The following is a 72,089-nucleotide window of genomic DNA, read 5'->3' on the forward strand; positions in this document are numbered from 1 at the left end:
CAGTTAGCTCGTCGGAACTTTCAGCGCCTGTTATGGTATCATGAGACTCCACAATGACTACTAGGAGAAAAAAAACAGACTTTGCATTTGTTAAAATAGGCGAATTTGGGCTATCGTCGCGCCTCCATTATGCCGACGGAGGGGGTCGTTAGACGGGACGACACGGACTCAATGAGATTAACGCAACGACCCTGTCAATGTTGGTGAGTGCTAAGCAACACATTAAAGATAACACTGAAAATGCCCGGATGTCTCCTTTAACCAGAGGTTCGCAGACCCCTAGCGGTCAATGCCATAATTTTGTGTTGTCCAAACAATACATATTGTTATATATTGTACTTTTTATTCCACAGCAGTTATTTGAAAACTTGTATTACAAGTTACTTTGTAGGTTTAGATTAATATTGCAAAACATACAGTTTTTAATGAACCTATATATTTTATACATACTTCATATGTTTGAAAATAGCAGATCTATAAGCTCACAGTGCATCACATCACATCACAACACGTTGTGAGCTTGTAAATGGGACACTGCATAATGAGTACTATTACTTAATTTGGCACGTTAAGTATTACTACTTTGATGCCAATACTTTGGTACTTTTATTCAAGTACAATTTTGAAGGCAGGCCTTTTACTTGAGTATATTTACTGTATACATTGTGGTGTTGCTTCTTTTAAAAGTACTTCTTTGCCTGGATGCAAATCTGTGCTACTCAGTGATTGCAGATGGGAGTTCTGACTGCTGATTGAGGTGATATGATTTGCTGCACATATTGCTTATTTATGTTTATATTGCAACCCCTGAGGTAAACTGGAGGCGTGGCTTAGAGGGGAAAGGTAATCTAATCTGCATAATTTCATATTACTGGTAATGTATCTACGGATTGGATTCAGACTGGTGGCTTGTAAAACCAAATAAATAGATTTCACGCATCTCTATATTAATTCTATATATCTGTGTGTGTGTGTGTGTGTGTGTGTGTGTGTGTGTGTGTGTGTGTGTGTGTGTGTGTGTGTGTGTGTGTGTGTGTGTGTGTGTGTGTGTGTGTGTGTGTGTGTGTGTGTCATCTGACCTCTTAACACTTCTCTTCACTATTCCTGAATGTGCCCCCCCCCCCCTCTTTTGCCTTTGGTGAAAAGATTTGCACATGGTACCATTTCACACTTGGCAAATCCCCCCTTTCTCAGTGACAATGCTTGGACAATCCACATTACAAGTTTTACGTTTATGATAAAAATCCAAATGGAAACATTATCCGACTCATACAAAGTAGCAAGTCAGCCGATAACCAATGAAAGCTCTAAAAACATTGATAATCAAAAAACCCTTCCAACTTCGGATCCACTGAAACGGCAATGTCAGAGTCTATACAACTTTGGAATGTCACATATGTACTGCATGTCCAAAACCATTCCTTTTTTTGGGGGGGATAAAACATTGGGAAAATGGGCGATCTACAAGCCCACAACAAGTTATGGGCTTGTATATCTGCTGTTTTCACTACTTTTGTGTGACATTCTTGGATGATGAAGTTAATTTTCGTTAATTCACGAAAAAACATAAAATGTTGAAATATATATACAAGGTCTCTACCCGACGGCAACGATATGATACCCGACTATTAGACACATGGTAAATATTTTATATCAGCCAGATGGTTTAGGGGTTGGGGTAATACTTAGTTGGACGCCAGTGCCACTACCCGACAAATAGCCAATCTGCAAGCTCACAACATGTCATCGCAGTGTGTCACATTGTGAGTCTTTATATTTATGGATTTTTTTTTTCTTTTAAGATTTCTGGAATCCTTTTGAAAGTTACTTGACTTCCCTTTTCATTATATAAAGTTCTGAATAGACTGCAGTTCTCATAGACTGCAGACTCATTGAGGTCAAACTTAACAGTACACGACAGCCTCCAGTGCAAACAACCTGACGGGTTATAAAACAATATCTTTATTATAAGGACCTTGATCGAAAACATGGTTCATGATAACGCACTGAAAAACCACAATCAATGTTTAAAGTGGTACACAAGTATGATCTAAGAGGAAAATATCAACTCTTCAGCTCTTCTCGTCAATATTATTTTAATCTCATTGAAAAGAAAAATAGAATATAAAGGTAAAATATGGTATGAATTTATATTTTTATTCTGCACTTGTCAACCTGCATACAGCGTGAAAGAGTCCAGGGAAGGGTTAACTTTTAACAAGGTGAATGCTGACTTTAATCTAACTGATATACTTTATGAGAATCAAAGGTGAAACAGTCTTATGACAGTGACAGTAGAGATCATATTCTCTACAAAAACCTCACATCAGCAGGATTTTCTTCATTAACAGAGAAGACTTAAGCCTGGTGAGTAGCCTATGTTGTAGATATGGGTTTTCAGTTACAAAAATGCCTGAAATTCCACAGTTGTTTGTCTGAATTAAGCATATCAGTGAGATAGAGTCTAAGTGTGTCTGCATTTATGCTTCTCAATACAATAACCACCTGAAGACATGTTTGGCAGAGAACATGCCATTTGTGAGTGATTCTGATTGCCGCCTCGAAAGTATGCTACAGTACACTTTATCTGCTATTTATTTTCATATTTTTGTCTCCGCCAGTATGGTGGAGAATATGTTTTCGTCTCCGTCCTTCCGTGTGTGTGTCCGTCTCAGCCAAGTTAACATTGGTCAAGCTTCACGTGACACGTGACAATATGTTGTCACCAATGCTTTGATTGGCTAGTGAGACGCATGATGAAATAAAAACCTATAAATAGCAAAATCACTTCAAAAAATAATTTATATTTTTTGAAGTGACCATCACTGTGATGACCACTGTTGTTTCTAAATATGAATGGGGTGTGATTTTTTGCCTCCGCCAGGAGAGTTTTACCCTCCGTGTGTGTGTCCGTCTCAGCCAAGCTAACATTGGTCAAGTGACACGTGACAATATGTAATATGAATAGGTAAGACAGGATTAATCAGGAACAGTACTGGCGGAGACCTGTGCTCTGAGGAGCACATTTTCTAGTCTTTGAAATGTTTTTCTGTCATATGCAATGATGATGATATGTGATAAGACGCACTACTGACGGTGTACTGTACTGTGATATATTGGGGGGAGATGGGGCAGTTTGTGTACAGCATTGGTTCTAAAAGTGGGGTCCGGGGAACCCCAGGGGTCCTTGAAGGGGTTACATGGGGTCCCCAGCTAAATGTGTTAATACAGCATCACAATCATTTTAACCATGTTATCCATTTATTTGTTGGCCCATTCAAAAACAGCAGATCTACAAGCTCACAGCATGTCACTGTACATCTGCTATTTTTGAACATTTTTGAAAAAGTGTTTGAAAAACTGTGGTGGTCCTGGGGGAACGACAGTTTGACAACCACTGACGTACAATATGTCAGTGCACAGCTTGTATGTATGTACAGCATTATGTAACTAAAGTATAGACCAGAGTTCTCATCCTTTTAAGACCGTGACCCTGCAAAATAATCATATTTGAACTGGGGAATCCTCAAGATTATCATTGAACTGGGGACCCCTCAAAATAATCATATTTGAACTGGGGACCCCTCAAAATAATCATATTTGAACTGGGGACTCCTCAAAATAATCATATTTGAACTGGGGACTCCTCAAAATAATCATATTTGAACTGGGGACTCCTCAAAATAATCATATTTGAACTGGGGACCCCTCAAAATAATCATATTTGAACTGGGGACCCCTCATAATAATCATATTTGAACTGGGGACCCCTCATAATAATCATATTTGAACTGGGGACCCCTCGAAATAACAATATTTGAACTGGGGACCCCTCAAAATAATCATATTTGAACTGGGGACCCCTCAAAATAATCATATTTGAACTGGGGACCTCTCACCCTGACAAGCAATTAGAATTTAGGAGTTGAGGCATTACATTTTCTGTTCAACAGATACATATTGTGAAAATAGCCGATCTACAAGCTCACCACGCAATTTTTGCCTCTTTCTTATATTATTTGAAAACTTGGACAATGTTTGACCAGTTTTATAGTATGGTTTATTTATTACTTTTGATGCAGTAATGGTGTTTTTCTTTTCTTTTTGAGGTATTAAAAAGGTCTTAAAAGTCCTTAAATTGACACTTCACTGCCATCTGGGGACCCCCTCCAAATCGGGTCCCGCCCCACAGGTTGAGAACCACTGGTATAGAGCATAGTAGTGGCAGCCATTTAGCGGTTCCACAGATAGAAAGCCCATTATTTTTTTCCCATAGAGATTTCCGAAAATATGTATTATTATTATGTTAAGCATGAAACCAAGACATCCAGTCTCCTGGTGAATGACCATAAAACATTTGATTCTGTGTCAACAAATATTTGAAAACTGCAACAAAAAAAAGGGTATTTATTGTTTTGTATTGTATTGTAAATGTTTTATGGTCATGATTCACTAGGATGGCGTGGTTGCAGGATTACAATAATTAATATAAATATTTTTGGAAATCTCCATGGGAAAAGTGAATGGGCATTCTATCTGTGGAACCACAAAATGGCCACCACAAAATGCCCTAGAGAGCAGCGACTCCCAACATTTTGGTTGGGGCCCATTGGTGGGCCATAAGGGTACTACAGGTTGGGCCCCTAACTAATTGGCAAAAAAATAAAGTTTTAATGATAATAGCGGTTTAAAATTAGTTAGTTATTAGTTATTAGTTAATATTGTCATTGTATATTTTCTTTAAAACCTTGAAAATGTGTCTTCATTGTGATACCAATAAATACGAACTTGACATATCTATGTTGGTTCCATTGATCAAAACTAGAACAAAATCAATTGAGGGAGTACTGTGCCCGGTGTGAGGTCATTCAGATCCACGACGTTCCTAAAGATATCTTTAAATCAACAAATATATGGAGATCCATGATGGCATCAATATGACGTCACATTATTGATAACGGGTATAACGGGTACAATGGGTATGGCAAAACCAGAGGAGAATACGTTCCCGACAGACATCGTTCCCAACGGGCATCAGCCTGGTATATAAAATATGGTACTTAAGTTTGTTGGTAAATAGAGCATTGTATTTGAAAAACATTTCATGTTTTCACTTTGATTTTCAGTGTGTAAAAATGGCATCCGCCAGCAGTCTCCATTCTGAAGAGCAGTTCCTGTGTTCTATCTGTCTGGATGTGTTCACTGATCCAATCACCACTCCATGTGGACACAACTACTGCAACACCTGTATCACACAGCACTGGGACAACACTGATGTGTGTAAGTGTCCACTATGTAACAAAACCTTCTGTAGGAGACCAGAACTATCTGTTAATAAAGTCTTCTCAGAGATGGCAGATCAGTTCAGGAAGTCAAGGGAGAACACAAACCAAGAACCTGCTAAACCAGATGAAGTCTCCTGTGACGTCTGTACTGAGAACAAACTGAAGGCTCTGAAGTCCTGCCTGGTGTGTCAGGCCTCCTACTGTGAGACTCACCTGGAGCCTCACCAGATATCCACAGCATTAAAACGACACAAACTAATCAACCCTGTGAAGAACCTGGAAGACATTATGTGTAAGAAACATGACAGACCTCTGGAGCTGTTCTGTAAGACTGACCACATGTGTGTTTGTCAGTTCTGCACTGAGTCAGACCACAAGTCACATTTCATTGTATCTCTGAAAGAGGAATACGAAGTAAAGAAGGCCGAAATGGGAAAGACAGAGGCTGGAGTTCAGAAGATGATCGGGGAGAGAAAACTGAAGATTCAGGAGGTCAAACACACAGTAACGCTCAGCAAGAAAGATGCAGACAGAGAGATAGCACACAGTGTGCAGGTCTTCACTGCTCTGGCGAGCTGCATTGAGAGAAGCCAGGCTGAGGTCATTGATGTGATTGAAAGGAAGAAGAAAACAACAGAGGAACAGGCTGAAGGCTTCATTAAAGAGCTGCAACAGGAAATCACTCAGTTAGAGAAGAGAAGATCTGAACTGAAGCAGCTCTCACTCACTGAAGACCACCTCCAGCTCCTCCAGAACTTCAGATCCATCAAGACCCCTCCACCCACCAACGACTGGACACATGTCAATGTCCATCAGTCTTCATATGTGGGGACTGTGAGGACAGCTGTGGCTCAGCTGGAGAAGACACTCAGTGAAGAGATGGAGAAGCTGTGTGATGTTGAGCTGAGGAGGATCCAGCAATGTTCAGTGGATGTAACTCTGGACCCTGATACAGCATATCCCTATCTCATCCTGTCTGAGGATGGAAAACAAGTGCATAATGGAGACGTAAAGACGAATCTCCCAGACAACACAGAGAGATTCTCTCCATGTCCCTGTGTCTTAGGAAAACAAAGCTTCTCCTCAGGAAGGTTTTACTATGAGGTTCAGGTAAAAGGGAAGACTGACTGGGATCTAGGAGTGGCCAGAGGGTCCATCAACAGGAAAGGACAAATCCAACTGAACCCCAACAATGGTTACTGGAGTATAGGGTTGAGGAATGGAAATGAGTACAAGGCTGCTGCTGGCCCTGCTGTCCTCCTCCCTGTAAGAGAGAAGGTCCAGAAAGTGGGAGTGTTTGTGGATTATGAGGAGGGTCTGGTCTCCTTTTATGTTGTGGAGACCAGAGTTCATCTCTACTCTTTCACTGGCTGCACCTTCACTGAAAAACTCTATCCATACTTCAGTCCTAATGTTAATAATGAAGGTAAAAACTCTGCTCCTGTGATCATCTCTCCTGTCAATCACTCAGATTAGACTAATCCTGAGCTTCACATGAAAAAAAGTTACTTTTCATTCAAGACAACACATGTGTATATCAATGGTTTGGTTTTAGTCAAATGTCACTTCAAATCAAGTTGTTTAACTGCTCTTCCTAATGATGTACAGTATTATAGATTTATATTGAAACAATAACTTAATGTTACTTCTGAAGTACAGCCAAATACTAATCATTTTAAATGGAGTATTTAGCTTAAAACATATGACCTATTTCTGACCTATTTATGACCACCTTATTTCTATTCTTAGCTCCATCTCGAAAGTCATGGAAAAAATAGTCTATGAACAGGTCGATAAGTACCTTGCCGAGAACAATCTAATTTACAAATTCCAATCTGGTTTCAGAACAAACCACTCCACTGACACTTGCCTTCTCTATTTGAACGACTCTATCAAACAAGATGTCGACAAGGGCAAATATTGCAGTATGGTCAAGCTGGACCTCCAGAAGGCTTTTGACACCGTTAATCACCCAATTATGATCAATAAGCTCAAAGCAATAGGTTTTGATGATACGTCGGTAAACTGGATGAGATCCTACCTGGAAGGGAGGGAGCAAGTGGTGGAAGTAAACGGCACCCAGTCCCCTCACCTCCCAGTGACTTGTGGTGTTCCTCAAGGAAGTATACTAGGACCTTTACTGTTCCTGATATATGTGAATGATATGTCTTCAGCTTGCGACTGCAAACTGTTCCTGTTCGCAGATGACTCGGCTCTGCTGGTCTCGGACAGGGACAGGCTGCAGGTTGAGAAAACTCTCAGCACTGAACTCAACAAGATCTGCATCTGGCTCTCCGACAACAAACTTTCATTACACCTAGGTAAAACTGAATCCATCCTCTTTGGGTCCAGTCCTAACCTTAGCAAGGCAGAGAGTTTCACGATCAAAGTGGGTGATGATGTTATCACAAGAAAGGAGGAAATTACCTACCTGGGTTCCATCTTGGAGGCAAACCTCTCCGGTAACAAAAACGCCGAAAGAACGATCAAAAAGGTCAACCAAACAACATGCTATTTTTGGAGGATTGATCGTCTAGTCAGTAAGAATACTCTGAAGATTCTTGCAGGGGCCCTCATAAAAGGTCATTATGATTATGCATGTACTTCATGGTATCACAACACCTCCAAGGCCTTAAAAACAAGGCTCCAAACATCCCAAAAGAAACTTGTAAGGCTACTTCTTGGTCTCAATCACAAAACCCATCTAACCCCTGCTCATTTTGCTAGGATTGGATGGCTTAGGGTTGAGGACAGAGTACAGCAACTTGCTATGGGCCTGGTCTTCAAGATACACCACAACATTGGGATCCCCCTGTATTTGTCAAAATACTTCCAAAATGTTAATGAAGTCCATGATCATAACACCAGAGGAAGCTCCACAAATCATGTTCAACCCAGATTCGGCTCAATAAAGGGAATTAACTCGTTCTCATGCTATTCATCAAAAAATGTAGAATGCCCTAAGGAGTAAAGGAGTGTAAAACCCTACTCACTTTCAAAACTGCCCTAAAGATACACCTTCAGGAGGCTGCAATTCAAAAATGGCCCCTGTCCAAGTCCTAACCTACCCCCCCTCTCTTACTTCTTTTGTACATATTTTTCACTTTTCATACCAGTAACCTGTAAACTGATTGTATGACATTCTGTATAGTAGCGTGTATATCTGTCTGTCTCTTATATGTCATCATGATTTGTGTGCATGGGGATCTCATCTTAAACAAGCTTAGTGCTTAATGAGCTTTCCAGTTTAGTAGACCTTGTATTGTGAATTTGTACTTCCATGTACTGTTATGTACTGTCATGTACCGTTCTCATGTCTTACTAAATAAAGTACATCAATCAATCAAACCAATCAATCAGTCAGTCAGTCAGTCTGTGAGACTGTACCTTGCTACAAGAACTTGATTGTATATTTTATTTCATGGGCATTTCATTTTAAGTACAATTCAGTATTTTCGTTCATTATTGTACTGTACAGAAATAATGTCTGTCAGGAATGACAATATTTTATTTTCAGTGTGAACACAAGAATACAATGATTTTGATGTTATTATTTTTATGTAGCTGATTATAAATTGTAGAAAGAAAATGTGATCCTTCAAAAGAAATCAGCAGTTGTAATTAATGTGCAAATTTGCAGTTCTGAATTTGACTCACTATGAAGTGCAACAACTAATAAAACTTTAAAGGTTCATTGGTGATATTTTCTTATAATGCAGTATGTTCATAGTAAATACTCAATAATTCACAAATTATGATGTACATTCTATTCTTAATATCAATTAAGAATAACAATTTAAATTTAGAACGTAAACTAATGGGTCCCATGAGTCCCTTCCTAGAAATGTAGTGGAGTCAAAAGTACAATATTTCTATTTGACATAAAGTCAATGAAAGTCATTACAAAACACCGGGGGGGATCAGCTTAATGTGCAACATAGTTTTTTCAATCAACATTAACAAAAAAACATAAACTGTATACGGGGTATCTGCACAGTTCTAAAGTGACACACAGTGATCAACAAACCATTCTATAAAAACTGGCCAAATTGTGAAATATTACCTGAAAAAGACGCAAACATTGTGAAAATAGCTGATCAACATGCTCACAACGCCTCGCATTGCAAAATAAATTATGTTGAAATCTTGTCTACATTTCTACCTTGGTAAAATAACTTGATTGTATGTTTTATATTTGGCATTCATGTCTAGGTTCAAAGAAACATTTTGTTCATTAATGTGCAGTAATAATGTCAGGAATAACAACAATATTGAATTGTCAGTGTATTGTACTCTTTACTACATTTAGGTTGTATGGACGAATATGTGCAGCGGTAGACCTAATAAATAAGTTAACAAGAATCCTAATAAATCAGTTAATAATTTTTTTTTTTTAGGAGTCTGTATCTGCTCTCAGAATCACAGTTACTGTATTACAGGTTTAACGGTAAAACACTTTCCTTTTAGCACCAGGGATCCACTGACAGAGACACAGCTGGCCTAGTATCACAAGCCTGTTAACTCAATACGAAAAAAAAACAACTACAAATTAATAAGGCCCTACTGGAAACTTCCATTTTAGCACCAGGGCTCCAATGACAGAGACACAGCGGGGCTAATAATTGCTGGTGAGTATTTATAAACACACTGGAAACTCTTCAGCTTGTCTATTCTTCTCATAGGCAAATTATTTTAGACAAGTGCAGAATAAAAATGTAAATTCATACCATATTTACACATTTATATTTATCAACCTCCATACAGAGTCCAGGGAAGGGTTAACTTTTGACACGGTGCAATGGAACGTTGACTTGAATCTAAACGATATGCTGTCTGAGAATAAAAGGTGAAACAGTCTCACACAGAGTGACAGCAGAGATCATATTCTCTACAAAAACCTACTATCAACAGGATTCTCCTCATTAACAGAGAAGACTTAAGCACATACACAGGTGAGTACAGTAATGATGAGTGTTTTGTTTGTGGGTTATCATTTTAGCCTTAATGTCTGAGTGTACCACGTGTTGTTTACATTTCTGACTAATAAAGTATTCAATCAATCCATCAAATTCAGTTCCCAACACATAATAAAAAAGGTGACATTTTGATGACATCTGGAAGGGACTGGAGGCAGTCCATGGGCCTGGAAACTTTAGGCTATGCTGACATCTGCTGGTGTTTATCTGCAATTACAGTTGTGTGTCTGTTTTAGTTGTTCTTATGTATTGTAGAACGTGTCTGTCATGGAGTATCACTAACTTGAATATGAATATAACTGACCAAACAGTATTGACGGTATCAAAGCTGATTCACTGTAGTCAAACGTAATATTTTGCGTGATACCACCGTGCATAGACTCATAACACATGTGAGTGGATGGAAATAGAGCTTGTAGCTAGCTTTCTTTCTTTCTTTCTTTCTTTCTAGGGTGCGTCCACAGAATGTATGTTAAGGCTTTTATAACCCCAAATAAGATGCAAGTATAACCATTACTCTAATTCCAAAAATGTACCCCCATCCTTCCCCTCTAATTAAATCTGAGCAGCTGTAAATCACAATTTGAATATTAAAACGTCCCATAATCTCTTTGTTAGTATGTAAACATGATATAGACAATAAGCAGTACACAAAAGCATGCACACTCACACCCTTAGGATATTTGCCGACCAAAGTGTTTCTTCCCAGCTGAAAACGCCAGGCGCTCGCTTAAAGACGCTTCCAAAATATACCAGCTCTCAGGAAGCATATAAAAACAGCACACCTCAACACGCGTGCGAAAGACAGACATTCAGCGCCTCGTCACGCTGCTGGGGTTTCCAAAAACAGGGCACTCCTGTAGTCAACAAAACATACACTGCGCTCAGGCAAAACCATTTCGACCCCTTATAAGTTTCCATCCTCAGCACAATTTATACAATATAATATGTGTATACAATTGTATACATATATTCCGACTATTCCAACTCTGTACATATAGTATTTTTGTCTGTATTTTGTGATCATTTTGAACTGTTGATGCTACTTTATATGTCTATGAATTGAATACCAAGGACCTCAATGGAAACAAGACCGCAAGTACTTTTTTGGACGGACCTTTTAGACAAAGTGTTTTAACTGTACTTGTGCTGTTATTTACATTTCTACCTAATAAAATATTCAATCAATCAATCAATGGAGGGAGGGGTCCTGCCTGCCAGATCCTGTCCTTTCATCTGTGCACCTAGTGCAAAACTCGTGTGAGGTTAAAAAGTAGCGTGCGTGTACATTTTGGTAAAAATAAAACCCATACATGATCCATTTTCAATGGATGAACGGCAAGCAGGTACATACATGTAGCCTATAATGACAACATGTATATTTTGGATTGAAAACTATTTCACTCACCAGTCACTGACCCTTTCCACTGTGACGCCGTCGATGAAGATAGGTGCGTGCTCACTCTCCTCCGCCTCCTGTAGACCACGACCAGCTCCTTGGTCTGGTTGACACAGAGCAGCTGTTGGGTTGTTCTCCTGACACCAGAGTGTCTGTGTCAGTGATCTGTTGGGTTGTTCTCCTGACACCAGAGAGTGTCAGTGATCTGTTGGGTTGTTCTCCTGACACCAGAGTGTTAGTGATCTGAACTCGTCCCTCTTAACATAAGGTTAACATAAGACATCACAGACAAACTAACAAGATGCAACACAAACAATGACCCGACAAGAACTGACTGGGGAACAAGACTATATACACATGAGGCCTGATTACAAATTGGATACATCTGGGGAAGACATGACCATAGAACCGAGAAAACTAGAATGTGAACACAAAGACATAGACATACAAGACCTAGACAAGACAGGCAAAGTCTGTGACTGCGACAGTCGGCATACTTGATGATGGAGCTGTGCTGTACATCATACATACGAGGCAGGCAGCATGGACCAGATCTAATCTCTCACCAGCAGGGTTGCCATGTCTCCTTATTATAAGCAACTCTGGGCTTGTTTTTCTGTAAAGTTGCTTGCACTTATGGGTTGCAGTTTATTTTCTGAAGTGTAGTTGCTTATTTGGGCTTGCCTCCTATAATGTTGTTAAAATGTTTAAAAAATATTCCACATTTGTCACTTTTTTTCAAGAAAATAGCAGACCATGCAAGCACTCCAAGATGACATGGCTGAATGACTGGAGACCATCCTGTTGCCCTCACCCCAATAGTCAGCAAAAGCTTTGAGAGGCTGGTGTGCAGTGTTGCCAGATTTTACAAAATAATTAAGCAACCAGGTCTATGAAAACAAGCCCAAAAGCGACTAACACGTGAGCACTTTAAACCTATTTACGTCGGTTATTTGAAAATAGCAGATCCAAAAGGTTAGGTTTAGGCATAGTTTCTGTGAGGTTTAAGGTTAGTGAGGTTAAAGGTTAGGTTTAGACATATTTTCTGTGAGGTTAAAGGTTAGGTTTAGACATAGTTTATGTGAGGTTAAAGGTTAGGTTTAGACATAGTTTATGTGAGGTTAAAGGTTAGGTTTAGACATAGTTTATGTGAGGTTAAAGGTTAGGTTTAGACATAGTTTCTGTGAGGTTAAAGGTTAGGTTTAGACATAGTTTCTGTGAGGTTAAAGGTTAGGTTTAGGCATAGTTTATGTGAGGTTAAAGGTTAGGTTTAGACATAGTTTATGTGAGGTTAAAGGTTAGGTTTAGACATAGTTTCTGTGAGGTTAAAGGTTAGGTTTAGACATAGTTTCTGTGAGGTTAAAGGTTAGGGTTTAGACATAGTTTCTGTGAGGTTAAAGGTTAGGTTTAGACATAGTTTCTGTGAGGTTAAAGGTCAGGGTTTAGCGCCACCTGGGCGACACACCAAAGAAAGAGGGACTATTTTCACTACTTTTGTGTGACACTCTTTTATGATGAAGCAGAGCATTAATTCATGAAAAAACATATCTAATTGAAATATGGAGATATACGAGGACAGCAAAAATATGATACCTGACTACAGACACATCGTATTCTAAATCAGTCAGGTTAGGATTAGGGGTTGGGCCGTTGGGGTAATGCAGAAATCTATTCTTAGTTGCACGCCGGTGCCCTGCCCTGACAAATAAATAGCTGATCTGCAAGCTCACAACACGTCAGAGCGTGACACAATGTGAGCTGTTACATTTGTGGAATTCTTTTGAAAACTATTTGACTTTGAATTGATAATTACAGGGCTAAAGGGATGTTTACTCATATTTAAAAATGGGGACATGACCCAAGAATGGGACCTGACCCAGTGTTTGAGAAACACTGTCTAAGATAAATCCTGTGCAGACTCATCTTGAGGTCAAAGTTCACAGTACACAACAGCGTACAGTGCAAACAACATGACTATGCTATGAAACAATATCTTTATTAGGCTACAAGGATCTTGATCGAAAACATGGTTGATGATTAACGCACTGAAAAACCACAATCAATGTTTAAAGTCGTACGCAAATATGATCTCAGAGGAAAAAATATAACTCTTCAGCTCTTCTCGGGCAATATTATATTAACCACAATGAAACAATTTAAGAAAAGTAGAATATAAAAGGTAAATATGGTATGAATTAAAAATTGTATTCTGCATTTGTCAACCTCCATCCTCCATACAGCGCGAAAGAGTGCAGGGAAGGGTTAACTTTTGACACGATGCAACGGAATGTTGATTTGAATCTAAACGATGTTCTGTATGATAATCAAAGGTGAAACAGTCTCACACAGAGTGACAGCAAAGATCTACAACAACCTACTATCAACAGCATTCTCCTCATTAACAGAGAAGACTTAAGCACTTAGACAGGTGAGTACAGTATTGATATGTTTATTTTTGTGTGTTATCCTTTTAGCCTTATTAATGTCTGACTGTATCACATACTGTTTACATTTCTGATTAATAAAGTATTCAATCAATCCATACATTTCAGTACACAACACGTAACAAAAATGCCTGAAATTACACAGTTGTTCTATTTGTCTAAATTAAGTATTTCAGTGCTATAGAGTCTAAGTCAGTGGTGGAGAATAACTAAGTACATTCAGTGTAAAGTAAGTAAGTATATTTACTCAAGTACCGTACTTAAGTACAGTTTTGAGTTTTTTTTTTATTTACCTTACTGGAGTATTTCCAATTTTCAGTACTTTTACTTCTACTCCATTTCATGTCAGAGGCAGTGTTGGTTTTTAAAAGAATGGAGTATGTTTTATCATGTGTACAGGGGTCATCAAACTTGTCCGTTGCAAGACCTGCCCTTGTCTGTGGCACATTTATTATTTTATAAAATATATATTATTCACTATTATACATATTCACAAAGTCATCTTTTAAGAAGTTTCAATAATTTTGGTGACTCATAAAGTGTCAGGATGACATGCTCTAGGAGACCTTGCATCAAACTAGTTGTGACTGCATTCCTTAAAATCCTGTGGTGCTCTTAAATAATCTCTCATCATATACGTTTCTGTTTTGACTGCATAACACCTACGCATGGTCTAGGACTTTCTCATCAAGATAGAATACTTGTTTACCTTCCTGGAAACCACACCTAGCTTTCGTGACAAACAAAAACTAGTTTAGCTTGATCTCCTATCCTCAAGTAACACTGTCCTCTGAAAAGCCATAAAATAACCTATGACATATACTATGTGCCAACTCACCTCTGCAGCTAAGTAATATGCGATGGAAACACTGACTGTAATACTATAGAGTAGCCTAGATGGAAACACTGACTGTAATGGTGTAGAGTAGATGGAAACACTGACTGTAATGGTGTAGAGTAGATGGAAACACTGACTGTAATGGTGTAGAGTAGATGGAAACACTGACTGTAATGGTGTAGAGTAGATGGAAACACTGACTGTAATGGTATAGAGTAGATGGAAACACTGACTGTAATGGTGTATAGTAGATGGAAACACTGACTGTAATGGTATAGAGTAGATAGAAACACTGACTGTAATGGTGTAGAGTAGACACAATTATTGAAATCTAAACACTGAATAGACTTGGACATTTTTGCCACATTTAATGCCAGTCTCAGGACTGCCAACTGCCAGTATTCACCTTATTTTTGGCCCTTCTCCAGGGTGGTGGCATTGATTTTTTTCTCTGTGTGCTGCTTCATTCAATATCTGTTCACTTCCGCCCTAGTAGGCTACTGCAGGCGTAATGCACAGGGGTGCACATAACTGGTGCGCAGGTGCGCATGCATCGTCAAAATGCTGCGTGGCACATCAGACGAAGGGAAGCGCTTTCGCACACCAACAGCTGGGACCGCTGGGACAGGAATTTACTTTCTGAAGCCACACTCACACAATCACGCTAAAGCACGAGTCGGCCCCATGTGCGCCTCATACACAGCCATTAGGCGGAGGGGACGCATGCTGCACGTGATTGTGTGAGTGTGGCCTCGAATCCTGACACACAGACACAGTCAGTCGCGCTGCGTGCACCGTCACCGATGATGAACACACCGTGATGGTGCAAAATATGCCGTGAACATCCCAATCTGGCGGATAAAATCAGCGTATCACAGGGCATCAACCTTGGGGGGGGCACCAAACGGCATGAAGGAAAAAAAAAAACCCGGCGGAATTTAGAAGCAGGGCGCTAAAACATAAACACGCCGGTGAAACGTCTTTTTTGTTGCGCAGCGCAGCGCAGCGCAGCGCCCCCCCCCCCCCCCCCCCCCCCCCCCCCCCCACGGTAACACAACGGTCACGGGGGACACCGGGTGAGCCCCCCCCCCCCCCCAATTGACATCAAGTAACATCTCCAGGTGCTCTTCTGAGTACTAGGCCAAAACAGTTATGTGCACCCCTGGTAATGCAGGTGATCAGCAGTGTTGCCAGATCGTGCAAGAGAAACAAGCGGACATGGGTCTATGAAAACAAGGCCAAAAGCTAAGACAATTACCACTTTTGCTATTTGACAATAGCAGATCTACAAGCTCACAATTTGTCGCGATGTGTTGTGAGCTTGTAGAAATGCTATTTTCAAAAAATAGAAAAGTTTTGAATATTTTTTAAACATTTTAGCAACACAAATCTTGTATGGGGGGTCCCTGGCACATCATTTTCAGACGAGGTTCTGCGGACAAATACATATTAATCTGGGGGTCCTTGACATGAAAAAACAGCATTAGGAAGCAATCCCAACTAAGCAACTACAAACAAACAATCAATTTAGACAAAAAGAAAACAAATCTATGCTGATCTACAAGCTCACATCATCTCACGATATGATGCATTGTGAGCTTGTAGATCAGCTTTTAAAATGTGCAGCACACATAGACACTATGGCACATTAGGAGTGGTTTTGGTAATATTATTGACCACTTTTTTAATATGTCTGTAGTAAAAAAAGAAAATGTCCATCACAAGCTGTCATGGTGATGACATCTGTACAGTATGCGTGCTTTGTGGAGTCCATATACTCAATCTATGTGTGTGTTTCACAATAGCATGATCTGGGGCTGGGGGCCGTCCTAAATAGCCTGCACTGGGGCCTGTCACAACTACAGTACACCACTGCTATATCAAGCTATGAATGTGTGAAATCTCTGCCTATCAGCATATCTTTGCTTCCTGCATCATTCCATGCATCATTCCCGACAGGCATCAGCCTTGTATATGGTATACTTTAGGTTTGTCTGTATAAATGAAGAGCGTTACAATAAAAGAAAAAACATGTCATGTTTTCACTTCTATTTTCACAGTGTGTAGAAATGGCTTCCGCCAGCACTCTCCATTCTGAAGAGCAGTTCCAATGTTCTATCTGTCTGGATGTGTTCACTGATCCAATCACCACTCCATGTGGACACAACTACTGTAAAACCTGTATCACACAGCACTGGGACAACAATGATGTGTGTAAGTGTCCACTATGTAACAAAACCTTCTATAGGAGACCAGAATTCTCTGTTAATAAAGTCCTCTCAGAGATGGCTGATCAGTTCAGGAAGTCAAAAGAGCTCAAACAAACATCAAACACAAACCAAGAACCTGCCAAACCAGATGAGGTTTCCTGTGACGTCTGTATTGAGACCAAACTGAAGGCTCTGAAGTCCTGCCTGGTGTGTCTGGCCTCCTTCTGTGAGACTCACCTGGAGCCTCATCAGAGTTCCACAGCATTAAAACGACACAAACTAATAAACCCTGTAAAGAACCTGGAAGAAGTTATGTGTAAGAAACATGACAGACTTCTGGAGCTGTTCTGTAAGACTGACCACATGTGTGTTTGTCAATTCTGCACTGAGCTAGACCACAAGTTACATCAAATTGTATCTTTGAAAGAAGAATACGAAGTAAAGAAGGCTGAACTGGGAAAGACAGAGGCTGGAGTTCAGCAGATGATCGGGGAGAGAAAACTGAAGATACAGGAGGTCAAACATTCAGTAGAGTTCAGCAAGAAAGATGCAGACAGAGAGATAGCACACAGTGTGCAGGTCTTTACTGCTCTGGTGAGCTGTATTGAGAGAAGCCAGGCTGAGGTCATTGATGTGATTGAAGAGAAGCAGAAAACCACAGAGAAACAGGCTGAAGGCTTCATTAAAGAGCTGCAACAGGAAATCACTCAGTTAGAGAAGAGAAGCTCTGAGCTGAAGCAGCTCTCACTCACTGAAGACCACCTCCAGCTCCTCCAGAACGTCCCATCCATCGAGATCCCTCCACCCACCAAGGACTGGACAAAGGTCAATGTCCATCAGTCTTCATATGTGGGGACTGTGAGGACAGCTGTGGCTCAGCTGGAGAAGACACTCAGTCAAGAGATGGAGAAGCTTTGTGATGTTGAGCTGAGGAGGATCCAGCAATATGCAGTGGATGTAACTCTGGACCCTGATACAGCAAGTCCCTGGCTCATCCTGTCTGAAGATGGAAAAGAAGTGACATGTGGAGACGCATATAACAACTTTGAGAGATTCTGTCCAAATGCATGTGTCTTAGGAAAACAAAGCTTCTCCTCAGGGTGGTTTTACTATGAGGTTCAGGTTAAAGGGAAGACTGAATGGGATCTAGGAGTGGCCATTGAGTCCATCAACAGGACGGGACCAATCACCCTGAACCCCAACAATGGTTACTGGTCTATACGGTTCAGGAATGGAAATGAGTACAAGGCTAATGCTAACCCTCATGTCCTCCTCCCTGTGAGAGACGAGCTCCAGAAAGTGGGAGTGTTTGTGGATTATGAGGAAGGTCTGGTCTCCTTTTATGATGTGGAGACCAGAGTTCATCTCTACTCTTTCACTGGCTGCACCTTCACTGAGAAACTATATCCATTCTTTTGTCCCTGTGGTAATAATAGTGGTAAAAACTCTGCTCCTCTGATCATCTCTCCTGTCAATCACCCACATTAAATTAATCGTGAGCTTTACATGAAAAAAGTTAGTTTACATTCAAGACAACAAATGTGTTCATCAAAGGTTTGATTTTAGTCAACTGTCACTTCAAATCAAGTCATTTAACTGTTGTTCCTATGATGTAATATAGATCTATTATATTGAAATACAATAACTTACTTTTACAACTGAAGGATAGCCAAATACTAATGATTGTAAATGGAGCATTTTGGTTACTTTACTTGATACTTTATTTGTTTATTTGGACAGGACAATGCATATTAATGGACGTCACATGGACGTAAATACACCGGATTTAGCAAAGATGCTAGTTTTCATCCGCAAAATCAGAAAACAGACAGACAAACAGTGGAATACATTTACATAACATTACATAGGGAACACAGCATAAAAAAACAACACAGCATAAAACATATGACCTGTCTGTGAGACTGTAGAAATGTCTACATTTCTGCTTTGGTACAATAACTTTTAATTCATGGAATTTAAGTTTAAGATCAATTTAACATTTGCGTTCATCAATGTACTGTACAAAAATAATGTTTCTGGAATAACAATATTTTATTTTCAGTGTCTTCTACTTTAATGTAATTGCTAATATTAACAGTTCATTGAATACAAGAATACAATTAGTTTGATTTTAATGATTGACTCTTTAATGTAGCTGATTATTAATTAAGAAAATGTAATCCTTCAAAAATAAATCAGCAGTTGTAATTAATGTTCAAACACCTGTGTGTGCACTCCTTCAATTTGACTCACTTTGAAGTGCAAACATAATACTAAATATAGTAGTATACAGCGATAATACGGGGCCAGTGAATGGAGAGAGAGAGAGAGAGAGAGAGAGAGAGAGAGAGAGAGAGAGAGAGAGAGAGAGAGAGAGAGAGAGAGAGAGAGAGAGAGAGGGGGGGGGAGAGAATAGAGGGAGAGAGAGAGAGAGACGGAAGAGAGAGAGAGAGCGAGAGAGAGAGAGAGAGAGAGAGAGAGAGAGAGACATGGAAACGGAATAGATTGAAGAGAGAGAGAGATGGAAGCAGAATGGATTGATTGGACATCTGAACCTATTGCCATTAACAGGAATCGAACCCTCAACCTTTGGATTGACAGGCTGCAACACTACCTATAGTGCTATAGCTTTGTCCAGGCTGAGGTTGTGTGTAAGATAAAAGTGAACCAGTGAAAGCAGCCGATCTACAAGCTCAGAAACACGTTGCTATCTGAAAAGTTTTGAGATTGTAGACCGGCTATTTTCAGAATGTCATACATTGCCAAAAAATACCCTCTCAAATAAGCATTTCATGTTATCTTTAACAATTGCACATGTATTCATTGATACAGTCTTGTTGTTTGCAATGGGCTTTAATTTAAATCTGCACCGGTTCAAGCCTCCCTTTGAACCGGCAACCTTGAGGTTGTGAGGCATTCATTTAAGTGGGAAGCCATTGGACCAACAGACCTGATCTAGTGAAAACGGAGGTCATACAGATAATACCATTTCACGCAAATAGCTGAAAAATCCTGGGTTTACGTGTTTTTCAAACTGTGGAGCTTACTGGTCAAAGCGATAGATGTGTTCCTCATGAGTCAAGGCACAAGTGTAAGCAAGTTTCACGACTTTCGGCCAAACGAGGCATGACTTTTGCCTGTTTAAAGTTTGCATTTTCAAAAAATTGCTATAGCGCCCCCCTTTGGCCAATTGGAGTGAGATTGGTTTCAGTGATATTTGGAATGACTCTCTACATTACTGCAAAGTTTCAAAGAAATGTGAGTATTGCATGTATGTGTTAGGGGCAGATGAATAATTTTCATAAAACTGCAATAGTTAAAATCTATTTCCTCCTGGGATTTTTGAGTACTTTGCACAAAATTCTTCACACATGAACTTTGGACCTCTGCCGACATAATGATGCGAGCGGATTTTTTCTAAGTGAAAAAATGCAGAAGTTAGGAGCCAATGACTGTTTTTCATATAATTCAAAATGGTGGGAGATCTAAAGGTCAGAGGTCAAAAGTCAAACCACGAAAGTTGTCGGGCATAAAGAGACGCATGTGTGTATCGAAGTTTCATGGCCGTAGGTCAAACAGGGCATGAGTTGTACCTGTTCAAAGTTGGCATTTTCAATTGAGTGCTATAGCGCCACCTTTGGACTAAAGATTGTGAGAATTATTTGTTGATCGTTTTTCATGACCACCTACCATATGGCAGAGTTTCGTAAAAAGCGACAGCACGGTTCAGCCAGAACTGCGACAAGTGGCAGAAGAAGTGACAGAATACTGCCGATAACAAAACGGGTCATGCAGAGCTGAGCTCCTACCCCGTAATAAAACAATAAAAAACAGAATGGCACTTATTGGTGACATGTTCTTATAAAGGAGTATGTCAAAGTAAATACTCAAGTATTCAAAAGTACAAATTACATTATTATTCTTAATATCAATGCATTGCTGTATTAAAACGTAAAATAAATAAGTTAATACATAAATGGAGAGATTGAAATAGCAGATGTACAAGCTCATAAAGCATCACATTGTGCAACGTTGTGAGCTTGTAGATCAGCTATTTTCACTATATTTGAAATAGGGCTTAAGTGGTTAATTATATAATATATTTGTGTATATTTAGGTCCCAAAAGTCCCTCCCTAGAAATGTAGTTGAGTAAAAAGTACAATATTACAGTTTGAAATGTAGTGAATGAAAGTCATGTGGTTACAACAACAACCAAATAATATAAATATATTGTTTTACTTAAGTAGCCTACAGTGCTCACATAAATGTACTTAGTTACTGTCCACCACTGGTAATGGGTGGCAACACTATGGTAACCATTAAAGCAGGGGTCCTCAACGTTTTTCAGACCAAGGACCCCTTAGCTGAGAGAGAGATGAAGCAGGGACCCCCCCCTCCACATATTGTATACAAGTGTGTTACAGATTTAACTTTTTTATAGTTAATTGGATTCATTCGAATGCGTATTTTCAGATATTTAGCCTTTTAAACCCTCAATATTTAGTCAACTTGACCGTTTGGCTCTGTACTTGGTCTGCTCTTTTCCCCTCTATACAGCAACTCTACGAAAATAGCCGATCTACGAGCTTGTAGATCTACTATTTTCGGGCTAATGTTCCCCATCACACAAAGATTTGGCGGACCCCCTGTAGTAACTCTGAGGACCCCCTAGGGGTCCCGGACCCCCTGTTGAAGACCCCTGTTTTAAAAGACCATTTACATGACAACTTATCTTCATATACTGTAATTGGTCCTATAAGATGGCAGGTGTAACAGTAGAGGCTCAGAGCCTCTGCCTGATGACCAACAGCCTAATATCTCCCTCGACCAAGGGGGAGGAATTCCCCTTTAGGCTAGTGGTTAAGATGTTAGGCTTTCCACGCAGGGAGACCCGGGTTCCAATTAATTGTTGTCTATTGACTCTATTATTTACTATTATTTCACTATTGTTGACATGATCAACGAGACGACATGTTGAAAGTGCTTACGGTCCTTGTAATAAGCATTAACCCATTCAAACCTGGAACGCATCTGTGTAACCACTTTATCCATATTTTATACTTTGGCTGTTCAAAAATAGCAGATCTACAAGCTCATAGCGCGGCACCGAGTGATTTACAAATCAAATCAAATCAAAAATCCAACCAACCTGCATACAGCGTGTCCAGGGAAGGGTTAACCTTTGATACGGTGCAACAGGATGTGGACTTGAGTCTAAACGATGAGCTGTATGAGAATCAAAGGTGAAACAGTCTCACACAGAGTGACAGCAGAGATCATATTCTCTACAACAACCTACAGAGAAGACTTAAGCACATAGACAGGTGAGTAATGATAAGGTTTTTGTCAGTGTGTTATCCTTTTAGCCTTAATGTCTGACTGTACCACATGCTGTTTACATTTCTCTTTCAATGTTTTTATTGATTTTTAACACTTAAATGCACAACGCTAAACACATAAGACAACATACTCAAATAAAATAAATAAAAAATAAATAAAAACAAGACAAAATCGACAAGCCAGCAGCCAACAATTAAACGAAAATTATAATGAAGTTAGAATTAATAGTAGTAGTCGTGTTTACTCAGTTAATACATTTAGATTTCTCATATATTGGTCACTCCCAAACAAATTACTCTTTTCCATTCACTTTCAAAAACCTTGCAATTGGTGATCAGTCTCTAGCAAAGTCAGCAAGAGTGCCTCTTAATACATGTGATAACCTCTCCATTGGTAATATATGGACATCATTTTCTCATACCATCATTTTATATCAGGGGGATCCTCATCTAACCATTTTTGCTAAATTGAAAGCCGTGCGGCATACAAAGGTATTCCTAAAATGTATCCATACCCGCTTTTGTGATCTGATTCCAAGCCCAGTATACAGTTCATTGGGTTTAATTGTATCTGTATCTACCTTTGAACATTTAACCAGAAATTCACAATTTTGGGACAAAACCACATCAGATGACTGTATATGTACCAATACTATTTTTACATTTCACACATTGCCCAGTACACATAGGATCATATTTCCTACGTACGGCTGGAGTTACATGTAACCTGTGGATGATCTTATATTGTGTTTCATAAGTATTATTGGAGCGAGTGATTTTCTTTGCACTTAATAAGATTCTTTTCCACTTGTTATCATCCAGCTGGCACCCGAAATCCTCTGCCCAAAATGCTCTACTACTAAAATTAGGGTTGTTAATAAACATTTGAGAGTATATATAACTTATGACTGTCTTCATTAAAGAAGAGGCTTTCATTAATATCTTTTCCAGATTATTCACTCTCATTTCCCTTTTATATTGTGGTACTGATTGGATATAGCTCCTAAATTGTAAATATCTAAAGAAATGTACTTGGGGCAAATTAAATTCAGTCTTAAGTTGGGCAAAGGATTTCAAGATACTACCCAACAATAGATCGTTTATCTTAGAAATACCAGCATCTTTCCAAACTTTGAACCCAACATCTGAACACGATTGAGGGAGATCAGGATTACTAAACACAGGAGCAAGAACAGAATATTGATTTGTAATACCAAAATGCTTTCATAGCTGATTGCAAGATTTAAGAGTGTTTCTCACACACAATCAATCCATACATTTCAGTACCTAACCAGTGGTGGAAAAAGTACTCACATTTTATACTAAAGTAAAGGTATCAATACTGCAATGTAAAAATACTCTGTTACAAGTAGAAGTCCTGAATTCAAAATTTACTTGAGTAAAAGTACAAAAGTATTGGTACCAAAATGTATTTAAGCTACCAAAAGTAGAAAGTAGGCTACTCATTGTGCAGAATGACCCTTTTCATAAGTTTTCAATTTCAAAAATCTTTTGAAAATAGCAGATCTACAAGCTCTCAATGTGTCGCGTCGCGATACATTGTGAGCTTGTAGATTGGCTATATTCAAATGGCTGTAAGATGTATATAGTTGAACTAAGTGGTTAATGAATGTTTTTTTAATACTAATCACAATCTATAAAGTAACTAGTAACTAAAGTTTTCAAATAATTGTAGTGGAAAAGTACAATATTTGCCTCTGAGAGTGGAGTAGAAGTAAAAGTACTGAAAATTGGAAATGCTCCAGTAAAGTAAAAAAAATACCTCAATCTTGTCCTTAAGTACAGTACTTGAGTAAATGTACCCAACGCATAACAAAAATGCCTGAAATTACACAGTTGTTCTATTTGTCTGAATTAAGTATTTCAGTGATATAGACTACTTAAAGTACCAAAACTAAAAGTACTAAAATATTTGAAAATAGCAGATTTATAAGCTCACAATGCATCACATGGCGACACCTTGTGAGCTTGTTCTATACTTGTGTGCAGACTTAAGTTTTCTATTTGATGAACTATTGTTTGTCCTGCACCTGCGGGTGCGGGAATTGAGTGGATCATGTGCGTGCACTATGTGTCTTTTCATACAGTGAGTGAGACCCCCACATCATTTAGGCCACGTTTATTTCAGTCAAACATAGTGATGCCATAGAGAGGCTGTTTTATAAGACTCATATTTAAGTGCTGTGTTGTGTTGTGTTTGTGCATGATGTGTAGACTGATCATGTGCACCATATGCAGTGGTGGAAAGTAACTAAGTACATTTACTCAAGTACTGTACTTAACCCTGTAGAACCTGAACTATGAAGGAAAGGTCAGAAAATTCCATGCCTGCAGAGATGGTGGTTGCAGAGAGGCAGGTGTTGTTTCCAAGGCATGTGGTTCTTTGTGACCACATCCTGCTCTCATGAGAGCAGAGGATGTACTCCCAAAGAAGAAGCTGTTATCTACAGTTTCATACCCACACACACAACAGTTAACTTCACCTTGTCAAAACAAGATGACGCCGACATGCACAGAGGCAAACTTCCCCCTGTGAAAACAAGATGGCACAGAGACAAGTCGACTTGCTTGGTCTCCATACACACAACCCTTGATTTCCTATACTAACACATCTAGTCAAAATTCATGTCAGATCCTGTGTCTAGGTGAGACATGACCTTTGACACGGTCTAAATGTCTCAATGGAAGAGCAGGGAGACAAAATATAACCGCCCCAATTGTATACGTTATATTGTATTAACATACTCTACCAAACAGATTGGACAATATTACATTTTATTCATTAAAAAAAAGTTGCATAGTGCCGCTTTAAGTATATCTCATGTAAAAACATTTTTTTACAGTACATGCTTTTAAAAATACTCAAAGTACAAGTAAAAGTACAAGTAGAAGTGCATTTCTTCATTTGTATATCAATGAATTGCTGTAATGTTTTCACAATTAATTTTTAAGACCTTGTAACTCTTGTTTCAGAGAAGTAACTTTCTGAAACCACCTGCACTGCATGCACTGATGTGCTTGTAACCACTTCGTTATACAAAGCCTGCAGAAACACCTATAAAAACGAAAATAGAAATGACTGAGGAACCAGAACTAAATACTTTTACTCCTACAGTATGCATCCATGCAAGATGTAACAAAGAGGCGAGCGGAGGGGGAAGCCAGAAACACGGCGAGTGTGAGAGCAGAAGTTTGGCCATTTGCATTTTAGGGAAGGAAAAAGAAACAACCTAAAAGTACTCAGTACTTTACAGGCTTCCTGGAAATATTATGTACTCGAGTAAAAGTGAAATATTTATCTTGGAAATGTGCTCAAGCAAGAGTAAGATGTATCCAAAAAATCTAATACTCAAGTAAAGTACAGATCCTCAGAATCTGTACTTAGTACAGTACTCAAGTACATTTACTCCGTTACTGTCCACCGCTGAATATGTGCCCACTCACCTCTGCAGCTAAGTAATGTGTGATGGAAACACTGACTCTAATGGTATAGATTAGACCCAATTATTGAAATCCCAAACACTGAATAGACTTGGACCATATGCCACATTTAATGCCAGTCTCAGGACTGCCACCTGCTAGTATTCACTATTCTATCTTGGCCCTTCTCCAGGGCGGCACCATTGAGTTCCGACGTTAACGAACCCTATAAATAACCGTAACCCTAACCCTAACCGCACGCGGAAGCCACTAGTCGGAGTAGTGAGATGTCGGAATGGAAGGTGGTTACCGCCCAATTCCAATCCGCTCCCTTACTGACTCACTGACTTAGTGACGTTCATGTTAAGTCTGCGAGGGCTTGAGGGCTGTCCCATTTGAAATGGATGCAGAGCCCTTTATGCAATCTTTCCATTGGAAAGCAGCATCGATGCAGACTTTGGCTAAGGGAATTACCCACAGTTCATTGCGTTATGACTGGGGAATCCTCCAAACGTCAATCGTTTAAGTATGCAAATTAGTATCGCATTGAGGTTAGAATGTCAACAGCTTTCTCACTGTCCTGAAAGGGAGACGCAATGGAAGTCAAGATATATTTAGTAATTAAAATAAGGGACACAAGATAATAAATGAGAAAAGTAAATACAGAATATGGAAATACAATTTGAAATGAATAATATTACAACCCCTAATCTAAGCTCAAATTAAAACAAACAGTTTAACTTAAATATAATAATAATAATCAACAATCACAGCCTTTGAAGCAATGAAAAAAGGACAGTAAGAGTTTTAAACGTGATGTAAAGTGTCATGAATGAAGGACTCATCCAAAGTGCTGTCCCATTCATTTGGAACCAGCTGACGTCACTTAAAGGGATTTTTCACTTTCAAAAAAACTTTGGGTCATTTTATCGTCTACTCAGGCTTTTGTGAGCCCCCAGACCGTTTTTAAGTTGCGTGATTCAGATATTTGATATTCATTTTATCAGACACGCCCCCTTCCTATAGACCACCGAAGTCCTGACGTCACTCGTTCATCCCCAGGTTCGTAAAGTAATTTCGCTATGGAGAATAACATTGGGTCATCATAGAATCGTCTCATATAAGAATTGTGGTCCAAAAATAAACAAACTGTCACGGCATAATTGTCAGGGAGGAGGTTCTGTATCGTTTATGATAGTCAGTCACTTATATTTGATACAGTCTGTTTCTGGCGAAAATGTAACTAATTCGGCGGAAGTAACATTATCGTTTTCTCACCGTCAGTTGATGCTTCATATCCATAAGAGTCAAACCGCCGGGGTCACTTGTTTATGTTTGGAACACAGTTCTTATTTGACGCGATATTAAAGACGTCTATGGGATTCAGAATGGGGGTGGAAAACCGCGAACCAGGTAGACAAACCAAGGATGTGTAAATTACGTCAGACTTCGATGGTCTATACAAACCCATTATAACTTCAAACTCCATTTTTAACATATTAGATTCATCAAAAACGCCCGTCCTTGGTTCTGGTGACTCACCCTGCCCTCCTAATATGTGAGGGGCCGTGTCTTTTCGATAACATTTTTCATTTATTTTTTTTGGGGAAAATGAAATAAATACAATAACATTTTTAAATTAAATAAATGGGCGGCCCCCTTGCGTATTAGGAGGGCAGGGTGAGTCACCAGAACCAAGGACGGGCGTTTTTGATGAATATAATATGTTAAAAATGGAGTTTGAAGTTATAATGGGTTTGTATAGGAAGGGGGCGTGTCTGATAAAATGAATATCAATATCTAAATACTGAATCAAGCAACTTAAAAACGGTCTGGGGGGCTCAAAAAATCCTGAGTAGACGATAAAATGACTTTTGAATGAATGAATTTGAAAGATTTTTTTAAAGTGAAACATCCCTTTAAAGGGGAATGTTGGACTTTGGTTTTCTTACCTTTTCTATGATGTTTTGATATCTTAGGATGAATGATACAATAGAAACATTTCATAACTCCATCCCAGGTCCGCCACAGCTTAACACGCGCGCCAATAGGCCTTGTGTTAGATCGCGTATTTTAATAGCTTTTTTTTCTTTTCTTTTTGTTGAGATTTGACGTCTAGCGATAGTGACAGAACACTATCGCTAGACGAGATTGAAATCTTGTCTAGCGTTAAGCTGTGTCGTTTTATTTAAGCTGTGGCGGACCCGGGATGGAGTTATGAAATGTTTCTACTGTACCATTCATCCTAAGATATCATAACGTCATAGAAAAGGTAAGAAAACCGTGGTCCAAAATGTCCCTTTAAGTCAGTGAGGAGAGGGCTTGAGGGCTTAGGGCTGACATTGGAGGCTGCAGGTGTAATGCAAGTAATCAGCAATGTTGCCAGATTTTGCAAGAGAAACAAGCAGACATGGGTCTATGAAAACCAGGCCAAAAGCAGCGACTAGGCTTTACCACTTCACCTCTTTCAGATATTTGAAAATAGCAGATCTACAAGCTCACAATGTGCCGCAATGTGTTGTAAGTTTGTAAATATGCTATTTCCAAAAAATATAGAAAGAAAGGTGAAATGTTTTGAATATTTTTGAAACATTTTAACAACACAAATCTTGTATGGGGGGTCCCTGGCACACAATATTTTCAGATGAGGTTCTGTGGACAAATACATGGGGTCCTTGACATGACAAAAACAACATTAGGAAGCAAGCCCAAATAAGCAACTACTTTAGAAATATGCCCTAAAAACCGCAACCACCAATATTAACAAGTGACTTTACAGAAAAAAACAAGCTCAAAGTCGCTTATAATAAGCAGACATGGCAACACTGGTAAACAGGAAACCGCTTGATATGGGCCTCCCCAAATGTTGGGTATGTCATTATAGGCAAAAACAAAAAAACTTGGAGCTGGGACTCGATTAAAAAAAAAATCGAATTAATTAGAGACTTTGTGATTAATTAATCAAAATTAATTGCATGTTTAATAGAATATCAATATTTGACCTGAGAAGCAATTTATTAACAGATTTTGGTATACGAGTGAATCAATGAGTGAATATAAGTTTAAGCAACAAAATATCTATACATTTTTTTATCAAGGTGGTACAGACTTTAGCATTGAGGTGATATGCAAATTCTTTATTGCACAATCTGCAAAACCGTATTTTTATCCACGCTTCCATCAGAGAGTTCCTATCCACTGGGCCAAACAAAGCAGTCTGATCGGCTGATCACAATGCATCATGTCATGATGCATTGTGAGCTTGTAGATCAGCTTTTAAAATGTGTAGCACATAGGCATAGACACTAAGGCACATTAGGAGTGTCTATGGTAATATTATTGACCACTTTTTTATATGCCTGTAGCAAAAATAAAATATTGATGAAAATATCCCTCACAGGCTGACATGGTGATGACCCCTGTATGTGTGTGTTTTGTGAAGACCACATACTCAATCCATGTGTGTGTTTCACAATAGCATGCACCGGGGCTGGGGGGGGGGGTCCTAAATAGCCTGCACTGGGGCCTGTCGCAACTACACCACTGCTATACTATATAAAGCAATGAATGTGTGAAATCTCTGCCTATCAGCATATCTTTACTTCCTGTATCTCGAGAAGCGTCTGACCGATCAACTTCAAACTGCCTGGTGGAAAGCATTTGTAAATCCACACATTCCCATGTATGGATCCCTGAAGTCATCAATATGAAGTCATAGTGCTGGAATCATACACTGAGTCAGTACTATGACGTCATATTGATGATATCATCAATATGACGTCATAGTACTGACATCACAAACTGGCTTAAAGGGCAAGACCAGGTTTGGGTTGTGTAGTTACCTCGCCATGATGTAACTCCAAAGGTGGACAAGAAATAAAAAATCACACCCAGTGTGAAGTGGGCGGTGTGGTCACAGTGGTCATCACAGTGATGGAAGTTCACTTAAAGAAAAGTAATATTTCTGAAGTCAATCACAGTCCTAGCCAATCACAGTCCTGAATAGAGTCAGCCGATAAAGTCTGCCAATCATATTACAGCTAGTGGTCATCACAGTGATGGAAGCTCACTTAAAGAAAAGTATAGATTTGCATTGAATGTGTAGGGGTTAGGGGTGTACAATGGTGGCCAATCACGGTGCAGGGTTAGGGGGGTACAATGGAAGCTCACTTAAAGAAAAGTATAGATTGCATTGAATGCGTAGGAGTTAGGGGTGTACAATGGTGGCCAATCACGGTGCAGGGTTAGGGGGGTACAATGGTGGCCAATCACAGTGCAGCGAATGTCGATATCCAAACCTCACATATAGGGGCGGTTATAATTGCTCCATTGATTAGAAATTGATCATTCAAAATATGCTCCTCATTGACTTACATTGTACGGTAAAACAGCTCTCAAAGTCACTCTTTTAGCACGTAAACGAATGCAAACAAAGTTGATTCAGACAATATAGAACATCATCAAACCCAGTACTGTTTGTTTTTTTGAAAAAAATGTTAACTTCCTGTTGATTTTGCTATTTTTATTAGAAAGAAAACCCGGACTGGATCGACGGATCCGGATCCGGATCCGGATCTTGAAATAGTAAAATCAGCAGGAGGTTGACATTTTTATTAAAAAAATAAACAGTACTGGGTTTGGTGATGTTCTATACTGTCTGAATCAGCTTATTTTGTGTTCGTTTACGGGCTAAAAGAGTGACTTTGAGAGCTGTTTCAGTGTACAATGTAAGGCAATGAGGAGCATATTTTGAATTATCTATTTCTAATTAATGGAGCAATCATTTTTCATTTCTTGTCCACCTTTGGAGTTACATCATGGCAAGGTAACTACACAACCCAAACCTCTACCAAAGTGGTCTTGCCCTTTAAGTACTATGATAATGTACAGTTCTAAATAGTCTGTACTATTAGTACAATAGCTATTGGATAACCAGAGGGGAATTTGTTCCCAACATGAATCGTTCCCAAAAGGCATCGTTCCCAATGAGCATCAGCCTTGTACTACTAGGCCTACTTTAAGTTTGTCTGAATTATGATTGAAAAAAACGTCATGTTTTCTCTTTTATTTTCAGTGTGTAGAAATGGCGTCCGCCAGCAGTCTCCATTCTGAAGAGCAGTTCCTGTGTTCTATCTGTCTGGATGTGTTCACTGATCCAGTCACCACTCCATGTGGACACAACTACTGCAACACCTGTATCACACAGCACTGGGACACCACTGGTGTGTGTAAGTGTGGACACTTACACACACCAGTGCTGTCCTTCAATAGGAGACCAGAATTCTCTGTTAATAAAGTCTCAGAGATGGCTGATCAGTTCAGGAAGTCAAAGCAGCTGAAAGAAACGTCCAACAGAAAGCGCATTCTATTGAATTCTATCTATTTGAAAGAGGAATATGAAGTAAAGAAGGCCAAACTGGAAATGACAGAGGCTGGAGTTCAGAAGATGATCAGAGAGAGAAAACTGAAGATTCAGGAGGTCAAACACACAGTAAACAAGAAATATGCAGACAGAGCGATAGCACACAGTGTGCAGGTCTTCACTGCTCTGGCGAGCTGTATTGAGAGAAGCCAGGCTAAGGTCATCGATGTGATTGAAGAGAAGCAGAAAACAAAAGAGGAACAGGCTGAAGGTTTCATTAAAGTGCTGCAACAGGAAATCACTCAGTTAGAGAAGAGAAGCTCTGAGCTGAAGCAGCTCTCACTCACTGAAGACCACATCCAACTCCTCCAGAACTTCACATCCATCAAGACCCCTCCACCCACCAAGGACTGGACAAAGGTCAATGTCCGTAAGTCTTCATATGTGGGGACTGTGAGGACAACTGTCGCTCAACTGGAGAAGACACTCAGTAAAGAGATAAATTATCAGCTGCGTTATCTTGAGCTGAGGAGGATCCAGCAATGTGCAGTTGATGTAACTCTGGACCCTAATACAGCAGATCCCTACCTCATCTTGTCTGAGGACGGAAAAGAAGTGACATGTGGAGACATAAAAAAGGATCTTCCAGACAACACAGCGAGATTCTCTATATGTCCCGGTGTCTTAGGAAAACAGAACTTCTCCTCAGGAAGGTTTTACTATGAGGTTCAGGTTACAGGGAAAACTAACTGGGATTTAGGAGTGGCGAGAGAGTCCATCAACAGGAAGGGACCAATCATAGCGAACCCCAAAAATGGTTACTGGACTATATGGTTGAGGAATGGAAATGAGTACAAGGCTCTGGTACAAGGCTGTGCTGTCCGCCTCCATGTAAGAGAGAAGATCCAGAAAGTGGGAGTGTTTGTGGATTATAAGGAGGGTCTGGTCTCCTTTCATGATGTGGAGACCAGAGTTCATCTCTTCTCTTTCACTGGCTGCATCTTCACTGAGAAACTCTATCCATACTTCAGTCCCAGTGTTAATGTGGATGGTAAAAACTCTGCTCCTCTGATCATCTCTCCTGTCAATCACACCAATTAGACAAATCCTCAGCTTTACCTGAAAAAGGTTTTAATCTAAGACAACAACTGTATATATTAAATGTTTGGTTTTAGTCAATTGTCACTTCAAATTAAGTCATTTAAGCGTTGGAGATTGATGTATATAGATCTATTATATTGAAATACAATAACTTAATTTTACATCTGAAGTAAAGTCAAATACTAATTATGGTAAATGGAGTTCTCCATTGAAGCAAGTATTTAGCTTAAAATATATCTGAGACTGTTGACTGTTGAAATGTCTACATTTCTACCGTGGTACAATAACAACAATATTTTATTTTCAGTGTCTTCTACTTAAATGTAATTACTATTATTAACAGTTAATTGAACACAAGAATAACAATGATTTTCATGGTAAATATTCACTCTTTTATGTAGCTGATTATAAATTATAGAAGGAAAAAGTGATTCTTCAAATTAAATCAGCAGTTGTAATTAACGTTCAAATGCCTGTGTGTGCACTCCTTGAATTTGACTCACTATTAAGTGCGAAAATAATACTAATAAAACTTTAAAGAATGACACGACTCATGTGATATTTTCTTATAAAGGAGTGTCAAAGTAAATACTCAAGTATTCAAAAGTACAAATTAAGATGCACATTTCATTCTCAATATCACTGTATTGCTGTATTGAAATTCAGAACGTAAAGTAAATAAGTAAATGAATCAGAAATTTAAATAGCAGATCTACAACCTCACCCAGCTATTTTCACTCAGCTATTTTCACTATATTTGAAATGGGGCTTAAGCGGTTAATTCATAACAATGTTTGTACTGTATATTTAGGTCAAATGTTGTGAATGAAAGTCATGTGGTTACAACAGCCAAATATATATTGTTCTGCTTAAGTACTGTACTCACATAAATGTACTTAGTTACTGTCCACCACTGGTAATGGGTGGTAACACTATATTAACCATTTAAAGGACCATTTCATTACAACTTATCTTCATATAATTGGTCCTATTCACCTCATTATTGGCCCTTCTCCAGGGTGGCGCCATTACCCTTTTCTGCTGCTTCATTCAATATCTGTTCACTTCTTCCCCAGTAGTCTGCAGGTGTAATGCGGTTTATCAGTGTGTTGCCAGATTTTGCAAGATAAACGAGCTGCCAGGTCTATGAAAACAACCCCAAAAGAAGCAACTAGGCTAAGTTTTACCACTTTAATCGGATATTTGAAAATAACAGATCTACAAGCTCACAATAAACCACACCGCGACACGTTGTGGGCTTGTAGATCTGCTATTTTAAAAAAATATTGAGAAAATATTAAAGAAAATGAATATTTTCGAAACATTTTAACAACACAAATATTGTATGGGCGTCGACATGGCAATACATATTTTCAGATTGGGGTCCACGGACAAAAACACATTCATCTGGGGGTCCTTGACATGAAAAAATGTGGGGACCACTGGTTTAAAAAACATTAGGAAGCAAGCCCAAATAAGCAACTACACTTTAAAAAAACAAGCCCAAAGTTGCTTAATAATAAGCAGAGATGGCAACATTGGTAAACAGGAAACCCCTTGATATGGGGCTCCCCACCCCCCCTACCTGGTGGGCGTGGCCAGGAATACAGTGAATAAGATGGCAGGTGTAGCAGTAAAATATTCAATCAATCAATCAATGGGGGGAGGGGTCCTGCTTGTGAGATCCTGTTGTTTCATCTGTGCACCGAGTGCAAAACTCTTGTGAGGTTAAAAAGTAGCGTGTGTGTACCTTTTGGTAAGAATAAAATCTATACATGATCCATTTCCAATGGATGAACGGCAAACAGGTGCATAAATGTAACCTAATGACAACATGTATATTTTGGATTGAAAACTATTTCACTCACCAGTCACTGACCCTTTTCACTGTGACACCGTCGATGAAGATAGGTGCGTGCACACTCTCCTCGGCCTCCTGTAGACCACGACCAGCTCCTTGGTCTGGTTGACACAGAGCAGCTGTTGGGTTGTTCTCCTGACACCAGAGTGTCAGTGATCTGTTGGGTTGTTCTCCTGACACCAGAGTGTCAGTGATCTGTTGGGTTGTTCTCCTGACACCAGAGTGTCAGTGATCTGAACTGAAATAACTCATCATTGTTGACAATCCGGCCCGACGCGGTCGTGTCATCGGTGTCACATGATGGTGTGGTGAGATCCTAAATGCAGGACAGCCAGGCAGAATAGTGTTCAATCAAAACCCACGATTGGGTGTTTTAATACAGGTTAACATAAGACATCACAGACAAACTAACAAGACGCAACACAAACAAACAATGACCCGACAAGAACTGACTGGGGAACAAGACTATATACACATGAGGACTGATTACTAATTGGATACATCTGGGGAAGACATGACCATAGAACCGAGAAAACTAGAATGTGAACACAAAGACATAGACATACATGACCTAGACAAGACAGGCAAAGTCTGTGACTGTGAGAGTCGGCATACTTGATGATGGAGCTGTGCGTGGCTATGCAGTCAGGTGTGTATACAGGGACTAAAGGAGAGGGCTCAACACGCATACCTGAGGGTCTCCTCTGCTGAGAGTCCAGGAATGGGGGGGGGGCGGGGGGGTGGGCACATTACAGCGCATCACATCACAACACGTGAGCTTGTAGATCTGCTATTTTGGAAAGATTTTAAGAACCTTTGTAGAAAATAAAATTGTGAAGTGGGACACTGCATAATGAGTCCTTTTTAAAAAAATATATTTTGCTGACTTTTACTTGTGGTATTTGCATATCTCTAAATTAATTATATCTATCTGTGTGCGTGTGCGTGTGTCTCTATGATTACACATGATTCGTCACTGTCAGGGCAGAAACCTCTTATCTCCATATTTTAACATTTGTTGCTTTTTTCATAAATGAATGCCCTATGCGATCATACTACAGCATCACACAAAAGCATCATAAGGAGCAGATCCACAAGTCGATCTGCTTTGCTATTTTGAAATTTGAATCCTGAAAAGTAACACATTTGGACATGAGGTTTCCACCTGACAGAGACGATATGCATGCAGTGTGCATTCCTCATTGTGTCTGGTGACACATACACACTAATGTCCTTTATGTATCTACAGTAGTATGCATATTGTTCTGTTTCATCCAAGTGGACATGGTTTTGGGATTAGGTTTAGGCATAGTTTCTGTGAGGTTAAAGGTTAGGTTTAGACATAGTTTCTGTGAGGTTAAAGGTTAGGTTTAGACATAGTTTCTGTGAGGTTAAAGGTTAGGGTTTAGGCATAGTTTCTGTGAGGTTAAAGGTTAGGTTTAGACATAGTTTCTGTGAGGATAAAGGTTAGGGTTTAGACATAGTTTATGTGAGGTTAAAGGTTAGGTTTAGACATAGTTTCTGTGAGGTTAAAGGTTAGGTTTAGACATAGTTTCTGTGAGGTTAAAGGTTAAGCTTTAGACATAGTTCCTGTGAGGTTTAAGGTTAGGGTTCAGGCATAGTTTCTGTGAGGTTAAAGGTTAGGGTTTAGCGCCACCTGGGCGACGCACTAAAGAAAGATGGACTATTTTCACTACTTTTGTGTGACACTTTTTTATGATGAAGCAGGGCAGTAATTCATGAAAGAAACATAATGTAAATGAAATGGAGATATATGAGGTCAGCAGCAATATGATACCTGACTACAGACACATCGTGAATTACCCAGGGGGCAAACCCCCCCTTTTTTTTGGAAACCTGCATTTGCCCTGCCATCAAAGGTTGGCCACCAGAAATAATATCTATGACCCTCTAGGATCACAACCTATATGGACAACCCGGTCAATTTTTTGCTGGAAATCCAATATGGCCGCCTCAATATTGGCCCCTATCAGAAAATAGCTTTGGCGATAACTTTTGAACCAGATGGGCTAGAAATGCAAACTTGGTGTCTATTTCATGGTTTCAGAGCATGAGAAACTCAATGGAATACTTATCTTTATGATTAGGTGTGTCTGGACCTTTACTTTGCATATTTCCAAGATGGACGCCACCCAAAAATGAGTTTTACTATGACTTTTACAGTGACAGCTAACTGTTATGGCAAAAAGTCTGCTTTTTAAGCAATATGAACACATTTGGTCAGTTTGAGCTTTCATTTCTATGTTGTCAATATGGCTGCAGTCATAAATAATGTATGGTATTACATTTTTGCTCAGATTCTATCTATAGTTGTGGGGATGATTGCAAAGGAAAATCTGAGAAAAAGCCCACAATTTATCTTATGTATCATTTTAATAAACTAACTACAATATAAACAGACACATGCACACTCCAAGACTTGCCAAAAACTTCAACTTTAGGGCTATACAAATTAACATAGTGGTATGCATTCAAGTAACATAACAAAATATAGACTACTTAGTGACAAACAGAGTAAAAGCGGAGTTGAGGTTGCCTACAAAAGGTTCATTTTGACCTCTATGGTGCTGTCTTGCCTGCTTCTAGAGCCAATGATACTATGGTACAATGCTATTCACTGTCACTGTTGTCACGTGTTGGAATTTCCAACCAACTGCAGTCCTCTGGGCAACCTTCCTGGATATGTCAGATATTCTCCAAAGGCTTATCTACTACGATCGGGAAGGTGACTGGACAGGACATCTCTGTGAATCAGCAAGAATGATACCCTACCTCACTGCAGCAGGCCACTACAAGTACGGGCAGCAATCTTTACCTCTGTTTTTGGCTGAGATGAAGAAACTATCAGAAACAGCCTCAGAGGTACATGAAGCACTGATGGCAGGTGTATTTGTTGGCAGACGAGCAGATGGCAGCCACAACAGTGTTGCTCTTGACATGCTACTGGAGCAGACCTATAATGCTGATGCCAAGGAAGCAAGCGGTCTGGATGGCATTACACTCAGCCCTGCTGCCCGGACAAAATGGGTCTACACAAAACCACTCACTGCAGCTGTCTCTGCAGAGCTCAAGTCTATGCTCCACCTCCACTCCTCCAACCCACACCATGAGTCTGGTCAGAGTCGTGTAACCCGGGATGCAGAGATGGTAGTCAAGGTCATGGCAGCAGTGGAGACTAACCCATTTACAGTGAGATCATCATCCATGATCAACATATCTACAGGACAGTGTGCTGATTCCACAGTCAAGGACGACTTGATGAGTGTGAAAGAACTGGGTCTGAAGGCACTGTGTGAATCACTGTCCAGTGATCAGAAGAAGACAAGCATAATGAAGCTTAACACTTTCCACACTCAAAACACAAAATCAAAAAAATCGAAGGGGAAAACCTCAGCACCTGGCAAGAGCAATGAAATTACTGCCCTCCTGCGCATGAGCCAAATCATAGCCAGTGGTGGAGAACTCAACCTTGTTGACTTTATAGGCAACCAGGAGTGCAGTGACTTCCCCCCTTCCCTCTTTCAGGAAGATGGCAGGATGAGAACAGGTACCAAGGCAAGCCTTGTGAAGGTCCTGAAAGAGGAGACCAAAGTTGCATGCATCCCTGACCTGCCTACAGAGGACAGACAAACAGCAGTATTGGTCCCATGTATGCCATACGCCATTGGTCGTTCCTGAAGGGTGAAGCATTTGGAACAATCGCTGAACGATACCAACGTCTGCTGTTGAATGATGTGCCTGCTGGCACAGAGATCATTCACTTCTGTTGTGACCGGTACAGTGGACCTAGTCTTAAGACAGCTGAGCAAGAACACAGATATGCTCGACCAAAACCTTCCAAAGAATATGAAGTCAGTATGCATTGCACAGCTCCAGATCCTCGGGAGTTTTTTGCTGTGTCAGCTAACAAGGCAAACCTATTGAGTTTCCTCTGTGACGAATGGTGTGAAAATGAGAAACTTAAGTCGGCCCTTGGTCCAACACATCTTTACCTGGGTGGGGGGTTTAAAGAAGAGACAATGAGTGTGGTGATCAAGGAGGGGTCTATTGAAGATGTCCCTGCACTAGAATCCACACAACAGGAGGCTGATACAAGAATAATACTCCACACCCTGTACAGTGTCCAGAATGACAAAGTTGACAGAGTTGTCATCCATGCCAATGACACAGACATCATCATCATGTGCCTTTACTATGAAGCAACCCATCTCAGATGCCTTCCAGAGCTGTGGGTGAGAACAGAGCAAAATTCATACCTTCCTATCCATCAAATGGTATCAGCACTGGGGCTCGCACAGTGTCGTGCCGTGCCCTTTATCCATAGTTTAAGTGGCAGAGATACCACCAGCTATCCCTTCTTCACTGGGAAGAAGGCATGGTTCAAGGCCAGCATGTGTCTGGATCTCCCTGCACTTGAGGAGTTTGGTGAAAACTCTTCTGATTCCTTCTCAGATGACGTCATCAATCAGGCACGAGACCTCACAATTGCTGTATATACATCCAAAGCGGACCACCCAGAGGATTTTGACCTGAGTAAGCTTAGAGTGTACAAGTTCCTCAATAATAGATCAACCCTCTTAAAGCTGCTGCCCCCGACAGAGAATGCCTTTGACCTGCACCTGAGAAGAGCTGCTCTAGCAGCCATAATAGATAAATGTGCACACATCGCCAAGCCGAATATTCCCTCTTTCGCAGAGTATGGATGGTCTCTCAGTGCTAGCAATGCAGTCCCCCTTGCATCTACATGCAGCTGTATCAAAGGCGGCCAGAAAAACTGTTCCTGTGCAAAGAAGGCAATTCCATGCTACTTAGGATGCCGTTGCAAGGGACTGGAGACACGATGCAGCAGGATCAGTGCAACAGTGACAGTGAATAGCATTGTGTACCATAGTATCATTGGCTTTAGAAGCAGGCAAGACAGCACCATAGAGGTCAAAATGAACCTTTTGTAGGCAACCTCAACTCCGCTTTTACTCTGTTTGTCACCGAGTAGTCTATATTTTGTTATGTTACTTGAATGCATACCACTATGTTAATTTGTATAGCCCTAAAGTTGAAGTTTTTGGCAAGTCTTGGAGTGTGCATGTGTCTGTTTATATTGTAGTTAGTTTATTAAAATGATACATAAGATACATTGTGGGCTTTTTCTCAGATTTTTCTCTGCAATCATCCTCACAACTATAGATAGAATCTGAGCAAAAATGTAATACCATACATTATTTATGACTGCAGCCATATTGACAACATAGAAATGAAAGCTCAAACTGACCAAATGTGTTCATATTGCTTAAAAAGCAGACTTTTTGCCATAACAGTTAGCTGTCACTGTAAAAGTCATAGTAAAACTCATTTTTGGGTGGCGTCCATCTTGGAAATATGCAAAGTAAAGGTCCAGACACACCTAATCATAAAGATAAGTATTCCATTGAGTTTCTCATGCTCTGAAACCATGAAATAGACACCAAGTTTGCATTTCTAGCCCATCTGGTTCAAAAGTTATCGCCAAAGCTATTTTCTGATAGGGGCCAATATTGAGGCGGCCATATTGGATTTCCAGCAAAAAATTGACCGGGTTGTCCATATAGGTTGTGATCCTACTGGGTCATAGATATTATTTCTGGTGGCCAACCTTTGATGGCAGGGCAAATGCAGCACACCCCCCTTTGCCCCCTGGGTAAATATTCTAAATCAGTCAGGTTAGGATTAGGGGTTGGGCCGTTGGGGTAATGCCGAATATAATAGTTGCACACCAGTTCCCCGCCCTGACAAATAGCTGATCTGCAAGCTCACAACACGACGCAGCGTTACCCACTGTGAGCTGTTACATTTGTGGAATTCTTTTTTTTTTTTTGAAGAATTCCGGAATTATTTTGAAAAATATTTGACTATATTGACTTTTTGTTTTTAGTTCTGAAAAGTATTTTTTTTATATTTTAATCAATTACAGGGATAAAAGGATGTGTGACCCAGAAATAGGACCTGACCCAGTGCTTGAGAAACACTGTCTAACATAAATCCTGTGCAGACTCATCTTGAGGTCAAAGTCCACAGTACACGACAGCTTACAGTGCAAACAACATGACTATGCTTTCAAACAATATCTTTATTACAAGGATCTTGATCGGAAACATAGTTGATGATTAACGCACTGAAAAACCACAATCAATGTTTAAAGTGGTACGCAAGTATGATCTCAGAGGAAACATTATAACTCTTCAGCTCTTCTCGGGCAATATTATATTAATCTCAATGAAACAACTTAAAGGACAACTTTGTTTTTTTACAACCAAGGTTTATATTTTAGCTTGTAATTAAAGTAAATACATGATGAGTGTAATTTTTTTTTTCATTTACTGCTTTCTATAGTTTTAGCATTTTTTGCGATATTTTTTACAGTGGGCGGGGGCATTCTGTCCGGTGGCTAAATATGCCTTTTTTACACAATAAAAAAGGTCCGGCTGTCTGAGATGGCCAGATGTGAGTTATTGGGGGCTAGAAGAGCTACTGTAAATAATAATAAAGAAAACGCCGGGTTAATGTGTCAAAAAAATACATATTTAGCCACCGGACAGAAGGCCCCCGCCCACTGTGAAAACACTGTAAAAAAGATTGTGAAAATTGCTAAAACTATCGAAAGCAGTAAATGAAAAAAAAATAACACTCACCTTTTATTAACTTTAATTACAAGCTAAAATATAAACCTTGGTTGTAAAAAAACAAAGTTGTCCTTTAAGAAAAGTAGAATATAAAGGTAAATATGGTATGAATTAAAAATTCTATTCTGCATTTGTCAACCTGCACACAACGCAAAAGAGTGCAGGGAAGGGTTAACTTTTGACACGGTGCAACGGAATGTTGATTTGAATCTAAACGATGTGCTGTATGAGAATCAAAGGTGAAACAGTCTCACACAGAGTGACAGCAGAGATCATATTCTCTACAACAACCTACTATCAACAGGATTCTCCTCATTAACAGAGAAGACTTAAGCACATAGACAGGTGAGTACAGCATTGATATGTTTTTTTGTGTGTTATCCTTTTAGCCTTAATGTCTGACTGTATCACATGCTGTTTACATTTCTGATTAATAAAGTATTCAATCAATCCATACATTTCAGTACACAACACGTAACAAAAATGCCTGAAATTACACGGTTGTTCTATCTGTCTGAATTAAGTATTTCAGTGATATAGAGTATAAGTCAGTGTGGTAGAGAATAACTAAGTACATTCAGTGTGTAAAGTAACTAAGTACATTTACTCAAGTACCGTACTTAAGTAGAGTTTTGAGTTATTTTTACCTTACTGGATTATTTCCAATTTTCAGTACTTTTACTTCTACTCTATTACATCTCAGAGGCATATGTTATACTTTTACTCACAACTGTGTTGTGAGCTTATGTAGATCTGCAATTTTCTAAGGATTTTATACATTATACAACTTGTGAAATGGGACATTGTGCATACAGTAATGAGTACTTTTACTTTTAGTACTTAAGTATATTTTGATGCCAATACTTTTGTACTTTTACTCAAGTACATTTTTAATTCCGGACTTTTACTTGTAACAGAGTATTTCTCCACTTAAGTAAATAATTGTACATTTACTCCAGTACTGTACTTACAATTTCAAGGCACTTTTACTTGATTTGAGTATTTCTTTTTTAATACTTAATACTTCTACTCCGCCACATCTCAAAGGCAACTACTTTGTAGATTTAGATTAAAAAACATGCATTAACCAATGAAGCCTTGGGCTTCATTATACTTGGGCTATCGGCTATCAAAATAATAGACGATCTACAACACATCACGATGCGACATGAGGTGACACGTGAGCGTTGTTTTTTAAAAGCATGGAGTATGTTATATCATGTGTAGGCCTACAGGGGTCATCAAACTTGTCCGTTGCAATACCTGTCCATGTCCGTGGCACATTTATTATTTTATGAAATATATATATTTTTTTATTATAAATACACACAAAGTCATCATTTAATAATTAGTTTCAATGATTTTGGTGACTCATAAAGAGTCAGGATGACATGCTCTAGGAGCCCTTGCATCAAACTAGTTGTGACTGCATTCCTTAAAATCCTGTGGTGCTCTTAAATAATCTCTCGTCATGTACGTTTCTGTTTTGACTGCATAACACCTACGCATGGTCTAAGACTTTCTCATCAAGATAGAATACCTGTTCACCTTCCTGGAAACCATGTGACAAACATAAACTAGTTTAGCTTGATCTCCTATCCTCAAGAAACACTGTCCTCTGAAAAGCCTTATAATAACCATATGACATATAATATGTGCCAACTCACCTCTGCAGCCAAGTAATGTGTGATGGTAACACTGACTGTAATGGTATAGAGTAGACCCAATGAATGAAATCCCAAACACTGAATAGACTTGGACCATAATGCCACATTAATAATGCCAGTCTCAGGACTGCCACCATCCAGTATTCACCTTATTCTTGGCCCTTCTCCAGGCTGGCGCCATTGAGTTTTTCTCTGTGTGCTGCTTCATTAAATATCTGTTCACTTCCGCCCTAGTAGGCTACTGCAGGCGTAATGCAGGTTTTCAGCAGCGTTGCCAGATCTTGGAAGAGAAACAAGCGGACAAGGCCAAAAGCTATAAGACAATTACCACTTTCAGCTATTTGAAAATAGCAGATCTACAAGCTCACAATTTGTCGCGATGTGTTGTGAGCTTGTAGAAATGCTATTTTCAAATGTTGAATAATTTTAAACATTTTAACAACACAAATCTTGTATGGGGGGTCCCTGTCACATTATTTTCAGATGAGGTTCTGCAGACAAATACATATTAATCTGGGGGTCCTAGAAATGGGAAAAAAAAAAAAAAAACATTAGGAAGCAAGCCCAAATAAGCGACTACTTCAGATACAAGCCCAACTGCAACCACCAATATTTACAAGTGACTTTACAGAAACAACAGGCCCAAAAGTCGCTTATAGTAAGCAGACATGGCAACACTAGTAAACAGGAACACCCTTGATATAGGGTTCCCCAAATGTTGGGTATGTCATTATAGGCACAAAAAAAAAAGAAACTTCAAACAAATCTAAAATCTAAAAACAAATCTAAGCTGATCTACAAGCTCACATCATGTCACGATATGATGCATTGTGAGCTTGTAGATCAGCTTTTAAAATGTGTAGCACGCCACATACACATAGACACTATGGCACATTAGGAGTGGTTTTGGTAATATTAATGACCACTTTTTGGGGCGGTGTAGCCGCCCCCTATAAGTGAGTTTTGGACACCGACCAAAAAATGTGTGTACCCCCTAACCCTTCCATTGTTAATGCAAATCGATACTTTTTTCATATCAGCCAATCACATTACAGCTAGTGTCATCACCACTAACTGTAATGTGATTGGCTGACTTTGCAAATTCAGGACTGTGATTGGCTAGCGAAACACATGACACATGTGCAGCCCTATGAATAGCAGTATGGAAAAAAGTCATTTATCCTTTTTTTAAAGTGAGTCATGTTGTGATGACCACACACCGCCCACTTCACACTGGGTGTGATTTTTAGCGGCGCTAGCCGCTCTATACCTTTAGGTATAGAGCGGATATTAGCCCTCTATGCCTGGCTTTTGCGTCAACGTTCTGATTGGTCAGGTGCGCCAACGTTCTGATTGGTCAGGTGCGTCAACGTTCTGATTGGTCAGGTGCGTCAACGTTCTGATTGGTCAGGTGCGCCAAAGTTGTGATTGGTCACTATTCATGACATCACTATGATGTCATGAATATAGAATTCGATGTCTATATAAACGATGACAATGACTTCATCTTATTATTCATTTGGCTAAAGTCTCCGTCTAGGTAAGTTATTTAAAGTTAATATGACGAATAGAAAGAGAAAGATACAAGAACAGATGAAGGGTGAATGTATAGAAAGTCTGGGTTCGGGACCCAGTCATCCGTTATGACAGAATGGTTTGATAGAGACGATCGAGAATCCAAGAGTCCGTTAAGGTTCTGATTGGTCAGGCCCGTCAAGGTTCTGATTGGTCAGGCCCGTCAAGGTTGTGATTTGTCAGGCAAGGGGACTATTCATGACATCACTATGATGTCAAGGTTTATTTTTTATTTCCTCATGTTTTTTTTTGTATATATTTTTATTTGGCTAAAGTCTCCTTCTAGGTAAGTTATTTAAAGTTAGATCCTCAATTTAACTTTATCTGTCGTCGACGCTCTGATTGGTCAGACCCGTCAACAAAGTGATTGGTCAAGCTTCACATGACACATGGCTATAAACACATTATAAACACATATCGATGACATAATGTATTCAAAGGCGCCGCTACCTTCACACAGGGTGTGATTTTTTTATATGTAAGTAAAAAAAGAAAATGTCCATCACAAGCTGGCGTGGTGATGACCCCTGTATGTGTGTTTTTCGAAGACCACATACTCAATCCATGTGTCTGTTTCACTATAGCGTGCACTGGGTCTGGGGGGGCGTCCTAAATAGCCTGCACTGGGGCCTGTCGCAACTACATTACGTCTGCTATATTATATCAAGCTATGAATGTGTGAAATCTCTGCCTATCGGCACATCTTTGATTCCTGTATCTCGAGAAGCACAGACTGGCATAAGTACTATGATAATGTACAATTCTAAATAGTCTGACAACGGATACAATGGGTATTGCATAATCAGAGGGGAATGTGTTCCCAACATGCATCATTCCCGACAAGCATCGTTCCCAATGGGCATCAGCTTTGTATATGGTATACTTTAGGTGTGTCTGTATAAATGAAAAATAATTAAAAAACGTTTTTTTCACTTTTATTTTCACAGTGTGTAGAAATGGCATCCGCCAGCAGTCTTCATTCTGAAGAGCAGTTCCTGTGTTCTATCTGTCTGGATGTGTTCACTGATCCAATCACCACTCCATGTGGACACAACTACTGCAACACCTGTATCACACAGCACTGGGACACCACTGATGTGTCTAAGTGTCCACTATGTCAAGAAATCTTCTATAGGAGACCAAAATGCTCTGTTAATAAAGTCCTCTCAGAGATGGCTGATCAGTTCAGGAAGTCAAAGGAGCTCAAACAAACGTCAAACACAAACCAAGAACCTGCTAAACCAGATGAAGTCTCCTGTGACGTCTGTACTGAGACCAAACTGAAGGCTCTGAAGTCCTGCCTGGTGTGTCAGGCCTCCTACTGTGAGACTCACCTGGAGCCTCATCAGAGAGTCGCAGCGTTAAAACGACACAAACTAATCAACCCTGTGAAGAACCTGGAAGACGTTATGTGTAAGAAACATGACAGACCTCTGGAGCTGTTCTGTAAGACTGACCATGTGTGTGTTTGTCAGTTCTGCACTCAGTTAGACCACAAGTCACATCGAATTGTATCTCTGAAAGAAGAATACGAAGTAAAGAAGGCCGAACTGGGAAAGACAGAGGCTGGAGTTCAGAAGATGATACAAGAGAGAAAGCTGAAGATTCATTTGGTCAAACACACAGTAGTGTTCAGAAAGAGAGAAGCAGACAGAGAAATAGCAGACAGTGTGCAGGTCTTCACTGCTCTGGCGAGCTGTATTGAGAGAAGCCAGGCTGAGGTCATTGATGTGATTGAAGAGAAGCAAAAAACAACAGAGAAACAGGCTGAAGGCTTCATTAAAGAGCTGCAACAGGAAATTGCTCAGTTAGAGAAGAGAAGCTCTGAGCTGAAGCAGCTCTCACTCACTGAAGACCACCTCCACCTCCTCCAGAACTTCACATCCATCAAGACCCCTCCACCCACCAAGGACTGGACGAAGGTCAATGTCCATCCGTCTTCATATGTGGGGACTGTGAGGACAGCTGTGGCTCAGCTGGAGAAGACACTCAGTAAAGAGATGGATAAACTTTGTGATGTTGAGCTGAAGAGGATCCAGCAATATGCAGTGGATGTAACTCTGGACTCTGATACAGCAAGTCTCTATCTCATCCTGTCTGAGGATGGAAAACAAGTACATACTGGAGACGTAAAGAAGGATCTCCCAGACAACACAGAGAGATTCTCTTATTGTACCGCTGTCTTAGGAAAACAAAGCTTCTCCTCAGGAAGGTTTTACTATGAGGTTCAGGTTAAAGGGAAGACTGACTGGGCTCTAGGATTGGCCAGAGAGTCCATCAACAGGAAAGGACAAATCACACTGAGCCCCAACAATGGTTACTGGACTATATGGTTGAGGAATGGAAAAGAGTACAATGCTCTTGCTGACACTTGTGTCCCCCTCCCTGTCAGAGAGGAGGTCCAGAAAGTGGGAGTGTTTGTGGATTATGTGGAGGGTCTGGTCTCCTTTTATGATGTGGAGACCAGAGTTCATCTCTACTCTTACACTGGCTGCACCTTCACTGAGAACCTCTATCCATTCTTTGATCCCTTTCATAATAGAGATGGTACCAACTCTGCTCCTCTGGTCATCTCTCCTCACACAGAGATTTGGTTAGGCTAATCCTCAGCTTTACATGAAAAAGGTTAGTTTGTATTCAAGACAACAAATATGTTCATCAATGGTTTGGTTTTAGTCAACTGTCACTTCAAATCAAGTCAATTAACTGTTATTCCTAATGATGTATTATAGATCTATTATATTGAAATACAATAACTTAATTTGACATCTGAAGTACAGCCAAATACTAATTATTGTAAATGGAGTATTTAGCTTAAAACATTTGACCTGTCTGTCAGACTGTTGAAATGTCTACATTTTTACCGTGGTACAATAACTTGATTGTATATTTTATTTCATGGCATTAAAATCTAAGTTCAATTCATCATTTTCATGATGTACTGTACATAAGTAATGTCAGAAATAACAATATTTTATTTTCAGTGTCTTCTACTTTAATGTAATTGATATATAACAGTTAATTGAACACAAGAATACAATGATTTTGATGTTGTTATTAATTTTATGTAGCTGATTATAAATTATAGAAGAAGGAAAATGTGATAATTCAAAATAAATCAGCAGTTGATATTAATATTCAAATGCCTGTGTGTGCACTCTTTGAATTTGACTCACTTTGAAGTGTAAACATAATACTAATACAACTTTAAAGAATGACTCTTATTGGTGATATTTTCTTATAAAGGAATTACTGAAGTATTCAAAGGTACAAATTAGGATTTACATATTATTCTTAATATCAATGTATTAGTGCATAAGCCTATTTAGAAAATAATAGAAATGCTCCTAGAAATGTAGTGGAGTCAAAAGTACAATATTTCAGTTTGAAATGTAGTGAATGAAAGTCATGTGGTTACAAAAAATAACAACAATACAAATGTTTTACTTAACCCATTAAGACCTGAAGCCGATTCTACAAATGTCTTCTAAATCCCAAAAGGATTATGAAAAACGTATGTTTCTATATCAGTGGTGCTCAAAAATGTTCATGTCAAGGACCCTCAAAATTATATGTATTTGACCGCCGACCCACATCTCAAAATATGTTGTTCCAGGGACCCCCCAGAAGCAAAGATTTTAGTTAAAAATGTTCGCTTTAAAATAATATATATTCAAATATTTGCACACATTTTCATACATTTTCAGCAGATCTACAAAGCTGCTGAAATTTTTTAGCAGATCTAGCTTGTATATCTGCTATTTTTGAATAGCCAAATTGTAAAATAATGCTCTTTTAGCTCAAATCAGAAAGTGACACAGATGCGTTCCGGGCCTTCATGGGTTAAGTACTGTACAGTAAATGTACTTAGTTACTGTCCACCACTGGTAGTGTGGTAACACTTTACAGTATATTAACCATTTAAAGCAGTAATTCTCAACCTGTGGGGGGTCCCAGGGGGGTCCCCAAATGATTTGGGAGGGGGATTAGCTTAATGTGCAACATAGTTTTTTCAATCAACATACACTATAATTGTACACAGGATACCTGCACATTTCTAAAGTGACACTTTAAGGACCTTTAAGACCTTTGTAATACTGCAAAAAAAAACAACAACATATAAAATAAGACTATTACTGTGTCAAAAGTGATCAACAAACTATTGTATAAAAACTGGTCAAACAAAGGCCAAATTGTGAAAATTTACGGCAAACATTGTGAAAATATCTGATCTACATGCTCACAACGCCTCGCATTGCGAGGCGTTGTGAGCATGTCAGAAATTGTCACAATACTTATCTGTGGAACTGAGTTAAACTAAATGTAATGACCATTCCAAGTGGTTATCAGGATGGGGGGGTCCCCAGTTCAAATATTATTTGTTTTGGGGGGATCAAAAGGTTGTAATAAATAAAACGTACACATGCCCTCCTTGATCATATTACAGCGTCACACAAAAGCATCAAAAGTAGGAGATCTACAAACTTGAAATGCAGCGCGAAGCAATGCGTTTTGAGTTTGCAGACAAATACACACACATGTCTGGTATGTATATGCATATCGTTGCTGTCAGGTGGACAGCCTAACTCTGTTCCTGGTGTTTCGCCCAGGAGGACGTGGTTTAAGGTTAGGTTCAGGCATAGTTTCTGTGAGGTTAAAGGTTAGGTTTAGACATAGTTTCTGTGAGGTTAAAGGTTAGGTTCAGACATAGTTTCTGTGAGGTTAAAGGTTAGGTTTAGACATAGTTTCTCTGAGGTTAAAGGTTAGGTTTAGGCATAGTTTCAGTGAGGTTAAAGGTCAGGGTTAACTTCCACTACTTTTGTGTGACACTCTTTTATGATGAGGTTTAGGTTTTTTTTTTTTTTCATGAAAAAAACATTGAAATATGGAGATATAAAGGTCAGCAACAATATGATACCTGACTACAGACACATTGTAAATATTCTAAATCAGTCAGGTTAGGATTAGGGGTTGGGCCGTTGGGGTAATGCCAAAATCTATTCTTAGTTGCACACCAGTGCCCTGCCCTGAAAAATAGCTGATCTGCAAACTCACAACACGTCACAGCGTGACACAATCAATGTGAGCTGTTACATTTGTGGAATCCTTTTTTTTTTTTTTTAAGATTTCCGGAATTCTTTTGAAAATTATTTGACTTCCTTTCTTTTTTTATAAACTTCTGAATAATCTTTTTTTTTTTTATGTTTTAAATTATAATTACATGGGCTAAAGGGATGACTCATGACACATAAGAATGGGGACATGACCCAATAATGGGACCTGACCCAGTGTTTGAGAAACACTGTATGAGATAAATCCTGTGCAGACTCATCTTGAGATCAAAGTCCACAGTACACGACAGCTTACAGTGCAAACAACATGACTATGCTATAAAACAATATCTTTATTACAAGGATCTTGATCGGAAACATGATTGATGATTAACGCACTGAAAAACCACAATCAATGTTTAAAGTCGTACGCACATATGATCTCAGAGGAAAAATAATAACTCCTCAGCTCTTCTCGGGCAATATTATATTAATCTCAATGAAACAATTTAAGAAAAGTAGAATATAAAGGTAATTAGGTAAATATGGTATGAATTAAAAATTCTATTCTGCATTTGTCAACCTGCACACAACGCAAAAGAGTGCAGGGAAGGGTTAACTTTTGACACAGTGCAACAGAATGTTGATTTTAATCTAAACGATGTGCTGTATGATAATCAAAGGTGAAACAGTCTCACACAGAGTGACAGCAGAGATCACATTCTCTACAACAACCTACAGAGAAGACTAAAGCACATAGACAGGTGAGTACAGTATTGATATGTTTTTTGTGTGTTATCCTTTTAGCCTTATTAATGTCTGACTGTATCACATGCTGTTTACTTTTCTGATCAATAAAGTATTCAATCAATCCATACATTTCAGTACCCAACACATAACTAAAATGCCTGAAATTACACGGTTATTCTATCTGTCTGAATTAAGTATTTCAGTGATATAGAGTATAAGTCAGTGGTGGAGAATAACTAAGTACATTTACTCAAGTACCGTACTTAAGTACAGTTTTAAGGTATTTTTTACCTTACTGGATTATTTCCAATTGTCAGTACTTTTACTTCTACTCCATTACATCTCAGAGGCAAATGTTATACTTTTACTCACAACTGTGATGTGAGCTTATGTAGATCTGCAATTTTCTAAGGATTTTTATACAACTTGGGAAATGGGACATTGTGCATAATGAGTACTTTTTACTTTTAGTACTTAAGTATATTTTGATGCCAATACTTGTGTACCTTTACTCAAGTACATTTTTAATTCCGGACTTTTACTTGTAACAGAGTATTTCTCCACTTAAGTAAATAATTGAGTACTTTTTACAACACTGAGTACATTTACTCTGTACTCTCTACTGTACTTACAATGTCAAGGCACTTTTACTTGATTTGAGTATTTCTTTTTTAATACTTAATACTTTACATCTCAAAGGCAACTACTTTGTAGATTTAGATTACAAAACTTGCATTAACCAATGAAGCCCTATTTTATACTTGGGCTATTGGCTATTCAAATAATAGGCGATCTACAACACATCACGATGCGACACAATGTGACATGTGAACGTTGTTTTTTAAAAGAATGGAGTATGTTGTATCATGTGCAAAGCGGTCATCCAACTAGTTGTGACTGCATTCCTTAAAATCCTGTGGTGCTCTTCATTAATCTCTCATCATGTACGTTTATGTTTTGACTGCATAACACCTATGCATGGTCTAAGACTTTCTCATCAAGATAGAATATCTGTTCACCTTCCTGGAAACTAGTCTAGCTTCATATCCTGTTCTCATGCAACACTGTCCTCTGACATATAATATGTGCCCACTCACCTCTGCAGCTGCAGCTATGTGTGATCATGTTGGTGTGATGTAAACACTGACTGTAATGGTATAGAGTAGACCAAATTATTGAAATCCCAAACACTTTATAGACTTGGACCATAGGCCATATTTAATGTTTAAAGTCTCAGGACTGCCACCTGCCAGTATTCGCCTTATTCTATCTTGGCCCTTCTCCAGGGCGGCACCATTGAGTTTTTCTCTGTGTGCTGCTTCATTCAATTGGCCCAATTCCAATCCGCTCGCTTACTGACTCACTGACTTAGGCCTAGGCTACACGTACATGGATCTTTTTCTAAACGCAAATTTTTGTGTGAGTTTGGGCCTTTCAGCCACACGCAAACGGTGTTTATGGCCGTGGACACGTAATCCGGAGATTCTGAGAAACGATGACGTCATTGCGCATTCGCACATGGTCATTATAATAATAAATAATATAATAATAAACACCGGACCGCTCATGGTCATTATAATAATAAATGAAGAGAGAGAGAGAGAGCAACACTTACAGTCTATGAAACAAGGCACGCTCATTTATGGCAAAATAATGTCATAATTAACTAGATAAAGTGCTCCTCGGAGCACAGGTCTCCGCCAGGTCAGATACGTTATTGTGGCCTCCTGGTGGCGCTATAATAGGCCAATGTGAAAAGGGTGCCATTTATTCTTAGGTCGTTCACGGCACTCGGACACTGCATTCATGATTTGAAGCATTTTGTTCCAAAAATGTGTTTTGCTAAATTAGACCTGCTGGTGGCGCTATAACAGGCCAATGTGAAAAGGGTGGCATTTGTTCCTCGGCCTAATGGGAATGTGCGTGTGAAATTTCATGGAAATCGCATGCTGCGTTCATGGTTTGAGGCAGTTTGTTCAAAACGGACCAATCCTGCAAACTTTGGATGGCAACCTTAACCAATAAGGATGGAATATGGGAAATCGGACAGATCAGGGTTGATCACATGACTATAGAGATACTGTGTACCGATTTGCATGACGTTTGGTTAAAAACTGTAGGAATAATGTGAAAAAATGGGTTTTGCACAAATCGGCCTCCTGGTGGCACTATAACAGGCCCATGTGAAAAATTTGAGGCAGAGGTTCTGAATTGGCATCCAGGGAGTGTGTGTGCACAGTTTCGCAGCGACCGGGCCAACGGTGCCGGAGATTTGGTGGTAACACACGGACACACGGACGGACACACGGACGGACGGACACACGGACGGACACACGGACGGAGGGTAAAACATACTCTCTCGCCATGCCTTACGGCCTGGCGGAGACAATAATAAGACAGTGTGGCCACTGGTGGGAAAAGTAGCACATTCACTGTGTGACGAAAACCCTCTTTCTCTGCGCCGAGTAGAGCACACGGCGCGCACACAGGTTGAATGTGGGGTCTGTCGTCCTAAAACACAATCGCCCCGGGTCAAAATCCAGCGACCATGGAGCGGCCGCGGGTGGCCCGCTCCAAAGGTGCGTGGGGCGGGGAGTTTTGGGACGACCGCCCATGGAATGAATTGATGAAGTAAAACTCAGCCCTGAAACATGACTGGCATACCATGACGGTCATGGTGCCGAGAGTCCCTGCTTTTTAGTGGTGTTCGATTTTTTTTACATTGCCAACTCTCACATGTACATAAACGTTCAGATGTCAAATATAAAGTGCTTACCCCCGAGCCACGAACGTTATAAGGCGATCCGGATCGCGATAAGTACCCGTATCTCCCGTATTGTTCAATAAAAAGCATTTTAATCCGATCGCCGGCCATTTTCTCCGATGCTTTCAACCATGCGACACTAATGGTTGGGAGGTGTGTTGCACTCTGATACATTACCCAAAAAAATGCTTTTTTTCCACATCCGTGGCTCGGGGGTAAGCACTTTATATTTGAAATCTGAACGTTTATGTACATGTGAGAGTTGGCAATGTAAAAAAAAAAAACGAACACCACTATAAACCAGGGACATGGCACCATGACGCTTGTATACAAGCGTCATGTGAACCATGGCTACTGTTTGCGCTGCAGCTGCGCCCTAATAATGTTGTTTTCGTTTATGTTCACGTATGCTGTTCACGTATGCTATTAAAATAATGCAGCTATTGCAGTATTGGGCCTTAACATGTGATTAAAATGTATTTGGCCCCTCATATATAAAATAAATGTAAATATAAAATCTGAACTTGAAACTTGCCGCTGATCAATGCGTTTCTGCGTCTACGTGTGGACAGGGATTTTTTAAAATCTTTGTCATGTGGCCAGGGATTCTTTTTAAAAACAGAGGACTAAAATATCCGTTTAGTAAAAGATCCATATACGTGTAGCCTAGGCCTTAGTGAAGTTCATGTGAAGTCTGCGAGGGCTTGAGGGCTGTCCCATTTGAAATGGATGCAGAGCCCTTTATGCAATCTTTCTGTTGGAAAGCAGCATCGATGCAGACTTTGGCTAAGGGAATTACCCACAGTTCATAGCGTTATGAGGGGAATCTTCCAAACGTCAATCATGAAAATTAGTATCACATCGAGGTTAGAATGTCAACCAACAGTATAGTGCTTTCTCACTTCTCAAAGGGAGACGCAATGGAAGATATAATATTTAGTAATTAAAATAAGGGACACAAGATAAGTAATGAGAAAAGTAATACAATTTAAAAGGAATAATATTACAACCCCTAATCTAAACTCAAATTAAAACAAACACAATAACTTAAATATTATAATAATAATAATAATCAACAATCAAAGCCTTTAAAGCAATGAAATAAGGACAGTAAGAGTTTTAAACGTGATGTAAAGTGTCATGAATGAAGGACTCATCTAATGTGCTGTCCCCTTCATTTGGAACCAGCTGACATCACTTAAGTCAGTGAGGGTAAAGGGCTTGAGGGCTTAGGGCTGACATTGCAGGCTACTGCAGGTGTAATGCAGCTAATCAGCAGTGTTGCCAGATTTTGCAATAGACACAAGCAGACATGGGTCTATGAGAACAGGGCCAAAAGCAGCGACTAGGTTTTACCACTTTATCACTTCCAGATAATTACGACTTTCAGCTATTTGAAAATAGCAGATCTACAAGCTCACAATGTGCCGCAATGTGTTGTGAGCTTGTAGAAATGCAATTTTCAATGCTATTGTAAAATGTTTTGAATATTTTTGAAACATTTTAACAACACAAATGTTGTATGGGGGGGGGGGGGGGGGGGGTCCCTGGCACACTATTTTCAGATGAGGTTCTGCGGACAAATACATATTAATCTGGAGGTCCTTGAAATGAAAAACAAAATATATATATATATATATATATATATATATATTAGGAAGCAAGCCCAAATAAGCGACTACTTTAGAAACAAGCCCAACTGCAACCACCAATATTTACATATATTTGGCATCAGCCTTGTTTATGGTATACTTTAGGTTAGTCTGTATAAATTAAAAACATTATAATTGAAAAACGTTTTCACTTTTATTTTCACAGTGTGTAGAAATGGCATCCACCAGCAGTCTTCATTCTGAAGAGCAGTTCCTGTGTTCTATCTGTCTGGATGTGTTCACTGATCCAATCACCACTCCATGTGGACACAACTACTGCAATGCCTGTATCAAACAGCACTGGGACACAACTGATGTGTGTAAGTGTCCACTATGTCAAGAAATCTTCTATAGGAGACCAAAATGCTCTGTTAATAAAGTCCTCTCAGAGATGGCTGATCAGTTCAGGAAGTCAAAGGAGCTCAAACAAACGTCAAACACAAACCAAGAACCTGCTAAACCAGATGAAGTCTCCTGTGATGTCTGTACTGAGACCAAACTGAAGGCTCTGAAGTCCTGCCTGGTGTGTCTGGCCTCCTACTGTGAGACTCACCTGGAGCCTCACCAGAGTTCCACAGCATTAAAACGACACAAACTAATCGACCCTGTGAAGAACCTGGAAGACGTTATGTGTAAGAAACATGACAGACTTCTGGAGCTGTTCTGTAAGACTGACCACGAGTGTGTTTGTCAGTTCTGCACTCAGTTAGACCACAAGTCACATCGCATTGTATCTTTGAAAGAGGAATATGAAGTAAAGAAGGCCAGATTGGGAAAGACAGAGGCTGGAGTTCAGAAGATGATCAGGGAGAGAAAACTGAAGATTCAGGAGGTCAAACACTCAGTAGAGTTCAGCAAGAAAGACGCAGACAGAGAGATAGCACACAGTGTGCAGGTCTTCACTGCTCTGGCGAGCTGTATTGAGAGAAGCCAGGCTGAGGTCATTGATGTGATTGAAGAGAAGCAGAAAACAACAGAGAAACAGGCTGAAGGCTTCATTAAAGAGCTGCAACAGGAAATCACTCAGTTAGAGAAGAGAAGCTCTGAGCTGAAGCAGCTCTCACTTACTGAAGACCACCTCCAACTCCTCCAGAACTTCACATCCATCAAGACCCCTCCACCCACCAAGGACTGGACAAAGGTCAATGTCCTTCAGTCTTCATACGTGGGGACTGTGAGGACAGCTGTGGCTCAGCTGGAGAAGACACTCATTAAAGAGATGGAGAAGCTGTGTGATGTTGAGCTGAGGAGGATCCAACATATGCAGTGGATGTAACTCTGAACCATGATTCAGCACACCGCGATCTCATCCTGTCTGACGATGGAAAACAAGTACATGATGGAGACGTACATAAGAATCTCACAAACAACACAGAGAGATTCTCTTATTGTCCTGCTGTCTTAGGAAAACAAAGCTTCTCGTCAGGAAGGTTTTACTATGAGGTTCAGGTTAAAGGTAAGACTGCTTGGACTTTAGGAGTGGCCAGAGAGTCCATCAACAGGAAAGGAGAAATCACAGTGACCCCCAACAATGGTTACCGGACTATAAGTTTGAGGAATGGAAATGAGTACAAGGCTAATGCTCTCACTTCTGTCCTCCTCCCTGTAAGAGAGGTGCAGAAAGTGGGAGTGTTTGTGGATTATGAGGAGGGTCTGGTCTCCTTTTATGATGTGGAGACCAGAGTTCATCTCTACTCTTTCACTGGTTGCACCTTCACTGAGAAACTCTATCCATACTTCTGTCCCTGTGTTAATGCTGGTGGTAAAAACTCTGCTCCTCTGATCATCTCTCCTCCTGTCAATCACTCAGATTAGACTAATCCTTACCTATACATGAAACATATAGTTTTCATCTAAGACAACCGCCCATGTGTATATCAACATTTTTCTTTAGTCAAATGTCACTTCAAATCAATTCATCAACTGTTGTTCCTAATGTATTATAGATCTATTATATTGAAATGCATTAACTTAATTTTACATCTGAAGTACAGCCAACTACTATTTAATGTAAATGGAGTTCTCCATTGAAGCAAGTATTTAGCTTAAAACAAATTGAAATTGAAGTTGAAATGTTTACATTTCCACCTTGGTAGAAGAACTTTTATTTCAGGGAATTTAATGTACTGTACATAAATAATGTTTGTCAGCAATAACAACAATATTTGAATACTTTACTTGAATTACTATGACAGTTAATTGAACACAAGAATACAATGACATTGATGTTAATGATTGATTATATAGCTGATTATGAATTACAGAGGAAAGAAAATGTCATCCTTCAAAACAAATCAGCAGTTTTAATTAATGTTCAAATAACTGTGTGAGCACTCCTTGAATTTGACTCACTTTGAAGTGCAAAATAATACCAATAAAACTTTAAAGAATAACACTTATTGATGATGTTTTCTTATAATTGAGTATGTCAAAGTAAATACTCAAGTATTCAAAAGTACAAATTACGATGCACATTTTATTCTTAATATCAATACATTGCTGTATTGAAAATTTAGAACGTAAAATAAAGAAGTAAATACATGAACAAGAAATGTAAATAGAAGATCTATAAGCTCACAACACATCCCACCATGCCGCGTTGTGAGCGTGTATAGATCAGCCATTTTCACTATATTAGAAATAGGGCTTAAGTGGTTAATTGTCTCCGCCAGGCCAAAAGGCATGGCCTAGGCTGTTTGCCTGTCCGTCTGTTGGCTTGATCGCAGCGAAACTGTGCACACACACTCCCTTGATGCCAATTCAGAACCTCTTTCCTAAATCTTTCACATGGGCCTGTTATAAAGCCACCAGGAGGCCGCTTTTTGCAAAACTGATTTTTTGACAGTACTCCTACAGATTTTGTCCAAACATCATGCAAATCGGTACACAGTATCTCTAGTTATTAAACAAAAATAGTCCTTCAGATTATTCATATCCTGATTGGCTAAGAATGGCTTCCAAAGTTTCCACGAGCGCTCCGTTTTGAACAAAATGACTAAAATCATGAACACAGTGTGCAATTTCCACGACATTCTGCACGCACATTCTCACTACATTGAGGAACAAATGCATATATACTGTATATATATAACATCTCATATTCCAGCCGAATTGGCGAATTCCGAACATTGTTGGCCCACACCAACCTGCCTGACCTGGCGGAGACCTGTGCTCCGAGGAGCACCTTTTCTAGTTCATGCTACATTTTTGGATATTTAGGTCCCAATGGCTTATTTGCATTGCGGTCCATTCATATGTATGTGCAAATTATGTTGTGTTGCATGATGTGATGTGTATGTGCGTAATTGCCACACAGTCCACACACCTAAAGGTGCCAAAAGAGTCCTTATGCATGTCAGTCCAAGCACCCATAGGTGCAGGAAAATGCCCTTGTGGGAAAAGTGTGGGTGTGCCTTCAACACTAGGGGGTAGGGAATTGGTACTTGATAAATACAGCTCCGTTTAAAGTATGACAACAGAGGAAAAATAACAACTCTTCAGCTTTTGTATTCTTCTCGTAGGGTGAAAAAAATACATAGAAAACTCAAATATAAATGTGTAAATATGGTATGAATTTACATTTTTATTCTGCACTCATCAACCTGCATACAGCGTGAAAGAGTCCAGGGAAGGGTTAACTTTTGACACATTCCGTTGACTTGAATCTAAGCGATGAAACAGTAGTGAAACAACCTAACACAGAGTGACAGCAGAGATCATATGCTCTACAAAAACCTACTATCAACAGGATTCTCCTCATTAACAGAGAAGACTTAAGCACATAGACAGGTGAGTACAGTATTGAAATGTTTTTTTTTGTGTTATCCTTTTAGCCTTAATATCTGACTGTACCACATGCTGTTTACATTTTTTATCAAGTATTCAAATAATCCATACATTTCAGTACCCAACACATAGCAAATTACACAGTTGTTCTATTTGTCTGAATTAAGTATTTCAGTGATATAGAGTCTAAGTCAGTGGTGGAAAATAACTAAGTACATTTACTCAAGTACTGTACTTACAATATCAAGGCATTTTTACTTGATTTGAGTGTTTCCATTTTTTGTATACGTACAGTAATACTTCTACTCCACCACATCTCAAAGGCAACTATTGTACTTTTTTTTACATCCACAACAATAATTTGAAACTTTAGTTACTGTCTACTTTGTAGATTTACATTACAAAACATGCATTAGCCAATAAAGCCCTATTTTATACTTTATTTGGGCTATTCAAATAATCAACAACACATCACAATGCGACACGTTGTGAGCGTTGTTTTTTAAAAGCATGTTATCATGTGTAGAGGGGTCATCGACATGTCCTTACATGGACAAATGTGTCCGTGGCAAGACTTGTCCATGTCAGTGGCACATTTTGTATTTTGGTTATAATGTGTACATATCCTAAATATTCATAATAAATCATTTTCATAATTTGTTTGTGTGATTTTGGTGACTCGTAAAGTTTCGGGATGACATGCTCATTAATATGTTGCAGGAGAATTGTTTTGTTGGTACCCGTACATGGTTGCATCAGGTGAGGATGCAAGACAAGACAGACAGCTAGAAGTAATGTTTGCTAATAGCTGCCTTAATTATTTCATTGTTCCACTGGCATACCTTACATCATACACCTGCGCATGGCCTAAGATGTTCTCGCCAACATCGAATACTTACGAATTAACGGAAACCCCAACTCTTGAAACTAACAAATGAGTGGGGCAGTGTGAATTAACACAGGATTGACCCTGTCAGCATATCAATTGTACACGTGTGTTATTAGTGTGTTTATTAAGCTATTACTATTTTTCAACCACATCTAATGATACAAGACATCATTTGAATGCGTTTGGGAACAGACCTCATGAGACAAAAGACATAGCATACAACACATTATTTTTTATGGGAAAATGTATTGCAACAACTATGCAGTAAGTGAAGAAAGGGAACTTGGAAAGACAAACCACATATCATTTGACTAGACCTTTCCAGCAGACAGAGAACTGAGAAAAAGGAACTGAAATCATATGTATTTGTGTACCATCCATGGAACTGGATGGAGCTCTATCATAATTTACTGTAAGTATTTGTCCCGTCAGCAAGAACTGCACAGTGATGGTGAAGAAAGGGAACTTGGAAAGACACTTGTGGTCAAACCACATGTCATTTGACTAGACATTTCCAGCAGACAGAGAACTGAGACAAATAAATAAACTAAGGAACTGAAAATTTAAAGGGATAGTTCACCCCCCAAATGACTTTTTTTTCTTTTGATTACAGTCCCCCCATGGAAACTTGAACTCAAATATATTTATTTTGTTTTTGTCGCATTCCTAAGCCTATAATTTGATGACCGGCAGCGGTTCCGGTAGCTAGGAGACACAAAGCGTCTCCTTTGTGTCTCCTACCGGAACCGCTGCCTACCGGGCCGCTGGTCATCAAATTAGTGGCTTAGGAATGCGACAAAAACAAAAAAATATCCATGAATTCAAGTCTCCGTGGGGTGACTAATCGATAGAAAAAAAGGATTTTTTTGGGTGAACTATCCCTTTAACCATTGCCAAAAATATCAAGTCAAGTGCAATCATCAGTATGTTAATCATAAATAATGTTTTTATTATTGTTTGATGTGCATTACACTTTTTCATAATTAAACCCCATTGACTTATTCTCTTTGCATTATTTGAATTAGGGAAAACTAATTAGATAGAAAATCAGTTCACCTTCCTGGAAACCACACCTATTGATGCTTCCGTGACTCGTAAACTCGAAACTCGTTTAGCTTGATCTCCTGTGCTCAAGTAACACTGTCCTCTGAAAAGCCTTATAATAAAAAAAATATGACATTATGTTTCCACTCACCTCGACAGCTAAGTAATGTGTGATGGAAACACTGACTGTAATGGTATAGATTAGACCTAATTATTGAAATCCCAAACACTGAATAGACTTGGACAATATGCCACATTTAATGCCAGTCTCAAGACTACCACCAGCCAGAGTTCACCTTATTGTTGGCCATTCTCCAGGGTGGCGCCATTGAGTTTTTCTCTGTCTGTGTGCTGCTTCATTCAATTGGCCCAATTCCAATCCGCTCCCTTACTGACTCACTGACTTAGGGGTGTGTTCACGTGAAGTCTGCGAGGTCAATGAGGCCTCAGGCAGAGCCCTTTATGCACCCTTTCTGTAAGTCAGCATCGATGCAGACTTTGGCTAAGGGGATTACCCACAGTTCATGGGGTTATGAGGGGAATCCTCCAAATGTCAATCAGATTTAGCAAGAGAAACAAGCAGGCATAGGTCTATGAAAACAAGGCCAAAAGCAGCGACTAGGTTTTACCACTTTCAGATATTTACCACTTTCAGCTATTTGAAAATAGCAGATCTACAAGCTCACAATGTGCCGCGATGTGTTGTGAGCTTGTAAATATGCTATTTTTAAAAAAGTATTGAAAGAAACGTGAAATGTTTTGAATATTTTTGAAACATTCTGCCGTCGAAATCGTGCACGCGCGCGTGCGTGAAACATTGCGGCTAGTTAGTTTCTTTTCGGTTTTTGGTTACTTTATTCCCGTTTTAGGGTTAGAGCAGGCCCGCTGACAGGCGGGGACAGTTGTCCCCTTCATCCCCGAAAATGTGCGTTTACAGTATTGATTGATTGATTGAATATTTCATTAGGCAGAAAGTACAGTTAAAACACTTTGTCTAAAAGGTCTGTCCCAAAAAGTCCTTGTGGTCTTGTTTCCATTGAGGTCCTTGGTATTCAATTCATAAACATATAATATTCATAGAGCGGATTGCTTATTGCTCTCACGCAATACTTGGCAACACTATTTACAAGTCACTGGGGAGAAAACACTTGAGGATTTATGATGAGACAGAAAATAGCATGTTTTCAACTAGAAATGATGAATTTAGGAGATGTTTGGACGTTGGAGGGACATCTATTGTGAGTAAGGATAAGGATAATTCCTTTTAACAGGTCGTTCATGAAAGTCCTTGCGGTCTTGTTTCCAATGAGAACGTGTGAGCAATTAGGGGTTAAGAGTCTTGCTCAGGGACAAATTTCATTTCATCGACACATATGCTGGCCTGGCCTGGAATCGTACCTGTGGCAACCAGGGCCTCTGGCTCCCTAGGCGGGCTCACTAACCACTCAGCTACGGCCGCCCCTACAGAATGTTTAATGTGCATAATTGGCCGATGTGCCGAGTAAAGTACAAAAGTATAAAATGGACTTGTATCAAAAGTAAAAGTACTCATTATGCACTCCCATTTGAAGTTTTCAAATGTATAAAAATCTTTTGAAAATAGCAGATCTGCAAGCTCTGTGAGCTTGTAGATCTCAACCCTATATGCATGTCGGCCAATTGAAAATAGCCGATCTACGTTGCATCGCGATGTAAATTGTGAGTAAAAGTACTCACAATACTTTTACTTTTGGTACTCAAAGTACATTTTTATACCAATACTTTTGTACCTTTACTGAAATACATTTTTAATTTACTTATACTTGTAAGGGAGTATTTCTACATTGCAGTATTGATACTTTTACTTAAGTAAAACCTGTGAATACTTTTTCCACCACTGGTTATGAACAGAACTGACTATATTGGCTTGAGGTGGCTAAAGTGGCCAACGTGAAATCGCGCAAATCTAGTACGGGGGTCCCTGCCCTGGCACACAATATTTTCAGATGACGTTCTGCGGACAAATAGATATTAAAGGTTTCATGCCATTCAGTTTTACAACACATTAAAAGTCTTCTCATGGTCCTTCAAACGTGTATAAAAAGTTTTAACTGAAAATGCCACTCCAGTGAGCAGTTGCAGATGTTTTTCTCTCACATTTCTAAATCCTTTCAAATTTCAAAAGTAATCTTTGCCTGCGGGTGTCGCTGTTGAGAGATTTTGCATGTCAATCATCGCCTCTGCTCCGCCCCCCCAAAGGAAAGGAGAGGGGAGGGGAGGGGCGGAGAGGAGAGGGGGTGGGATTAAGTGACTATGACATCAAAGTCAAGGGGCCCATCCCTGATTACTTTTCAGCCTAATTATTCAAAAAACTCCAGACCACAGAAAATTCACTGAATGTTCAGTTTTTTGGGGTGTAATTGAGGTCATAAACCCCCCCAAAAAAACATAGAAAAAATAAAAAAGTGAAAATGAATGTCATAGAACCTTTAATCTGGAGGTCCTTGAAAAAGAAGAAAAAAAACAAAACATTATTATGTCTGAGCAGGGCAACAACAGCTGCAGCTAATTGCAACACAAAGATGCAACCAGTTACAACTGTAAACAATATCTGTAAATCCATAAATTCACATATATGGATCCCTGAAGTCATCAATATGAAGTCATAGTACTGGAATCGTGCTCTGAGCCTTCTATGCCCATACTGTATATGGAATGTCATCAATATGACGTCATAGTACTGAAATCACAGACTGGCCTAAGTACTATGATAATGTATAGTTCTAAATAGTCTGACAATGGTAACAATGGGTATTGCATAACCAGAGGCGAATGTGTTCCTGAAAGGTCCGATTCTCAGTTTTATATAATGTGTTCATATAATTAATGCATAAATGTTCATTTCTACTGTGCTTGGTACTGAGAGGAGGACAGAAACTAAGGGCCAATACTGAATGGTCTATTATTGTAAGTTACAGATGTTGACATTCCACGGCTATCTTATAGTGTCTCCAGCCCTTGGAGGCACAGCTCTCTGCTCCCACTGAAGTCTCAAATACGCTCTAATCTATTACATTTAGTACCTATTACTCGTATCCTAATACTTTTGAGTACTTCCTAAGCCCTGCCTCCTGCTTAACTGTATCTCCTGTCTCATGTTGCTATATAAACCAATGTAAAAGTATTTGTACTCCAGAAATGATTCAGGTCAAGCTGGACTTTTGCTCCTTGCGCAAGTAAAAAGAAGGAGATCTCCGTTGTGTCTGTGTCTATCTTATTCCAATGTGTGATCTGAGCCTAAGGTGTTTGTAAAATGATAAAGCAATCTATCATTACAATGGTCCTTCGAGCCGGATGCCAGAGCTGTTCCAAGAAGAGTAAAGAAGGAAGACGCCGCTGGAAAAGTCTGCAGCCAGGACCCGGATCCTGCAAAAATCCTGGAGCGTTGAATTCGCCTCCAGGCCGGTGGTCATCTCGTCTTATCATCTGCTCTTCAAGGAACGGCCGACGGCATTTGAACGCTCATCACACAACTATAAGATAAGCACGTAAGTGAGACACAAAAGTTGTCTATCTGCGTGAATATAGACATAGGCCTAAGCACTGAATAAGCAGTGAAATCTTAGGATATTTTGCTTGTTTTAGAAGCAACAGAGTGATTTATTTCCTGCAAATTGTATACTGTAGTGTGTATGAAATCACAGATATTGACAGACGTGCGTCATCACTATGTGTATCCAAAACGCGATCTGAGTGAGTTATCCGGGTCTAACGATTTTCTCTCCGCGGTCATCACTAGGAGTGAGCCGTGAGCACTTTTCCGGATCATCTTCTAGAATAACCCACGAGGTATCTGTATTCAGTCTAAATCTAGAATAACCCCCATTTCATTCTAAGGGGTGTTCGGTCTAGATTGGATGAGAGTACTCTTGGGTGTTCGATGAGAAATCCGTTGGAACGTGGTGAAACTGAATGTGTTTATATTGTATGTGCTTAATATTACTAAAAGATCCTCACTACCGTGAGCACCTTTCCGGAGAAATCCGTTGGAACGTGGTGATACTGATATTAAGATGTGTTATTAAGGAATGTGTGAAGTATGATTCAAACAGTATACAGCAGTGTAAATAACGCTCGAAATAAGTATGAATGATAATCACGGTGGTTGAGAGACGAGGTCTGTTTGGGACAGTCGCGTGGACTGGTGATTTCTGTATGAATCTATGAATGAGAGTACAGTGAATGTGTGTGGGGATCCCCAGGGAATATGTGTATGTTCCTGTAGAAGCCTATGAGAGATTGTGAGGAATGTTCAGTGGAATATATGTGAATGAGAGAGAGAGAGAGAGAGACTAAGTGCGTGATTTGGACAGTTATACAGACTGTTTAAAGACTAATGAGTGGATCTGCCTCTCTTTGTGTGACTGTGAATGAATGAGTTTTTCAGTGTCTGTGTATGTCCTCACGAGTATAGGAATACAAGTGAATGTGTGTGTGTGAGGACTGCATGTGTGTGCCGAGCAGAGAGAGATAGCGACTGCTTGAGAGTGTGGAAAAGTAACTGAGTACATTTACTCAGATACTGTACTCAAGCGTGCGTGTATGCAAGATGGGAGAGAAAGCCCCTTACCTGTTTACAGTAGCCAGTCTAAAGCAAAGTTTTATGCATGAATAAAAGCCCCAAATCGTATTACATTCATAATTAGACTTCCCAGGGAGCAGTGTTGTTGGAAAATAGAGATAAATATATAAGCCACACATATATCTATTTCCTTTTTAATCGTTGCAAATGGCATACTGGTCTCCTCGCAGTACCCCTAATCGTAGGCAAATATTAGCGCGCTCTCAGGCGTGGACAATGCCCAACACCGGGATGCGATATGCAGGTCCTCCTGTGCGTGATTATTCGGTCCCTTTCAAGCATGCAGGATATGACAAGAGATCATGGGGATTTAATCGACATCTACCCATCCTATTAATGGGAGACAGCAATTTGGCTAAAATACCGAGTATTCCTTATTTTAACATGCAAGTCGAAAGTTTCGCGGGAGGGAATTTTCATAATGTATGTGAAATGATCAAGAGGTCCCATAGAGATGTACATGCAGAGATACTGGTCTTATCTTTAGGCATTAATAGTAAAGACCAACCAGATCTGCTACGTAATAATGCACTGTTGGACGCTTTACATCTCAGTGCCAGGGAAACGTTTCCAAATGCAATCATCTATATGCCCTTGCTAAATTATTCCACATCACTGAGTTGGCTACAGCAAGAAAGTCTCTTATCCCTTAATTTGTTCATCGAAACAAACTATCGGCACCTGACACCAATCCCAGCGCGTGATTTTCAGACAGTGGGAGATCATGTACATTGGACTCCAAATACCGCTATGAGTATACTTAATCACTGGGCGTTACAGCTTCAGATGTAGTTTACTGTATAAACCATTCTCAAGAGTGTGAGTGTGAAAGTGACTGAGTACATTTACTCAAGTACTGTACTTAAGTATCACATACGTGTGGGGGGAAGAAGTGACAGAATGGTGACTGAGCAAATGAGTAACTCCCAGAGAGTAAAGTATTTTTGTGGTTGGTATGAATGAGTTACAGCGAACAGTTGAAATGAGTGTATGTTGGAAAGTAATTGAGTACATTTACTCAAGTACTGTACTTAAATGCCAACCAATAGGGTTGCTGTGTGGTACTGTGTGTGTGGGGGTTTAGAGGAGTCTGTGTGCACGTGTGTATGTGCACGTGTGTGTGCGGGCTGTGTGCTAACAGAGAGACAGAAAGACAGTGATGAAGTAAAAAAAAAAACATCACAAAAGGCCATAAGTTCTAGTGATATTTAGGAGCCCTTATCAGTGAAGTTTGTGCAGTTAAAGCTATTAACCAGCTCCCATATAAGGCCCATTTTTCTGTTACAAGCCCTTTGTCTAAACTCAAATGTTAAAGATGTGTTATGACTTCTGTTCTGTTGCAACAAAATTGCATTAGGTTAGGGCCTGTAGGATCAGAGGAATACAGGCCTTCACTCGATGGGATTGAGCTCATTGTTGCAGTAGATATGAAGTTTTTAGTAAATTAGCGAAGTGCAAGTACCCCAAGCTAGGAATGTTTACTGCAGGGTCAAGGGTCATTACTGTCCAGAGAAGAAGCGTAGAGGTTTGTGTGTCGTGTCCTGGAGTGTGGGTTGGGTTTGCAAGCCACTGCAGGGCTGCAAGTCTGAATCCGCTGTGCCATGGAGTGGCTCACAAACTTTAAGTTTATTAAAACTGTATTCAATCAATATTTTTGTTTTGATTAAAATTGAGTCAAATGGCAGGCAGTTCTATTTTTGAAAGTGACATTTGTGTCGTAACTAGCAATGGAAATCTTTTTCCAAAAGATGACAGATCTACAAGCTGTAGAGCAGTTGTTGATTTTAAGAAATACTCAATAATGAAAAGTACCTTAAGTATTAGTTGAAGACTTATTTGAAGTCAAGGCTGTGTCCAAGCCCTTTAGTTACAGAACACTTAAAGGGCAAAGGTTGTTTTCTTCATGTAGATAGGGACTAAACCCTGGTTCTTTTCTGTTTTTGTTGTTGATTCCACAAAGTCATGATTAAGAAAAAGGTGTCTTTCTGTATTCATTCACTACTATGAAATCCCCCGTTGTTGTTATTTTTGTTAAAAGATTAGTGACACTTCGTCCAAGTCTGAGAATTAGTAATATTCATAGGTTTGGCCCTTTCCCTCTCCACACGTAAGAAACTGCCATGTGTGTCTAAAAGCATTTAGTCACTTTGACTGAAAAGTATTTCTACTCAAGTGAGGAGTATATCATGTGAAGCGATTCTAATCGCAGCCTGCAAGCTGTTATGACGAGAGCAGTGACTCCCACGTTCCAAGCCCATGGGAATGCTTATTAAAAAAAAAAAAATAGTAAAGGAAGTGAGTTCAGTCCCCATGGAACTTATCTTTCATTTGTTGTGTCTTGATACTAGTGTGTCAAATCCCTATATTTGAAGTATATTTGCAGTGTTCTAAGTAAAGTTGTGAATCATTATAAGTAGCGTTTTTTAAGTAATTAATTGTATATTGAATCATGACCATAAGTTATGGCCATGGTTCAAACAGGAGGGAGTGACACTGAGTTAAGTAGTATTAATAGTAATTAAAGACACATTCACAACATATTCAAACTTATATTTTAAAAATTCTGGTAAAAGCCAGACACTGTAAAAATGAATTTGAAGACGTTACAAAGGTCAAAAGAACTAGTAAGCTGCCAAGATTTTATCTCTTCCACAGGAACGATGGGACTGCTTATGGTGATGCTGACCAGGTCATCAAGTGTGAACTGAACTCTCCGTGCTAGGAGGGTCCATGCCCGGGTCACGTCAACATGCCAACTGCTGTGAGATGCAGTCCCTGCAGTCAACATGTCACCTGATGGGAGGCGTGTGGTTTGTCCAATCCACACAAAAACATTCGCAAGTTGGTGCAAACATCATCGAACATTACGTAAGAAGGTGAAGAAGGCCGGCTTGTGGGGTGGAGTCTCACATATAGAGTGATATTAGGCCCTAACCGGTGAAGAATCCACTTAGAATAGTACCCCCTCCCTCACCTGATTACACTTAGAAGGACGATGCACCACACTTGTTTTTATTTTTATATTTTCCTATCTATGTTATTGTATATTTTTCTATGTATCTTTTGTCTCTATTATTAAAAGTTAAGCAGGGGAAGGCTAAAGCTAAGATAATTATGATTGTTATGTTGCATATATATATGTCTACATCCTACATTTCCTGTTGCAGTTAACTGGTAGTAAGTAAGTGCCTCGAATCCAAAATAGTGAGTGCGCCTTGGGGGTCAATGCTATTTGCCGTGCAAAACGTATGATCAGTTTTAAGCACATAAATAAGAGCTTTTATGTCACTCTGAAGCGGACTAAGTATGAAGTGTGAGAAATGCATATCATGGAGTGTAAATGTGTTAGTGTGGAATGAGGGCGCATTTAAGACAACCTCCGAAGGGAGGGGCGGGATAACCGACCAAACGGTCATCATCTCTGCTAAGCCACACCCTAACATGCCATCAAACCCTCTCCGAAGCCACATACTAATGATGCCATCAAAACACCGTGACACCACTGGGGATCCAGTGGTCCTGGTGAGAAGTACTTTTCGAACAAGTACCTGTTGTGTTTACATTTCAGATGACATTAATGCTAAGGAGGCCAATAACGCGATGTCCAATCTACGTGCCCTTCAGAAAGCTATGAATGGTAACATCACGATAAGGGGTGGTTTTTCTTGGTTAATGGGAGGGGGTTGGATTCAAGCTCTGTGCAAATTTGAAACAATGGTACTCTGTGCTTTGGTGCTGTTTCGCGTGTTATCGGTCTGTGTGATCCCGTGCATCAGGACCTTAGTGAAACGCATGGTTGCTGACACGTTCGTTCAAACGTATACTGCGGTATCCCAGACTGGGCAAGACTTAAAAGATGACGGGAATGTGTTCTCCCTTCGAAGCCTTTATGATGAAAATGACACAGACATTTAAGCTCTGTTAATATTTGAAAATGAATTGTCAGTTCATAATGGTCAAATTAATGATACAAACGGTTGAAGGTTATTAAGTGTTACAACCACTGCTCACAAGAAAGCCACACATTTGAGAGTGATAATGTCCTTTTTCCTATCCGTGGGTTTTTTCAGCATTATCTACAATCGTTTATATCATTATTGATCAGGATCAATTGACATTCTAATAGTCTCATCATGTGCCCTGATAACAGCTTTGTGCTATGCTCTGTATGACAAAGTGCGAAAAGCGGATAGCTTAAGTACCAAGGCCACTGAAAGCGAAAGAGGCAAGTGATTAATGAAATCTTGATATGATGTCCATTTTGAAAATGTGAAAACAAGAAGAATATGTATATTAATTATTGATCAAAAGGAGGGAAATGAAAGGTCCGATTCTCAGTTTTATATAATGTGTTCATATAATTAATGCATAAATGTTCATTTCTACTGTGCTTGGTACTGAGAGGAGGACAGAAACTAAGGGCCAATACTGAATGGTCTATTATTGTAAGTTACAGATGTTGACATTCCACGGCTATCTTATAGTGTCTCCAGCCCTTGGAGGCACAGCTCTCTGCTCCCACTGAAGTCTCAAATACGCTCTAATCTATTACATTTAGTACCTATTACTCGTATCCTAATACTTTTGAGTACTTCCTAAGCCCTGCCTCCTGCTTAACTGTATCTCCTGTCTCATGTTGCTATATAAACCAATGTAAAAGTATTTGTACTCCAGAAATGATTCAGGTCAAGCTGGACTTTTGCTCCTTGCGCAAGTAAAAAGAAGGAGATCTCCGTTGTGTCTGTGTCTATCTTATTCCAATGTGTGATCTGAGCCTAAGGTGTTTGTAAAATGATAAAGCAATCTATCAGTTCCCAACATTCATCGTTCCCAACTGGCATCGGCCTTGTATATGGTATACTTCAGGTTTGTCTGTATAAATGAAGAGCATTATAATAAAAGAAAACATGTCATGTTTTCACTTTTATTTTCAGTGTGCAACAATGGCGTCCGCCAGCAGTCTCCTGTCTGAAGAGCAGTTCCTGTGTTCTATCTGTCTGGATGTGTTCACTGATCCAATCACCACTCCATGTGGACACAACTACTGCAACACCTGTATCACACAGCACTGGGACACAAATGATGTGTGTAAGTGTCCACTTTGTAACAAAACCTTCTATAGGAGACCAGCATTCTCAGTTAATAAAGTCCTCTCAGAGATGGGTGATCAGTTCAGGAAGTCAAAGGAGCTCAAAAGAATGTCCAACACAAACCAAGAACCTACTAAACCAGATGAAGTCTCCTGTGACGTCTGTACTGAGACCAAACTGAAGGCTCTGAAGTCCTGTCTGGTGTGTCAGGCCTCCTACTGTGAGACTCACCTGGAGCCTCACCAGAGAGTCTCTGCGTTTAAACGACACAAACTAATCAACCCTGTAAAGAACCTGGAAGACGTTATGTGTAAGAAACATGACAGACATCTGGAACTGTTCTGTAAGACTGACCACATGTGTATTTGTCAGTTCTGCACTCAGTTAGACCACAAGTCACATCACATTGTATCTTTGAAAGAGGAAAACGATGGAAAGAAGGCTGAACTGGGAAAGACAGAGGCTGGAGTTCAGCAGATGATCCAAGAGAGGCAACTGAAGATTCAGGAGGTCAAACACTCAGTAGAGTTCAGCAAGAGAGATGCAGACAGAGAGATAGCACACAGTGTGCAGGTCTTCACTGCTCTGGCGAGCTGTATTGAGAGAAGCCAGGCTGAAGTTATTGATGTGATTGAAGAGAAGCAGAAAACAACAGAGAAACAGGCTGAAGGCTTCATTAAAGAGCTACAACAGGAAATCACTCAGTTAGAGAAGAGAAGCTCTGAGCTGAAGCAGCTCTCACAAACTGAAGACCACCTCCACCTCTTTCACAACTTTGAACCGGTCAACACCCCTCCACCCACCAAGGACTGGACAAAGGTCAATGTCCATCAGTCATATGAGGGGACTGTGAGGACAGCTGTGGTTCAGCTGAAGAAGACGCTCAGTAAAGAGATGGAGAAGCTGTGTGATGAGTTGAGGAGGATCCAGCAATATGCAGTGGATGTAACTCTGGACCCTGATACAGCAAGTCCCAGGCTCATCCTGTCTGAGGATGGAAAACAAGTGAGTCATGGAGACATAAAGAAGAATCTCCCAGACAACACAGAGAGATTCTCTGTCAGTCCCAGTGTCTTAGGAAAACAAAGCTTCTCCTCAGGAAGGTTTTACTATGAGGTTCAGGTTAAAGGGAAGACTGCTTGGACTTTAGGAGTGGTCAGAGAGTCCATCAACAGGAAAGGACAAATCAGAGTGGGCCCCAACAATGGTTACTGGGCTATATGGTTGAGGAATGGAAATGAGTACAAGGCTCTTGCTGGCCCTGCTGTCCTCCTCCCTGTAAGAGAGGAGATCCAGAAAGTGGGAGTGTTTGTGGATTATGAGGAGGGTCTGGTCTCTTTTTATGATGTGGAGACCAGAGTTCATCTCTACTCTTTCAATGGCTGCACCTTCAATGAGAAACTCCATCCATACTTCAGTCCCTGTGTTAATAAAGATGGTAAAAACTCTGCTCCTCTGATCATCTCTCCTGTCAATCCAACCCGATCGCCAGAGGAAACGTTCTCATTGAACGTTTTTCAACGTTTCTCAAAATCCATGCATAGACTACTGGAAAACCACAAATTCCGTGCATAGCCGCCTCGCATCTCCCCCATTGTGACTAAACCATTTCGGAGGCACGCAGTCTCAAGGGAATTGTCGCCGTGTGAAGGACCACCGAGCGAGCTAAAGCGAGCGAGTTGCCGTCCTGAACATTGCGACATTCCCTTGAGCCTACTCAGCGCCGTTTGAGTTACGTACCGATAGGCACAGAATCGTAAATTGTGTTGTGGGGACTGCTCTACTTCCGGGTTTTTCCGGGTTGCGACTGGTTACGCCCACCGTGGGACTCCCCGTACATACAGTATGCACTGAATTTGGGGGTTTCTAGGCGACTATGCACGGAATGACATGCACAAATCCGTGCAATGTATACTAATTCTCTGGCGATCAGGCTGGTCAATCACAAAGAGGTGGGGACTTGGACTCAACAATTTTTGGGACATGACTTTAGACTCGCTTGATCACATTAAAAATAGCCTTGGACTCGACTTGGGACTTGAACGCCAATGACTTGTGACTTGAGTTGACTTGAGCCCTCTTGACTTGAGACTTACAACCTTACAACAATCCCAAATTTTAAAATGTTTAAAACGTGTCCCATCAACTACTAATGTTATCAGTCAAAAATCCCGGCTGTCAGTGACACCTAGTTTCATAATGTAGTAGCGCCAGTGCTCCACTTGTTGCATGTTAACAGACAGACAACACACATGCGTTCCCTCCT

The 72,089-nt window shown here is 39.7% G+C and overlaps 3 protein-coding genes and 1 pseudogene across 4 annotated transcripts in view; all 4 read left to right on the top strand.

Moving 5' to 3' along the window:
• Positions 1 to 5,135: 5,135 nt before the first annotated feature.
• LOC311054807 (uncharacterized protein) lies at positions 5,136 to 18,640 on the top strand (the record flags this gene model as incomplete). Its single annotated transcript, XM_084070810.1, has 2 exons — positions 5,136 to 6,743; positions 17,003 to 18,640. 2 exons carry the CDS (start codon positions 5,136 to 5,138, stop codon positions 18,638 to 18,640), a joined length of 3,246 nt encoding a protein of 1,081 aa, XP_083926936.1.
• Positions 18,641 to 31,238: 12,598 nt separating this feature from the next.
• On the top strand, positions 31,239 to 32,396 carry LOC311054808 (E3 ubiquitin-protein ligase TRIM39-like; the record flags this gene model as incomplete). Its single annotated transcript, XM_084070811.1, has 1 exon — positions 31,239 to 32,396. One exon carries the CDS (start codon positions 31,239 to 31,241, stop codon positions 32,394 to 32,396), a length of 1,158 nt encoding a protein of 385 aa, XP_083926937.1.
• An 8,777-nt stretch (positions 32,397 to 41,173) lies between these two features.
• LOC311054809 lies at positions 41,174 to 56,208 on the top strand (annotated as a pseudogene). The gene is made up of 5 exons (XR_014602903.1): positions 41,174 to 41,279; positions 45,124 to 46,769; positions 49,920 to 49,991; positions 51,083 to 51,092; positions 54,560 to 56,208. The product of XR_014602903.1 is annotated as an uncharacterized misc_RNA (transcript).
• Positions 56,209 to 69,676: 13,468 nt separating this feature from the next.
• The window catches only part of LOC311054810 (zinc finger protein RFP-like), a gene marked incomplete at both ends in the record, with an annotated part of 7,406 nt that continues 4,993 nt past the window's right edge, over positions 69,677 to 72,089 (top strand). The window contains one exon of the mRNA XM_084070812.1: positions 69,677 to 71,345. Coding sequence (XP_083926938.1) covers positions 69,677 to 71,345 — 1,669 coding nt within the window. The remainder of the gene's footprint in view (positions 71,346 to 72,089) is intronic.

This window comes from Gymnoscopelus microlampas, assembly GCF_963454915.1.
Source record: "Gymnoscopelus microlampas genome assembly, chromosome: 11".
NCBI classification, from domain to species: Eukaryota; Metazoa; Chordata; class Actinopteri; order Myctophiformes; family Myctophidae; genus Gymnoscopelus; species Gymnoscopelus microlampas.